Below are 60,948 nucleotides of genomic sequence, written 5' to 3'. Positions count from 1 at the left end.
ACACAGATAAAGAATATTCGCATTTATTCAAATGTCAATAATGACATAATAATTGGCGCGAATTGCAAACAACAATATATTCAGACAGGTAACGAATATTCGCATTTATTGAAATGTCAATAATGACATAATAATTGGCGCCAATTTTTTTCAATCGTGATCTGAAATTCCGTTCTACGATTATCGATTTTAAACGTGAATATTTTGAGTGACATTTTTTCTCATTTTATTTTTTTAAAGTTTTAAATATCGAATATATTCGATATTTATTATTCGCTTCAATCTCTCTTTTATTATTTTGCCTAGCTCTCAGAAGTGTTGGTTTTAATGAAATATTTTTATTCATACTGATGTTTATATATAATAAAATTAATTGATATATAAAGTTATGTTATACTACATATATAATGCAATTGCTAAAATTAAAATTGTGTCTAAAGCTGAGTCTAGACTAGAGTTGTTTGTTTTGTCTAGAATCGTTTTTCTCGGTAAATATATAATTACAGATAATATATTTAAAGAAATCATTTAACGAGTTATAAATAATATTCGGAATAATTGTAAGCATCATTTTTTTAACGATATCAGTGGAAACTCACCTTAAGTTTTTGTAAACATTTAACTACAAAATAAAACTTTTTAAATTAAATGTATATTAAAAACAATTTTTATAAAAGATTCTAATAAATGCTCGTTTGTTTTTTTAATTTTGTTTGTAAATTCACTTTTAAGTCTAATTTGGTCAATAATGGATGCACTTATGAATTTTGATTCGGAGATGAGATAAATAATGCTATGTTCTTCTGACAAATGGTGTGTATAGTACGAATAGGTGTGTATAGCATCGGCAAACCGATCACTGCCGATTTACACAACCAATAGAAACAGCTCCCTATCGCGCCACTCGACGCTATTCGTCGCTATAGATTCCCGCGTCAGTTCGACCCGAGACAGCGAGTGCGTGTAAACCGACGCGTCGAATTGACGAATATATTAGGTCACATGACATTACAAGTTATTACGTTTGCGTAAAAATCATATTCACATATGAAATCAATATTGATAATTTGGGAGAGCGTACTCAACTCGTATGTGATCGGTTTTACGAATTTTACCGATGATACATCTAAGTTGTGTCGTACTATAACTAACTGCTTCCTACGTTACGATCGTACGTGTTTATGTTAGTAGGCCTTAGGCCGTATGACCTCATTGCTTATATCTTGATATCTTATTATCACAAAATATTTTCTACGTTCAAATAATATTTACGACGCGCTGATTTGAACAGCGCTGTCCTTTTCCTTCAAATGCGAATTCATGGGTGACTGAAAGAGATGAATAGATGCCTAAACATATTTTGTAAATATAAGGCTAAAGTTAGACCTTTGCGATTATGAACTGTGGTTAAGCGTAAAGTTAATATATATGTAATATCATACATAAAAAAAAAAATCACAATAAACACAGTGACTTCAAAATATCATTCCTTATAGAAATACAAGTTAAATCTAACAAAGTGTTGACTTATGTTTAAGGTATTTATCCACTGGTTACATAGCGCTATACTGTACTATACAAAGCTAATATTATATTTAATTTTTATTGTAAGTTTCGCATAATTGATCATTTCATAATACAACAAAGATGCCTGACTTCGTCTGATAAGAAATTCATTTAATTAACGAATGCATTGTTTTATATTTAAAGCTGTTAACACACTTATAAAACATCATATCACCCACTAAGGAGAGTTCTCATCTACGCGAGCAAAGCTAGTAACGACAAGTAAATAGTATAGCACGATATCGCGCTATAAAACCAGTGGATTTATCTTTATATTATAGATAGTATCCCATAGCGTGTGTCCTCGCGTTTTCGTAATAATCGAAATATTCTGACGGCGAACTCGAGTGCTTTTTTACAACCTCATCAAGTTGCATCTGGTCACCCCAGTCAGCCTGAAACAAAAATATAATAATCACCTTTAAAGAATAACTGCGCTATATACCTTAATTAGCTGAACCAGAATTTAACAAAAAAATATATTATTGTAGCCTAAGTTACTCCTTATTATATCATTTATCTGCCAGTGAAAGTCCCGTCAAAATCGGTCCAGCATTTCAAGAGATTAGCCGGAACAATCACATAGACAAAAGTTTAAAAAAATGTCATTTTGGTATATACCATCTATACTAACATATGCATTGAGTAACAAAGGGCTATTTTAATATTACAAACAGACACTCCAATTTTATTATATGTATAGATTCAGTTATCATATTATATAACAACAACAACAACAGTCTGTAAACTCCCACTGCTGGGATAATGGCTCTCCCTTTGAGGAGAAGGTTTGGAACATATTCCACCACGCTGTTCATATGCGGGTTGGTGGAATATTATATAAGATTACTAAATATTATGAAACAAAGTCGCGTTTGGCTGTATGTTCGTGATAAACTCCAAAACTACTGAACGAATTTTCACGCGGTTTTCACTAATAGATTAGAAATACATAAGTCGCGTCGATGTAGAAAAAGTTCATTAGTTTTCTATGTCGTCTCGGGTCTGGGTGTTTGTGGTATCGTTACTTCTGATTTTCCATGACACAAGTGCGTTAGCTGCTTACATTGGGATCAGTAAGGTATGTGATGTTGTCCAATATATTCATAAGCTCAACCCACAACTCTGTCACGTAAGATGATTGGTGGTAGGGATTTGTGCAAGCCCGTCTGGGTAGGTACCACCCACTCACCAGTTATTCTACCGCCAAATAACAGTACTCAGTATTGTTGTGTTCCGGTTTGAAGGGTGAGTCAGTGTAAATACAGGCCCAAGGGACATAACATCTCAGTTCCCAAGGTTGGTGGTACATTGACGATGTAAGGAATAGTTAATATTCCTTACAGCGTCATTGTCTATGGGTGGTGGTGACACTCTATACCATAAAAAAATGATAAATTAATTAAACACTTACAAAATTAGGGAACCTCGACCTCTTCTCATCAAACTTCTTCTCATTGATGCATCGCAAAAGGTACAGCCTCTCCACCCAAGGCCATATCATGTAGTCCAACATACCCGGTTTGTTTCCGCCGAAGTAATTTGTACCTTAAAGTAATGGAAATAAAGCTCAACATCCCGTGTAGAGTAAGAGCCATTAGATATTCTTCTGGCAAACAGCAAAACTTAAAGAAAAGCCTCTCAATTTCCCACTGCTGAACTAAGGCTCCCTTTGAGGGAGAAGTTTTGGAACATTCACCACGCTGTTCCAATGCGGGTTGGTGCAACACACATGTCGCAGAATTTCGACGAAATTGGACACACGCAGGTTACCTCACGATGTTTTCCCTCACCGAGCACGAGCACAAACACAAATTACAACAACAGCCTGTAAATTCCCACTGCTGGGCTAAAGACCTCTTCTCCCTTAGAGGAGAAGGTTTGGAACATATTCCACCACGCTGTTCCAATGTGGGTTGGTGGAATACACATGTGGCAGAATTTCTATGAAATTTGTCACATGCAGGTTTCCTCACGATGTTTTGCTTCACCGCCGAGTACGAGATGAATTATAAAGACAAATTAAGCACATGAATCAGCGGTGCTTGCCTGGGTTTGAACCCGCAATCATCGGTTAAGATGCACGCGTTCTAACCACTGGGCCATCTCGACTCAACACAAATTAAGCACATGAATATACATCGGTGCCTGGTTTTGCCGCAATCTGGGCGATCTCGCTTCTGATATTATAAGGGTTTTTTCATTTTAACACGGAACCCTAAAAACTCACCCCTTAAAGCCAATTCCTTCTCGAATATGTCCATCGTCTGAATGATCTGTTCACTGCCGTATGCGAAGTTTGTATCGAAACATTCTAAACTCCCTTTTATTAACTGAAAATAAGGGAAAGATTCAGTAAGATGGTCATTTAATAGCGCTGTGCTCTTCTATCGTATCTCGAACCCATGACGACAGAAAGAGAAGAGAGATATCATTGTACCAAGCAAGGCCGATATGGCACATGTTTTATGTATACGGTTTTACGACAGGATCCCAGAAAGCGTTCAAAATGCCTCTGTTGCCAAATTAAAAAAAAAAATTAAGGAACGCTTGTGTGCAAAAGGTTATTATAGAATTAATGAGTTTATGATCGATAGCACACCTTGGGAATGAAACGATCGCACTCTGGCTATTTTATTTCATTTAAATTGTTTATATAATACATGAAACAAAAAAAAACCGTTGAGTTTCTTTCGCCGGTTCTTCTCAGGTCAGGGTAGTTTTTTTTTCCGAACCGGTGATATTGTTTCAATTGACCATCAATAAGTGTAATACTTCTATCTTGAATAAAGCAATTTGAGTTTGAGTAAGGCTTTGTGCAAACTTTTGGGTAGGTACCAATTCGACAGCTATTCTACCGCCACACAGCAATACTTAGTATTTTTGTGTTCCGGTTTGAAAGGTCAGTGAACCCGTATAACTGACATAAGGGGCAAAGCATCCTAAGCCCTAGGGATGAAGTATTGGCAACTTACGGATATACTTTATTCAAATGGGCTTTTACAAGCACTTTTGAATCGTCATTTAACAATTAAGCGAAGCTACAACCGGTTCGGAATGTAGATTCTATCGAGAAGAACCGGCAAGTAAGTAATTAATCTTTTTCAACATTCAAAAATAAAGTGACGTCAGTTAAATACAATTATATCCTGCCTGGAAGTCAACAAGTATTAGTTCCACGCTTTTATCGTCTGTATAATCTTGTACTGAATAAAATGCCTTCTTTAACAAAGTATTTTTTACAAACGGTTTAAATCTATGAAGTTCATACAGCACCAATATACGTGGCGCTGATCCCACCATCTGGTGGAACATTTGTCCTTCCACCTCTCTAAAATAATAACCCATCAGGGAAACCATCTTACCTCATTGAACCTCTCGATAAGCAGTCTATCCTGTGCTTTGACGTACGGATCTCTGGAATGTAACGGGTTCCGTGCGTATTTCTCGTCCAAATAATCGCAAATAACCACACTCTCGAACAAGCATCTATCGCCTTGTTCCGTTGGTATTTCAAGAACAGGAATTTTTACTGAAACAATAATATATTACACTTAGTTGCCTTGGCAAGGCAAACGTCCCAATTAGGACGTTTTCTAGTCTTCACTTTTTGCGCGTTAATAACATATCTATGTACTAGAACATCATTGATTTAGATCTTTGAGAATATTAACGAAACTGGTTTGAGTTTTTAGACCTCTAGTCAGACCCGTAACCGGCGGTGGCTTTACATTTAATATTAACAAGATAAATTAGCTTTTTTCGATTTGCTGTCGAAACTCTTGGCCCTTGGAGTAGTGGTGCAAAAAGCTTCATCAAAAGTATAAAACCTCGCCTCATTGCCTCCACTGGTGACAGGAGAGCTGGTTCGTTTGCCCAGAGGATCGGAATTGCGATTCAACGGGGAAACGCTGCTAGCATTCTTGCCGTTTCACGCGGACAATATACAGTAACTATTTTTAATTCATATTTGTATATATTTAAGCATTGATTGTTTAGTAAGAACCTATTTTATAAAACAAGCCATTACAGAATATATCTTTCTATACATAAAAAAGTGTATCAAAATATGTAATCCTGGGTTCAAAAATCAGGTCACACGTGCTATAAAAATACATTACGATTAGCGTTACAGGTAGTATTTTAAATTTAGTAACATTCGATTTAAATTAACCCACTTATCAAGTGAGCTGAGATTGCCCAGTGGTTAGAACGCGTGCATCTTAATCGATGATTGTGGGCTCAAACCCAGGCAAGAACAACTATATATGTGTGCTTAATATGTGTTTATAATTATAATTCATCTCGTGCTCGATGAAGGAAAATATCGCGAGGAAACCTACATGTGTCAAATTTCACCGAAATTCTGCCACATGTGCATTCCAATCCGCATTAGAACAGCGTAGTGGAATATGTTGCAAACCCCCTCCTTAATGGGAGTCTTAGCCCAGCAGTGGGTAATTTACAGGCTGTTTACTTTACTCATCAATTTAAACAAACGCTTTTAAAAAGACTCACGTCTCGGATTTCTTGCTTTGAACCATTCAGGTAAGTGGAGGGGGTCGAGCCGATAGACTTCATATTTGGCCTTCTTTGCTTCCAATATTAACAAAACACGGTGACCATATGGGTTCATGTCTACATGGTACAGCCGCAGCTTATCCGTGAGGCGAGGTGGTGACACAGCACCTGGAAGAAGAAGATTACTTTATTATTAGAACTCATTAACCGATGATTGCGAGTTCAAATCCAGACAAGCACTTAATAATAATGTGCTTAATTTGTCTTTATAATAGGCTATTTGACTGGTTTTTAAAACCCATTTTATATTATTTAGCAGAGGTTAAGGAACCCAGTAAAAGTTGTTTTTTTTTTATTTTTAGTACATATTTGTCGAAAGATATATTAAAAATTCCATATTTAAATAGCGCGCGAAAACGCTACTTGGACAATATGGCGCTGCAATGGGGTCGGTGACGTCACTTTGCTGTATTTTAATCCGTGGTACATATAGTAGAAAAGCAAGGTTTACAAGAAAGTGACTTCATCATAAGCCCGGCCAATGAGAAGCGTTTTGTGTCATAAAAAAAATCATTTTTATTTATTATTTTTTGAATAAACTAAGTATTATTTTCAAATTTCGTTAGTAAATAACCATTTTTAAACTCATAATATACATTGATTATAATAATTCACAATTTATTTTTCGCATTAAAACATCGTGAGGAAACCTGCATGAAAACTTCATAGACTTTCTGCCAAACCCTCTTCTTAATATGAGAGGCCTTAACCCAGCAGTGCGAAATATATGGGCTGTTATTTCACTTTGCATCTAAGTTGTGTAGCACATATACGTAAATATTAATGGGTCAATAAACTTACAACAAATATAGGTCAAACATTACCATTCAGACGTATTCATTCAAATTATTAGCTTATAAAGGAAACTATTTTTTATGGTATAGCTTGGCGGACGAGTATATGGGCCACCTGATGGTAAGTGGTCAACATCACCCATAGACAATGATGCTGTAAGAAATATTAACTATTCCTTACATCCCCAATGCGCCACCAACCTTGGGAACTAAGATGTTATGTCTCTTGTGCCTGTAGTTACACTGACTCAGCCTTCAAACCGGAACACAACATAACTGAGTACTGTTATTTGGCGGTAGAATAACTGGTGGGGTGGTACCTACCCAGACGGGCTTGCACAAAGCCCTACCGAGTAATGACTATGATAACATATCTCTATATAACATTTAAAATGTGATCTGTGTTAATTAGAACGGGTTCTGACAGCTGGAAGACCTAAATATATATATATGTGTTACAGCATTTAGCAACGCAGCGATTACACACCAATAATCCAGGTCAAGGCGTCTACGTGCAAGCATTACGAATCAACTGCTTACGATCGCATCACATAACAGGCTATTTGACAATGCGAAAAAAAAACCGTCAATTATTGTAATCAGTATGTATTATGAGTTTAAAAATAGTTATTTATTAACGAAAGTTGTAAATAATTCATTCAAGAACCCATAAATAAAATTGTTTTTTTTTAAACGTTTGTAACAAAACGCTCCTGATTGGCCGGGATTATGATGAAGTCACTTGCGTGTTAACATTGCTTGCCAATATGTACCACAGATTAAAATACAGGTAAGTTCTCAACATCATTGCAACGCCATATTGTCCAAGTAGCGTTATCGCGCGCTATTTAAATATGGAATTTTTAATATGATATTTCTCGGCAAATATGTACTAGAAATAAAATCAAGTTTTACTGGGCTCCTTAACCTCTCCTTAACCTGCTGACTATGTCCCAATGATGTTTTAGTAAACAGATATGTTATTAACACGCAAAAAGTGAAGACTAGAAAACGTCCTATTGGGACGTTCGCCTTTAGTCGTTTTACGTAGTAATACGTTATAATACATCATAAGTACGTAGTGATACGTTTTGCGTAATTAAAACATCTAGTTATATAGTAAAGGAACGCTGATAATTTTAGAAGTTTCTAATGTGTTGCACGCGTGTGAAGCCGGGGCGGATCACTAGTGCCGTCTAGTAAATTCAAGTCGTTTATAAAAATAGGTATATTGGTAAAAAAAGGCGTATTATTCGATACAAGATTTTGTAGATGATAAAAAGGCGTGGAATTAACACCTGTCGACTTCCAGGCAGGATATATTAATTTAAATAATTGTAACTAACATGACTGTATTTTTTTAAATGTTGAAAAAGAGTAACTACTGAGTTTGACGGTTCTTCTCGGTAGAATCTACTTTCCAAACCGGTGGTAGCTTCACTTAATATTAAATGACGATTCAAAAGTGCTTGAAAAGCCCACTTGAATAAAGTTTATTTTGATTTTTTTTTTATAAGAGATCGTGCTATTTTTATGTATAAACCAATTTTCTAATTTCACACAGTCGACTGTTTCATGGTAGGTTGATTTCAGCGAAAGTAACAATTAAAATATTTTAATTAGGAGTAAAGAGTGTTTGAAAGTTTAATCGTTAGTTGAATGCATCTTTCTTTAATTACTTCTTAGTTGATTGCAGACCTTGGGAACGAAATCTCCTCTAGGCTGGGAAGATATGTTTATTACTAGTTGTTACACACGGTTTCGCTCGCGTTTCAGGGGTTTAATAGGCTATTTGACGGGTTTTTAAAACCCATTTTATATTATTTAGTAGAAGTTAAGGAACCCAGTGAGTCGAGATGGCCCAGTGGTTAGAACGCGTGCATCTTAACCGATGATTGCGGGTTCAAACCCAGGCAAGCACCGCTGATTCATGTTCTTAATTTGTCTTTATAATTCATCTCGTGCTCAGCCGTGAAGGAAAACATCGTGAGGAAACCTGCATGTGACAAATTTCATAGAAATTCTGCCACATGTGTATTCCACCAACCCGCATTGGAACAGCGTGGTGGAATATGTTCCAAGCCCTCTCCTTAATGGGAGAGGAGGCCTTATCTCAGCAGTGGGAAATTTACAGGCTGTTATATATGTTATGTGATGTATTATTTGTGTTTTGATAAAACTATAATGATAAGAGAAAAATTATAATCATAATTACATAGTATGAAACAAAGCGAAGTAAGTATAAATGTGAAAGTAACTCTGACTGTCTGTCTGTCGTTGCTTGTTACGTTGGGATCAGAGTAATGTATGTGATGCATATATGTGCATAATCATATGTATATAAACGAAACCGCTGAAGGTATTATCATGTCAATAATTAAACTGTCATTTTTGAAATAACGCCATTTGTCGTAATTTGTAAAATTTTTATTTCTTTTTGTTTTTTTTTTTCTTAAATTACAATAAAATAAGTGGACTTTAAACAAAATTAATAACAGAGTATAGCTTGTATTATATTAATATATAAATTTTATAATTCTCGGATGTCCGGAAAACTGGTATTTTTTTTTATAAATATGCAAATGCTATGAATCATACGAACAATATGAGTTTACGTCATATTTATTTTTTTTATCTACCAAGAAGTCAAATTTACAAATATTTAAATAAGTGTAACTTTTACCTTTGTTATGAAAAAATAAAAATAAAAAAAACAAAACAATTGCTACTAAAAAAAATAATCTATTAATAGTTTCAAAATATATAACGTGTAAATAACTATTCAACTATTATTTAACAACAATATTTATTTCTTTTAATTTTTGAACGGATGTATTATGATTATCATTCTTAATTATTAATAATATTTGTTTTAGTAACTCGACAATATTCAATGTATAAAAATTATTACTGATAGTGAAATAACTTCCAATGCACATGCGTTAACAAAACGTTGCACACATGACATCATCAACAGCTGTTTTCTATTTACACTCGCTTATTCTATTTAAATTAATAAATTAAGTACATATACATCACTTAATTTTCCGTTAAAATAACAAATAAAACGTCATCACAAAAAATAAATTTAAAAAAAAACTTTATTCTAATAAAGTAATTTTTAAAAGATTTAAGCATCTATTTTGACAAATTACTTATCTAAAATAAAATTTAATAACTGATAAAAATATAATTAAAAAAAAGATGAAACATTTGAAATATATGCAAATATGCCGGCAAATTAAATCGTATAATATAAAATAAATCCCGTACCTGCTCTCCTTGGTGAATAATATGACATTCTAGCACTTTTCTCTCAATTAAATAAATAACACATAAAAACCTTTTTGGAGTGTACTATCACGTTCGGTATCCAATGTGGAAATAGATACGTCACATTTAAAATAAGCTGCTATGACATCATGCCGACCCGATTATCAAAAACCCGGTCGTTTTGTGTAAATATAAACATTGTACGAAAATGCAATGTGGGGACGACAATTCAATTCGGTCGGGTTATTTTATAAGGTCGTGGAACGTAGACGTAACGTTTAGGTAGGTATTTTTTTATTGATTTACCTACATCATTCATGTAGTTTTTAAATTTATTCAAAATGTAATACTAAATGCAATTGACCTTTCTTTGTTTAAATATATCTAAATAATGTTATTATTACGTTAAGTAATGAATGTAAATGCATTTTTTTAAGTATATTTCATTGTAACTTGTATCTTAATTGAGCACTAATAAATTATACCTTATTAAATATAGTATTATATATTATTGTATATATAATTTACTATAGTAGCTATTTCCGTTAAACGATAATTTTTGTATAAAAAAATAATATTAAAAGTCTATATACTTTTGAAAATATTACACATAGGTATAATTGTTTTTTATATTTCATAGCACTCATTCGCATAATTTTACAAGTATTTGGTTTGCCTAATGAAATTAAGAAACATTCTCAAAAAAAAATTATTTGAATTTCACACAATTTTACTTTACTCGAATTATTTGTCTTTCTGTTTTTAGTATTTATAAACAAAAATCTTTTTTTTGTACTCACATTTAAAAAAATAATTTTCGAACAAATAAAAAGCTAAGTAAGAATACTTAGTTTGAAGAAAAGTAAGCTGACTAATATCAGTTGTGGTAATTACTGAATAATGAATTTTATTTGTTTCATAAAATTCATAACACACATTTAATGGTAAAATGTAAATATTTATATAATTAATAGTATAAATTAGTAGTTAGCAACACTATCGAACTTTCAATCACTTTGACAGTTTACAATTATTGAATTTTTCTATTTCGTGTAAACAATCAAATAAATACAAATTAATGACTTTTATTTATGAATTAATTATAAGTGAAATAATATATATTAAAAATATAATTATTATAAAAGGAAAGTTATGTGGATGACATAATAATCGCAATTAAATGCAAGTTAATAACAAAAAACTGGTCAAACAAGTTTCGTGAGACAAATGTACGTCTAACTTATTCTAATATTTGTATTAATATGTAAACATTTTGAATTCTATTAAATATATTTGAATTTAATCAATTCCTTATTTTTATTTAACATACATGTAATGTTCAAATTATTAAATATTCTATAACAAAAACAAAATAATATAACAACAATTGTATTAAGTACGAATAAACTAGAAAAATCGTATATTAATCATAAAAATGAGATAAATTAAATATATAATAATTATTTTAATTAAAAGTGATAATTATTTTATTAACTACAATAGCTCATTTTATAATTTTCAGAATATTTTAATATGGAAGAAATAGCAGTACACCCCGTCGAAGAAATAGTTATAAAATGCGAAGTTATTGAAATATCTGATGAGGATGTAGAGACACAAGAACCTAAAAAGTTTGTTAATATTTTGACTTTCTCAGTTTGTTCGGCACATAAACTTTCAAACTTAATATAGTCTAAAGGCAAATGTTACAGATTATTTTTGAAACTCAAATTTACAGTTGATAATTATCATAATCATTTTATTCCTATTTATATATCCAACATATACACATAATTTATACATCTATACAATATATACATAATGTATAATACTATAAATGAGAAAGTAACTCTGTCTGTCTGTCTGTCACGACCAAACCGCTGAAGGGAATTTGATGAAATTTGGTATGAAGCAAAATTGAACTCCAAGAATGGACATAGACTACTTATTTTCACCTGACACATGATAATCAATACTCTTAAATGCGAGTGAAACACATGAGCTACAAAGACCTGAAATTCAGGCTTGTCTCATTAATAGTCTAAAATTAAAAGGAACAAATTATCAAGCATAGCTTTTTATGGAATAATTTTATGTAGAAACCTACAAAATGTAAATGTACAGAGGTAACCTCTGTTATGTTTTATGTTTATTGTTTGGGTTTGTTTGCTGGCTGTAATAATTTAGTATCATCTTTGATAGTTTTGATAAATAAATTTCTTTACATATTCATATATAAGCCTTTTCCAATCAACAGAATAAAGATAAAGATTACCCTATATTTATGTATTTCTAAAACGCTGATCATAGTTTCTTCAATGTCTAAAACGACATATATCTATGCCTATCTATCCAACGATAAGTTGGCAACACTAGGCAATGGTAACCATAGACTTTGGCTCTGCAAAACCTTATTACCGTTTCTTACATTGCGAATGCATCATCAACCCTTGGAAGCTAAGATATTATCCATTTAACTGTAGTTAAAACACCCTTCGAAACCAGTATTCACCAATGTAAAGTATATGTTTGGTAAGGCCACAAAGCCGTACTAAAAGTAATCTATACATATAATATAATTGGAGTGTCTGTTTGTAATATTAAAATAGCCCTTTTTTACTCAATGTATATGCATGTGTACATGGTACATATACTAAAATAACATTTTTTTTTTTAATTTTTGTCTGTCTGTCTGTTTGTTCCGGCTAATCTCTGAAACGGCTGGACCGAATTTGACGGGATTTTCACTGATAACTAATATAATGAGTAACTTAGGCTACAGTTTATTTGTTAAATTCAAACGCGTACAAGGTAGCTGGCACGGCTGGTTTGTAATTTTATTTGTAAATGATTTCATGTATTTTTCAGAAAACGTCGTAAACGAATCACACCAAAGGAACCCAAGCCCTGTGATATTTGTGGTAAAACTTTCCAAACTGGCTACGAGCTTAAGAAACACAAACGGACACACACAGGGGAACGTCCGTATATGTGTACGACGTGTGGGAAGACATACACACAGCTCGGACATCTCAGTATTCACAGTTTATCACATAAAGGTATATGCAGCATTTATTATATGTTTCACCTCAATGGTCTAACGCCTAGCTTATCCCTGCTCACACAACATAAGTTAGGATTTTGACATGGTTATTTTTATTATTACAATTATTACTTGGTGTTAGGGCTTTGTGCAAGCCCGTCTGGGTAGGTACCACCCACTCATCAGTTATTCTACCGCCAAATAACAGTACTCAGTATTGTTGTGTTCCGGTTTGAAGGGTGAGTGAGCCAATGTAACTACAGGCACAAGGGACATAGCATCTTAGTTCCCAAGGTTGGTGGCGTATTGACGATGTAAAGAATAGTTAATATTTCTTACAGCTTCATTGTCTATGGGTGCTGGTGACCATCAGGTGGCCCATATGCTCGTCCGTCAACCTATACTATAAAAAAAAATAGAAACGGGATATGTAGCATGTTTTTTTATTTCTATTCGTTGGAGCTCACTATTTCCATATTATCTACGAATGTCTCGTTAGCGACATAATATAACAACTGTAATATAAGTTAGTTGGTGATTGGAACTTGCAGATATAATATCTATGAAAATTTCGTTATTAAAATGTTAAAAAAGTATAAAAGAAGGGCCCCTGCAAGGTTTATATTTGATATAATGATTTTTTTTACAACTACGAATTAAAGTAACTTGAAACGGAACGTATTCCAAAACACTAATTACCGTTCAGTGACGTCACTCCTGTTATAAGTACTTATTTGAGGTTATAGTGTTTAAAAAGTGAACATTGAAACGAAAATTAATTGCGTATTTCGAATAAAAATGGAAGTTGGGTTTGTCAAAGGAAACTCCAGATTCCTCTTTTTAGCTTGAAATCACTTTTTTCTCAGTTTTGTGTCAGAAGGGCCACTCAAAAACCAAGGAAAACTTTGTTGAAGTAGATGAACACATTGGCACAAAAAATATCGAATAGTCGTTCTCGTAAAAGTATCTCAAAGTATCTCAAAAGTTGAGAAAAAATGCAACGTATGAAAGCCAGTGAGGACAAGTATGATCATTGGGCCAGTGACAGACAGGAGTGACGTCATACGAAATATAGATCCGTTTTCGCGCGCATTTTTGCAATAAATTTTTTAATTTCTAATATACTTGTGGTCTATCCTGTATGGATTTCTTTAAAATAAACACAAATATAAAGATGTTGTATACTTCCATGATTATAGAAGTCTGATTGTGTTAAGATGCACGCGTTCTAACCACTGGGCCATCTCGACTCGTTAACTAAATACAGTTTTTATATATTCCTACTTCGAGTCGAACTATATACAGTTGTTATATATATCTACTTACTATACAGTATGAAACCTCTTTGTAATCTTTTTGTCAATACCATAGCCATGAAAGATCTCTTCTTTGATATAGTTTTCATGATTCCAAATACTAACATAGAGCAAATTTTTTTTTCTGTCTTCGTGAAGTATTTTTTATCCCACGAAAAACATTAAATGTAAAAAAATGCCAAGTCTCTCGATGCAATCTTTCCATCGTAAAAAGTTTTGAGATCTCATAGAAGCAAAGTCCTATTCAAATTATTATGTATTTATAAATCAACATTTAGTAATTGTATCAATAGTTTTCTTTATATTATAATGATAGTGACTTGGCATTAAGCACAAATTAAAAGCTGCCTGGAATTATGTGCAAATGTTACTGACGAGACCTGTGATCATATTTGTTATGTGTGAATCATGATGGTCACTACCGAATACATGCTCCAATACAATAATTAAGAATACCTTACGGGCCATCGCTTTATGAAACCGTGCCCGTTTTGCTCGAGACTTGTCTTGAGCACTGCCGTGCCCCTAAATAACCGTTTTCTTTTTAAAAAATAAAAATAAAATAACAACAATCTAGGACAGATTGTTGTTATTTTATTTTTACGCTACGCTGCATTAATAGGCTATTTGACAATGCAAAAAATAAATTGTGAATTGTTATAATCACTGTATATTATGAGTTTAAAAATGGTTATTTACTAACGAAACTTGAAAATAATACTTAATTTATTCAAAAATCAATAAATAAAAATGCACCTTTCAAACGTTTGTCACGTGACAGAAAACGCTCCTGATTGGCCGGGCTTATGATGAAGTCACTTTCTTGTAAACCTTGCTTTTCTACTACATGTACCACAGATTAAATTACAGCAAAATTACGTCACCGACCCCTTTGCAGAGCCATATTGTCCAAGTAGCGTTTTCGCGCGTTATTTAAATATGGAATTTTTAATATGATATTTTTCGGCAAATTTGTACTAGAAATAAAAAATCAACTTTAGCTGGGTTACTTAACCTCTACTAAATATTATAAAATGGATTTTAAAAACCAGTCAAATAGCCTATTCAATTGGTGTATTAATTTAGTTAAACAAGCAAAATTTTGCATTAATGTTTTTTATTTTTTGTTTTATATATGTTTTGAATTTTTATTTCAGGTATTAAAAATTTCAATTGCAACGAATGCGGCTCTTCGTTTTACAGGAAGGCGGATTTGGACAGACACGAGAAGATCCACACGGGCGAGAAGCCATTTCAGTGTGAAATATGTTCGAAGAGTTTCACGCAGAAAAACAATTTGGTGATGCATTTCAAAATGCATATCGGTGACAAACCCCACAAGTGCGAAGTGTGCAGCAAGAGATTTCTAACGAGGAGCAAAATGATGCTGCATTCAAAGAAACACGATAAGGAGAAGAAGAAAAAACACGACTTCCTCGGCCATATTTAGTTTCGGCGGGAAAGTGTCAACTGTCAGAACTGTCAACTGTCAAAACTGTCATCTGTCATTTGTCAAGTGTTCGGTTGATTTCGGGGATCGTCGGGTGTTTTCGGATTGGTGTTCGAATGTACGAATTGGTGTCTTAAGAGAATATATGACTATGGTATATTTGATTTTGGCGGGAAACGAGGCAATACGGACGTCATCTGTCGATGATCGGTTAATGTCGGGATTCCTCGTATACTTTCGGGTCGTGGATGCATGGAAATTGTTGTTTTTTTTTTTTTAATTATATTTATGCTTTATACACATATAATATAATTGTTGGTTTGTCTATTGTTTTATTTTGTAATTTTTACATGATTGATTAAAAAAAATGAAATTTTGTTTTGCCTAGATGATGAATTTTTGCCATCCGATAGATGGCGCTGTTGTCAATTAATTATCAAAATCAATATGTAATTGGGTTAAAGTGAAACACAGTACAATATGAAATGTATTGGTATGGAAACGATGAATTATTAAATGTCATAATAGTCAACATCTGAAATCGATAGGTGGCGCTGTATTGTCGAACTATTATATTATTTATTATCTGTACGAATAAATGAAAATGAAATATTTGTCTGTGATTTCAAATGCCTTTTATTTAATATGAGTATTTACCATTAAAACATTTTTTTTATTTGTTATTTTTGCCTTTGCCTTTTAGACAATGGTAATTTTAGAAGTTACGAAATATATAAACATGCTGTATTTGTAAGTATTTAATATCGTTTAATCCTAATTTCATCTAAATACCTTGATGGCATGAAAACATATGACAACTGATACGGACATATAATATGTTTTTCCCTAGTGGTTAGGGAGGCGAATAGGCGAATTTCCGAGAGTGGCAGTTTAAGATTTTTTTTAATTAATGTTATAGGTTTACTGACGAGCATATGGGCCACCTGATGGTAAGTGGTCACCATCACCCATTGACAATGACGCTGTAAGAAATATTAACTATTCCTTACATCGTCAATGCGCCACCAACCTTGGGAACTAAGATGTTATGTCCCTTGTACCTGTAGTTACACTGGCTCACTATCAAGATATGAGAGATACCTTAGACCTAATAGAACAACCTTGTAAAGTGTTTAGCTCTATATGTAATGACGCGCGCCTAGAATAGACGGTCAGATTAGTAAGAAAAAAATTGATAGTCTGAATTACTTTTTTTGCATTTTCAAAAATTCGTCGTAACTTATCGTCACGCCGAAATCGTCAGTTTTTTTAAAGGGACTTTCCTTGTGGCCTACTTAACATTCCGAAGATCTGACGCGCTCGAGTAATTTTTTTTTGCATTTTTGACTACTTTATATGCCTACCCCCACCACGCAAACCGGCAAAATAGTATACCGTTGCCTTGTCAAAATTATTTTATCTTTCGATTTTGATAGGTCTCGACGGCCCCGTTGAATTACGCCATTTAGCTACCTCGCCTCCCTAACCATTTTTTTTTTCGCTGGATAAACGCTTTACGCGCTTCCCCCACGTGATGGTAAGTGGGACATGGCACACACGCTCAGGGTGTGGTGCGCCGTGTCGACTGGCGCACCACACTCGTGGCAGGAGGGTGAGTGGTGACACCTCCCGCCGCGCTGAAGGTGAGCGTGCCCTTCTTCCTCGCGACCCAGCGACTCAAGTGGGGACGGATCGCCTCCACTATCGCCAGGCCCGCCGCGGGTGACCCCAGGTCCTCCTGCCATCGGGCGATCAGGGCTTGCTGGGCTAGAGCCCTGATCCGCCGACCTCCGCCGACCCTGGACGTTTGCCGCGGTTTCTCGCCTCGACCCGGAACCGGTACACCTCGGCGAGCACCTCCGCCTGGAGCTCCCAGGGTGGATCGCCCGCGAGAAGTGTCGCCGCAGTCCACGACACCGACACCGTACCTCTGATGCCTCTCACGGCTATGACCCTCTGCGGCTTTCGCAGCAGGGCCCGATTGTCAGCGGTCAGGGCGGGCACCGTACAACGCCATCGACCTCACAACGCCGGAGTACAGACGCCGGCATAGCAATACCGCCCCCCCCCCCCCCCCACATTCGGAAGGAGGCGGCCGAGAGCGGCGGCGGCGTTGACGAGCCTCGGGCCGAGGTGCACAAGCTAAGTCTAGTTACACAGAAGATTTGTAATACATCCGGTTGTGTTTACTAATCGAATTAATTCCCTTCTACAGTTATACAAATATAACAACATCTGACAGCAAATCGACACGATGTCATTGGTCGAGAGCTTGATTAATCTATTTAGATCAAACCCAGGCAAGCACCGCTGATTCATGTGCTTAATTTGTCTTTATAATTCATCTCGTGCTCAGCGGTGAAGGAAAACATCGTGAGGAAAACTGCATGTGACAAATTTCATAGAAGTTCTGCCACATATGTATTCCACCAACCCGCATTTGAACAGCGTGGTGGAGTATGTTCCAAACCTTCTCCTCAAAGGGAGAGGAGGCCTTTAGCCTAGCAGTGTTAATTTACAGGCTGTTGTTGTTGTTGTTGTTACAATATTTTACATTTAAAAATATATCTAAAATCAATATATCGAGGTCATTTTAATGACAACAAATAATATACTCTTGATTTAAGTATAGAAAATCTGACAAAACCGCAGGAAAATACTCTTACTAACAACAATTAAAAGGACATGGGTCGTTGGAACCATAATGACGTATGTAGAGTCTTAAAAGCTAAACAATTTTGCACCTTACTGCCTTGAAATAACCTTGAACTTTATTCGACTACGATCGCTAGCCCGGTTCAAAAGTCAAATCAACTCCAATGTATCGGATTATAGATTATAATATTTTTTCAATTATATTTACTTTTAGTATCATAAAAAACAAATCGAATAATATTATTCTATTAACTTATAAAGAACAAGGAAAATATATCAAAGTATTATTATAATGAACCTGTTTTTTAAAATGTTTATATTATTAATATTTAACAAAGCACGAGACGCAAGTCACAAGTGATACGTCCGTGGCGAGTGAAGGTCGATTGCAAAAGTTTAAATAAAAATGGAGTCGTGAGTGTGCATACAAAATGGTTGTTTTTAAACAAATAATTGTGTTGTTTTTATTGTTTGAGTGTGTGCTGTGCAGGAATAGAACGGGTCAGTATTTTATTATACTTGAAATATTTTGATTATGCTTTTAACAAACGATTCCGAACTCTTATCGCGTAAATATTGTGCAAAGCGCGAAGCACTGCTTATATAATATAATTATATATATAAAACTTATATATAGCGTTGTTTATTCTGTATTTAAATTATGTTTAATTCAGAGCGCCCAAGACATTTGGAGCAATTTTAGTGCAGAGTTGATTTTAGGGCGGTTTTTTGACCTTTCCAAGGCAGAAATCAAGGACTATATTTTTATTTATATAGCGAGCTTATGTGATTGAGGACCAAATGCACACACACACAACATATAGGGTATGTAGTATGATAGGCAAGAGACTGAGCGCCCTTTTGAGTCGCAGGCCGTTTTCCACGCCCTCCCAGAAGGCCGGACTAATTGAAGTTGTATGCATATTTGTTTTGTAGTAATCTTCTTTGCGCTTTACAAAACAAATATCTTATCACTAGCGACCCGTCCTGCTTTTCACGGCACAGTTTTTTTTCTTGTTTCTTTACTATATTGTCTATGTATTATATACAAAAACCTTCCTCTCGAATCACTCTATATATTTAAAAAAAACGGCATGAAAATCCGATGCGTAATTTCAAAGATCTAAGCATACATAGGGACAGACAGCGGTAAGCGACTTTGTTTTATACTGTGTAATGATAATTAGTACAAATTAAGATCAGTAAGTCTCATAAGTTCATACAGGATATTTAATTTAATAAACTTTACTATCTATACATATAATAAAATTGGAGTGTCTGTTTGTAATATTAAAATAGCCCTTTTTTACTCAATGCATATGTATGTACACGGTACATATACTAAAATAACATTTTTGACTATTTGCTGTCTGTCGGTCTGTTTGTTCCGTTTAATCTCTGGAACAGCTGCACCGATTTTGATAGGACTTTCACTGGCAGATAACTGATATAATAAAGAGTAACTTACAAGGTCGCGGTCACAGCTAGATTAAGATTAATTTTATAAATTACTATTTAAAAGTGCTTGTTATATCTTGAATACACTAAAAGTAAAAGTAAAGTCTGGGATGAGGCCTCATCTTCCATTAAGGAGAGAGTTTGGAACATATTCCACCATGCTGTTTCAAACGGGGTTGTGGAATGCACATGTGGCAGAATTTCGATGAAATCAGACACATGCAGGTTTCCTCGCGATGTTTTCCTTCACCGAGCAAGAGATGAAATATAAACGCAAATTAAGCACATATATATAGTGGTGCTTGCTTGGGTTTGAACCCGTAATCATCGGTAAATATGCACGCGTAGAATATAATATTTTAATGATTGTTTTTATGTATGAAAAATGGTGTCATCGTCTTGTTTTCGAATCGTTAAAGCGACTTAACTTTTGGCTGACCTTTAGCTAATGACGTAGTTGATCTTAATTTCTTATCTAAAATATCATATATTTTTTAAAATAAAACTTATGATTATTTCTTACGTCTATTAAATTAAAAAAAAACTTCTGACATTTAAAACTGTCATTATATGAATAAAAATTACAAAATACTTGGCTGTACGCTGTAATACCTTTGCCTTTCCCTCTAAGGAAAGAAAAAACGAAAAAAAAATAATTTAAAACTGTCATATTATTTTTTTATGGCTTTTATTTGTGCCAAAAAGGCACAGATTATTTCGCCAATGTCACGTGCGATGGAGATGGAGAACTTTGAAGGCATAATAGCACTAGATAAATTGGAGACCCATAACCTAAAAAAACACAACAATAATAATTACATAAAAATCAATAAAATAAATAAAATTATTGTTTCAAAATCAAAATAAACTTTATTCAAGTGGGCTTTTACAAGTACTTTTGAATCGTCATTTAACAATTAAGTGAAGCTACCACCTGTTCGGAAAGTAGATTCTACCGAGAAGAACCGGCAAGAAACTCAGTAGTTACTCTTTTTTAACATTTAAGAAATACAACGTCATGTTAATTAAATACAATTATTTAAATTAATGTATCCTGCTTGGAAGTTTTTATGGAATAGGTTGGTGGACGAGCATATGGGCCACCTGATGGTAAGTGGTCACCATCACCCATAGACAATGACGCTGTAAGAAATATTAACTATTCCTTACATCGCCAATGCGCCACCAACCTTGGGAACTAAAATTTTATGTTCCTTGTCCCTGGTTCACTGACCCTTCAAACTAGAACACAACAATACGTACGTTTTGTTGTTCAGCGGTAGAATATCTGATGAGTGGGTGGTACCAACCCGGGCGGGCTTGCACAAAGCCCAATCACCAAGTAAAATGCTCATGGTAACCATCCCGTAACATGTAACATGGTAAATATCCCGTAACTAATGACTGTAATAATAAAAATAACCATGTTAATTTAAAATCGTATAAATTTGGGCTAAATGCCACCCCTCTAAATCGGCAACCCTAGGCTTCAGTCTATTTATTATTATTATTATTGGCTATTCTTGCAATTTATAACTTGGGCCCAAAAGATTCGTTAAGATGTAAATTTTCAAAAATTGTGACGTACATTCCATTAATACTAGGAGCAAGAATAAACTTGTTACGCCTAGTACCCGATTACACAGGGTTAGTAACTCTTTTTGGGGCAATGTATACGTTTTTCAGGATCTCAAAAAACGTTCAACAAAATTAAATTATAAAATTAAAAAAAATCGTTAAAGAGCGTTTGTGTGCTAAAGGATATTACAGCACTAATGACTTTCTAGTTGACTGCACACCTTGGGAATGAGATGATCGCCTCCAGGCTGTTTCAAATAACAAGAATATGTTTATTACTGTATATTGTAAATTTACATTATAAAAAAACCGCTGAGTTTCTCGCCGGTTCTTCTCAGGTCTGACGTATTATATTCCGAACCGATGGTAGATTTTCGACGATCAATAAGAAAGTGTAAATAGTTATATTTTGAATAAAAAAAAAATTAGCCTATTGGTAAATCCGCCACATATGCAACCTCTAAATCTGACTCAGTATGGTGTTTCCCTTATTCTAAAAAAGCCCTAGAGTAAATTAGATCCGTCACCCAATAAGTAAATACCGTAAATATTAATACAGATTTTGCTACTGTTATACTTCGGAGATATAGCTGAGATGGCCTAGTGGTTAGAACGCGTGCATCTTAACAGATGATTTCGGGTTAAAATCCTGGCAAGCACCTCTATATATATATGTGCTTAATTTGTGTTTATAACTCATCTCGTGCTCGGCGGTGAAGGGAAACATCTTGAGGAAACCGGCATGTGTCTAATTTCATGGAAATTCTTCCACATGTGCATTCCCACCCGCATTGGAACAGCGTAGTGGAATATGTTCCAAAACCTCTTCTTAATGGAAGAGGAGGCCATCCCAGAAGTGGGAAATTTACAGGCTGTTACTTTACTTTACTTTTATACATCGGTGTAAATATGCTTAATATCAAGCTGATAAGGTATATAGTTTCGGTGTTCGCGATGTGTCTGTCAGTGGTATTTTGCTGAATGTCAGAGGGCGTTCAGTCGATCATGTTTTTCGTGCTTGTCATTATCATCAGACATCTTTAATTCGATATCAAAATCGAGATGTCCTGAGAAGTAGGCGTAGACGTCTTCACTCATTAGTGAGTCACGAGTGAGTCTTGTGCCTTTTTTCGATTGGTATTTTCTTAAAACAGTTACAATCATAATTTTCAAAATGCCGTCATAATATTGTCAGCAAACTACCAAAAATCCATTCTAAATTGACCCCAGACGAAGCCATTCCTAAAAGATCAAAAGCATCCGTATTTTTGTAGATAAAAGTTGGATTTGGTACAATGTCCTTATTATACTATGTTTTTTTTAGGAACGCCATGCAGCGAAGACGACTTAACTGGTGTCTGCAAAAGGATCTATCAATGTCCTTACGCCGTGAACTTGGTCGACGGTGAAGAAAAGAAAGCTCCTGTAAGTAATGGTGTACCATCCACTGCGATCACGCTGAAATAAATAAATAAATATGAGACAACATCACATACATTACTCTGATCCCAATGTAAGCAGCTAAAGCACTCATGTTGTGGAAAGTCAGAAGTAACGATACCACAAACACCCAGACTCGAGACGACATAGAAAACTAATGATACATCCAGAGATCTACATCGTTTCGGTCGGGAATCGAACCCTTGGAGTGTCAACTTGGGAGTGTCACCCATGAAAACCGGTCCACACCACTCGACCACGGAGGTCTTCAATAATATATAGTTAGTGTTGACGTGTAGTGTGACACATAACAAAAAAATTTCAAGATAGATTAAGCATTAACAATGTATGATGTGGTAATATTTCTTACAGCGTCATTGTCTATGGGTGATGGTGACTACTTTCAGGTGGCCCATATGCACGTCTGCCAACCTATAACAAAAAACCTATGACCATACTTTTCCAAATCTTGGCCTAATTATTGAAGTTATTAATTTCGGCATATTTACCATGTTATTTATTTCTGTTTGGTGGAGAACAGAAACAGTCTTCACGAGAACAGAAACAGTCTTGAGATTAATAACTTTAATAATAAAAATAATCATGTTAATTTAAAATCTTGGCCTAATTTTTATTTATTTGGGAAACAAACAATTATATTTACACCTAATAGTAAAAAACAAATATAAGAACAACAAAAATCAATCAAGTTTCCACTTCAAATTAATACAAACAAATGTCATATTACATTAAAAAAAAAACAAAAACAGAAAGCACAAAATGCAAGTGAAACAGCTATAGTTTAATGATATGACGTAAACGTTTGAAGAAAACGTCGTTTTCTTGGTGGTAGGGCTTTGTGCGAACCTACCTAGGTACCACCCACTCATCAGATATTCTACCGCTAAACAATTGTACGCAGTATTGTTGTGTTCCGGTTTGAAGGGTGAGTCAATGTAACTACAGGCACAAGAGATATAGCATCTTAGTTCCCAAGGTTGGTGGCGCATTGACGATGTAAGGAATAGTTAATATTTCTTACAGCGTCATTGTCTATGGGTGATGGGGACCACTTACTATCAGGTGCCCATATACTCCCATATACGTATATATCTAATTATTTTTACTGTTTGTGATAATTATTACATGCACGTACCAAGAACATATTCTTTGAACAGTCAAACTTACACACATTTCTAAAAGAACGTTAATATTTCCAGACGTGTGAGTTCGATGGCATGGTCAGAATTGTATGCTGCCCATCGCAAAACCTCCTCTACCGGACAGGCGTTTTGAAGGAGTATTTCAAGGGGTCGAACGATGGAGTCATCAGGTCAAAAGACATGGTAATTGGACCTGTTCTTTGATGGTCATTTTAGTTGAGTTCAATGAAATCTTGATCTGAAAATTCTGTATTTCAGACCTGCCGTTACGAAGGCAGGCAGCCTGTCCTCTGCTGCCAGAACACACCAGACATACCAGACCCACCAGAACCGAAGCAATGCCCTCCACTGCCGCAACCGAAGTTGAAAACTAAGGTTCAGCATTTCGCTTGGCAAAGTAAGAATTTTTAATTTTTTATAATATAAGAATGGTAGGTCAACTAATGGTGTGTGGTAGGGTTGTTGAGGAAGTGATTATGAGGAGGAGGAGGAGGAAGAGGAATTTTCACACGCGGATGAGGAAGCGGTAGAGAAAGCGGATTAGAATTTTTTCCACCATAGAAGACTGTGTTCATGCATATTAATTCGTTTTTCTTATCTTCTATTGGTAAACTTTCATTTTCATCGTCACTATTTGGTTCAGAGGCTAACATTTCGGCTAACATTGAATCTACAATCTTACCCGTGGAAGCGGTGGCTGTGGGGCAGTATGCGTTTACTACAGCTCCAGATTCCCTATAAATTGCTCTTAAATTTTGAGGAAGTGATAGCGAAAGAGGAATTTTTAATTTTTATTTATGAGTTTGCGGTATCGGTTGAGGAACCCAAAATATTGCGGAACTATCGCATTATGAGGAAGCGGAAGAGGAATCCTCAGCAACCCTAGTATGTAGTCACCATCGTCCAAAAAGCGAACACGTCAAGAAATATTAACGATCCTTTACATTGTCCTTTGAACTAAATTGTTAAGGCATACTTATATTTTAAACCGAAACAGAAAAATACTAAGTATTGTATATTATAATGAGCCGAGATGGCCCAGTGGTTAGAACGCGTGGATCTTAACCGATGATTGCGGGTTCAAACTCAGGCAAGCACCACTAATTATTCATGTGCTTAATTTGTGTTTATAATTCATCTCGTGCTCGGCGGTGAATGACAACATTGTGAGGAAACCTACATGTGTCTATTTTCATAGAAATTCTGCCACATATATATTTCACCAACCCGCATTGGAACAGCGTTAGAATATGTTCCAAACCTTCTAATCAAAGGGAGAGGAGGCCTTGCCAGCAGTGGGAAATTTACAGGCTGTTGTTATAAGTATTGTTGTTTTCCAATCCAATCCATCAGCCCATTTCCGTCCACTGCTGGACATAGGCCTCTCCAATTGCACGCCACTGAGATCGTTCTTGGGCTACTCGCATCCAGCTCCTGCCAGCCGTCTTGCGTAAGTCGTCACTGCACCGTGCCCGAGGACGTCCTACACTACGTTTGCCGAGACGCGGTCTCCACTCTAGAACACGTATTGTTGTTTGCTGGAAAGAAATTGAATGCGTGGTCTTTCCCACCTTAATGGTCATGACATAATTATCATAATTGCCATAGTCCATAACTGTTTGACATGCCACGATCGAGTTCTGTGGTGAGTTACGAGTTCGTTACTAAAACCATTTTATTAATTTATATTTCAGAATGCGTTAACTACCAACGGTACTTCAACAAATGCATCTCTGTGAACGACCATCCCAACAGTTTCGAAAGGATAAACACTTGTGGTATACCAACTAACAATACAGTCTTCAGGATATTTGGTGGTACCCCAGCCATGCCCAGGCAATTCCCACATATGGTGAGGTTTATTTTCTATCATAATATATTTACGAGGACATCGTCAAGCTTGTGACGTCAACAGCCTTAATAGGCCATTTGACTGGTTTTTAAAATTTTATATTATTTACTAAGGAACCCAGGCAAACTAGATTTTTTTATTTCTAGTACATATTTGCCAAAAAATTTCATTATAAAAATTCCATATTTAATAGCGCGCGAAATCGCTACTTGGTCAATATGGCGCCGCAATGGGGTCGGTGACGTCACTTGCCTGTATTGTAATCTGTGGTACATAGTAGACAAGCGAGGTTAACAAGCAAGTGACTTCACCATAAGCCCTACCAATCAGGAGCGTTTTGTGTCACGTGACAAACTTTAAAAAAAAGCATTTTTGTTTATTTATATTTTTGAATAAATTACGTATTATCTTCAGCTTTCGTTAGTAAGTAACCATCTTTAAACTTATAATAAACACTGATTACAATAATTGACAATTTATTTTTCTCATTGTCAAATAGTCTATTGATGTTTGTGTTATGCAGAAAAACCTTTTTAAAAACGCGTTATAATTTCTGTTACAAGATATACGAGTGTGTGTTGGTTTAGTAGATTTTTCGATCATTCAAATCAAATCAAAATAAACTTTATTCAAGTAGGCTTTTACAAGCACTTTTGAATCGTCAATTTACAATTAAGTGAAGCTACCACCGGTTCGGAAAGTAGATTCTACCGAGAAGAACCGGCAAGAAACTCAGTAGTTACTCTTTTTTAACATTTAAAAAATACAAAGTCGTGTTAATTAAATACAATTATTTAAATTAATATATCCTGCTTGGAAGTAACAGGTATTAACTCCACGCTTTTTTATTACATTACCAAAAAGTCCATTCTATAATATTCAGCTCCACCAATTTGTAGAACATATGTACAGTCGGGGTAAGAAAAGGTTCGTCACCTTAAGATCTATTTTCGTGTGCTCAGTATGAGAGATAATCTGCTTCACCGATCGAGAATATATGACACTGACAGACATATTTTGACAGTTCAGTAGAAGATATCACATCTAATTTGAATTTGTTACGATTAATTACGTCATTAAAAAGGTTTCACGTTGATATAAAACTAGACGCAGTCCAAAGATGTTACACTACTTTGAACCAAGTTATCGTACTGTGTAAGTTTAATTTTATATGCAGCTGTCTTTAGTGCGTTAGTTTCAAAAGGTACTAAGAGTTTAAGACTTGATAAAAGAATTTTTAAATTATGATAAAGGTTTTCTTATTGTATATCACTGTGTAAGTTTAATTTTCTATGCAGCTGTCTTTATCTTTAGTTTCAAAAGGTACTAAGAGTTGAAGACTTGATAAAGGAATTTGAAAACTGACGAAGGCTTTCTTGGTGTACATTGAGTATAATTCATGAATTTTAACTTTAAGGCTGTTGTCGGCTGTCACAATTCCATCTTTACTGATGATGTGGATGTCATTTGGGTGGGAGGGGGATCGCTGATCAGCGAGAAGTTTATACTGACCGCTGCTCACGTACTGGTGGAGAATTTGCAGTGAGTACGGACTGAGATATCAGATGCTATCTCTTTTCATCTTTATATCTTGTGTACAATCAGTCTTGGCATCGCTCGTGTCACAGCTTTTGGTTGTCATGATTTAGCCAATAAAATATTTTTTCACAACAACAGTCTGTAAATTCCCACTGCTGGGCTAAAGGCCTCTCCCTTTGAGGAGAAGGTTTGTAACATATTCCACCACGCTGTTCCAATGCGGGTTGGTGGAATACACATGTGGCAGAATTTCTATGAAATTTGTCACATGCAGGTTTCCTCACGATGTTTTCCTTCACCGCTGAGCACGAGATGAATTATAAAGACAAATTAAGCGCATGAAACAGCGGGGCTCGCCTGGGTATGAACCCGCAATCATCGGTTAAGATGCTGTTACTCTATACACTTATATCCAATATCACCTGTTCCTCAAAAGGAGAGACCCAAGCCCAGCCGTGGGCTATTTACAGGCTGTTACTTGTTAAACATATTATATACAGTCAAACCTGAGTAATTGTTTAATGGGTAAGCGGGTAAACGCTATTAAAGAGAGTATTTGTCAGGTCCCACATTTTGTCCACAAAGTTATGGACCTCCGTGGTCGAGTGGTGTGTACACCGGTTTCCATGGGTACTCCACTCCGAGGTCCCGGGTTCGCCCGGCCGAGTCGATGAAAAAATTTAATAAAAAAAAAAATTAAAAATTAATTAATTAATTAAAAATTTAATTTAATTTATGAAAAAAGTTCATTAGTTTTCTATGTTGTCTTGGATTGGTGTTTGTGGTATCGTTACTTCTGATTTTCCACAACACAAGTGCTTCAGCTACTTACATTGGGATCGGAGTGATGTATGTGATGTTGTCCAATATTTATTTATATTTATTGTTTGTCAAATTTCATTCCAGCGGCCGCATTCGTTACGCGATGATGGGAACTCTGAACAAAACTGACACTAAATCAGGCATCCTGTATAACGTTATAAGGATAATAAACCACAAGGCCTATCAAAAAGGGTCGAAACTACACGACATAGCCCTTTTGGAACTCAATGAAAGGTAAGATCGCCAATTCTGGAACCTTTGAATGACATATATATACTAGCGACATCGTCTTCGCTGGTGGACGAGCATATGGGCCACCTGATGGTAAGTGGTCACCATCACCCATAGACAATGACGCTGTAAGAAATATTTACTATTCCTTACATCGTCAATGCGCACCAACCTTGGGAACTAAGATGTTATGTCCCTCGTGCCTGTAGTTACACTGACTCACCCTTCAGACCGGAACACAACAATACTGAGTACTGTTGTTTGGCGGTAGAATAACTGATGAGTGGGTGGTACCTACCCAGACGGGCTTGCACAAAGCCTTAGCACCAATCATACTAAATATACTGGAAAACGTCTTACAATGTTCATAGTTTTTCAGGCATTCTCTACTATATTTCGCACATTTCTATACATATAGTAAAATTGGAGTGTCTGTTTGTAATATTAAAATAGCCCTTTTTACTCAATGCAAATGTATACACGGTACATATACCGAAATAACATTTTTTACAATTTTTGTCTTTCTGTCTGACTCTTGATTCCGGCTAATCTCTGGAACGGCTGGACCAATTTTGACGGGTCTTTCACAGGCACATAACTGATATAATAAGGAGTGACTTAGGTTACAATAATATATATTTTTTGTTAAGTTACTTTTCTCTAGAATCAATGCATGTAAATGTAAAATCCGTTGCGTTTCAAAGATCTAAGCATACATAGGGACAGACAGCGGTAAGCGACTTTGTTTTACACTGTGTAATGTTACAAGAACAAGTAATTTGTAGTGTACATGTCGAATGCCTCAGTTATGTTATATAATCATTACTAATACACAATGACGTTTATTTCTGTGTCTGTAAAAACTACTAAACCGATTTACATAAAACTTTACCAGAAGACTAGGCGCGTTTCTCAAAAAAAAAAATCAAAATATATTTTATTCAAGTGTCAAGTTTGAATCGTCATTGAATAATTAAGTGAAGCTAACACCGGTTCGGAAGGTAGATTCTACCGAGAAGAACTGGCAAGAAACTCAGTAGTTAGTCTTTTTCAACATTTATAAATACAGTCATGTTAGTTAAATACAATATCCTGCCTGGAAGTCATCAAGTACCTACCCATTCCACGCTTTATTATCGTCTGTATAATCTTGGATTGAATGAAATGCCTTCTTTAACAATGTATTCTTTACAAATGATTTAAATATATGAAATTATTTCTGTTGAAGATATTCCAGTAATATGGCCTAAAAACTTCTTTTTAACGATAGCTTGGAATATTTCTTATAAAAATGTAGTAACTTGACATCGTTGTAGCTTTCAATCATTTCAAAGATTAACCGGGATAAACAGACAGACAAAGATAATGTTTGTAATAAATAATCAATTTTTATTTATATGTATACTGGCGGCACGTTCCGGCTTCCCACCGGTGGACGAAAGTTTTTTTTAAATTAATATTTTTACTTATTATTTATATATTTTTCGTCATTTTTTTCGGACATGTGTAACAATTATAGTTGTATTTCAAACTCATTCGCTCAAAAACCTCAATCAAGTATATACCTGATGCTTCCTTATGAATTGCTGTGTCGATTAGTGAAAACCGCATGATAATCCGTTCAGTAGTTTTGGAGTTTACTTGGTGGTAGTGCTTTGCGCAAGCCCGTCTGGGTAGGTACCACCCACTCATCAGTTATTGTACCGCTAAACAACAGTACGCAGTATTGTTGTGTTCCGGTTTAAAGGGTGAGCCAATGTAACTACAGGCACAAGGGACATAAAATCTTAGTTCCCAAGGCTAGTGGCACATTGACGATGTAAGGAATAGTTAATATTTCTTACAGCGTCATTGTCTATGGGTGATGGTGACCACTTACAATCAGGTGGCCCATATGCTCGTCCGCCAACCTATACCTTAAAAAAAAATTGTTGAGTCGAAACTTTGTTTAATAATTTGTAGTGATATGATAATTTTGTTGTATCAGGGTAAAGTTCAATGAGTTTATTCGGCCAGCTTGCTTGCCGGTGCCTGAAAGGGAACTGGAACCAGGGATGAGCATAGCTGGATGGGGGGAAACGGATGACAGGGGGAAGGGATCTGAAGTCCTGCTGACGGTAAGAAGGGTTTCACCAACTAAGTTTTGAATTATAATGACCCCATTGGTTAGAATATTCGATCGAAAATTCAAGAAAAGCTGAAATTAATACCACTTCAAAAATTAAAATCTGTTCTTCGATTACTCAAATGTTATTTTATTATAACTTGAGGTAAAAACAGACTGAAAAAAAAATGTAAAAAGTAACAGCCTGTAAATTTTCCAGTGCTGGGAAAAGGCCCCCTCTTCCATTAGAGAATTTGGAACATATTCCAATGCGGGTTGGTGGAAAGCACATGTGGCTGAATTTCGATGAAATTAGACACATGCAGGTTTCCTCACGATGTTTTCCTTTACCGAGCACGAGATGAACTATAGACGCAAATTAAGCACATATATTTAGTGGTATTGAACTGAACCCGCATTCATCGGTTAAGATGCACGCGTTCTAACCACTGGGCCATCTCAGCTCAAACTAGATCAAAGCAAATAAGAAAACATTGTATATGTAATCCATATAAGTAAACGATCCATTTCAGGGTAAAGCGTTCCTTTCGCAGATATTTCGATATATACGTGGTTTATTTTAGAGGGCCCCCTAATGCCGTCAGGGCGTCACGGTAGCATGCGTAAGCGATCCCGTGGCGCCCGCCGAAAGACGGAGAGGGTACCGCTGGTTTTTTGGGGGGTAAACCCGGCGTACTTGGGCGTACTCGGCGTCCAGGGCTCCGGGGAGTCCCACACACCCCCCCCCACTTTCCATCACGTGGTGGAAGCGCGTAATGCGTTTTTCCAGCGAGAAAAAAAAGAGGGCCCCCTGAACTCCGGGGCCCGGGCGCATTGCACCCTACGCTACTGTTTAATAGTGATTCTCTCTAAAATATCAATTCCACTGTTTCTCTACCTGATATGTATATTTTTTTTTATTTCCAGGCAAGTGTCAATGAAGTAAGACATGTTTGCGAGAACAGATTTGACAGTGGTACGTTCACACCGCTGTCCATGATCTGCGCTTCCGGAGATGTCGGGACTAACTCGAGCGACGCCTGCAGGGTAAGACGGATTTTAAAGCATTAATGTGACTGATGGTAAGTGGTCATCACCCATAGACAATGACGCTGTAAGAAATATTAACTATTCCTTACATCGTCAATGCGCCACCAACCTTGGGAACTAAGATGTTATGTCCCTTGTGCCTGTAGTTACACTGACTCAGCCTTCAAACCGGAACACAACAATACTGAGTACTGTTATTTGGCGGTAGAATATCTGATGAGTGGGTGGTACCTACCCAAACGGGCTTGCACAAAGCCCTACCACCAAGAAATTAGTACTAGATGCCGGCGACCTTGTACGCGTTTGAATTTAACAAAAAAAAATTTAACTTGAGTTACTCCTTATTATATCAGTTATCTGCCAGTGAAAGTTCCGTCGAAATCGGTCCAGCGGTTCCAGAGGTTAGCCGGAACAAATAGACAGACAAAAATCGTAAAAAATGTTGTTTTGGTATATGTACAGTGTGTACATACATATGCATTAAATAAAGCAGTCAGTACTGCTTAAAAGAACTGCTTTAAACAGACACACCTGTTGACTTCCAGGCAGGATATATTACATACATACATAATTGTATTTAACTGACATGACTGTGTTTTTAAATGTTGAAAAAGAGTAACTACTGAGTTTCTTGCCGGTTCTTTTCAGTAGAATCTACTTTCCGAACCGGTGGTAGCTTCACTTAATTGTAAAATGATGATTCAAAATTGCTTGTAAAAGCCTACTTGAATAAAGTCTATTTTGATTTGATTTGATTAAAAAGTGCACTGATGTTAATTTTTATTCCAGGGTGACAGTGGTGGACCGTTAATGGCCCAATTCAAGAACCTTAACTGTTCCTACTCGATAGAGGGAGTTGTCTCCTATGGACCGAGGTGTGGGCAAAGTGTCGGCGTATACACTCGTGTGTCGTATTATTTAGACTGGATTGTAGAAAATGTGTGGCCTGACGAATGGCGGGCTTATCAGAAGATGAATAAAAATACGTAATAAAACTAAATTTATTGTTTTATTCTTTGATTATCAGTCTATACATACTGTCAAAGCAGAGTTTGACGACCTCCGTGGTCGAGTGGTGTGTACACCGGTTTTCATGGGTTTCACTCTGAGGTCCTGGGTTCGATTCCCAGCCTAGTCAATGTAGATTATCATTTGTTTTCTATGTTGTCTCGGGTGTGGGTGTTTGTGGTATCGTTACTTCTGATTTTCCAAAACACAAGTGCTTTAGCTACTTACATTGAGATCAGAGTAATATGTGATGTTGTCTCATATTTATTTATTTATTATTACTCAAAAATCCATTTTCCTGTGTATATTGTCGAGTTATATAAATAGAAAATAGAGAAACATCTAGCAAATAGTTATATTATAATGGTCTCTGAGAATACTCCTGTGCTCTGAGCACATAATATGGTTTCCTGATTAGAGAACGGAGTCTTGTGTGGAACGCTACACAATTGCAGTCTTGTTTTTGATTCGTAATTTAAGATTCAACGTGGTTGAATTATGCAGCTTATGACATAATATGTTGTTGAACAAGTCGAGATGGCCCCGTGGTTAGAACGCGTGCATCTTAACCGATGATTGCGGGTTGCGGGTGCGTGAGGAAACCTGTATGTGACAAATTTCATAGAAATTCTGCCACATGTGCATTACACCAACCCGCATTGGAACAGCGTGGTGGAATATGTTCCAAAACTTCTCCTCAAACGCAGACGAGGCCCTTTAGCCAGCAGTGGGAAGTTACAGGCTGTTTTTATGTAAATGACGATACCAATTCAATACATAACTCTCAAAGAAATCTGTACGGTTAGCAAACCAGTATTTCTTAATTTAAATTATTCAAGTTGGACTATGTACGGTTAGAAAAAAAAGGGTTTATATATTCAGATGTTTATTTAGACAATTCGAGTAATTTATCAATCTGGTCTTGTATCCATCCGTGGAAGTGCGTCACGTTTGTGTGGACCATGATAGAGGTGGTACCGCTGCGATACAGGGTGATACCATACGCTGTGTAGTATATCGACTTCAGAGCCTGAAAGTCAAATTAGAATATATCAATGAACGGTTACACACTACTTTTTTATGATATAGGTTTGCGGATGAGCATATGTGCCACCTGATGGTAAGTGGTCACCGTTGCCTATAGTAACGCTAATGAAATATTAACCATTCCTTACATCGCCAATGCGCCACTGAATCATTTACCCTTCATACTGGAACACAACCATACTGAGTACTGTTGTTTGGCGGTAGAATATCTGATGAGTAGGTGGTAGCCAGACCCAGACGGGCTTGCACAAAGCCCTACCACCAAGATATTGTTTGTTACTCTTCTATAAAAGTGGTATCAAGCAATCTTAGCCACCATTTCTCAGAGTATTACTAAGTGAATACGGTATTGATTGGAAAGCTTGGAATTAATACTTGTTGACTTCCAGGCAGGATACATTACATACCCAGGATATAACCTACCCAGACGGGCTTGCAAAGGGCCCCACCGCCAAGTGACAATTAAAAAAAAACATCGTGTGAGAAATTTGAATTACAAAATGTGTTTTTCTTTAAAAGAGGATTGTTATGTTAATGGTAACACACGCACACAAACACATGAACAGATAATTTTTTTAGCGGGTTATTAGTTGATTTACAGAATCCCATCATCTAAATAATTGCTTTTAAATATAAAATATATTGATAGTTCCGGTACCTCTTCAGGGCATATGAGGCCTCCCCCTACTTCCGGTTCATAATCGTTCCTTGCTGCTATAGTGCATATGAATGAGTTGTCCAAGGGTATGTTGCCTTCCACGCACTTGCTTTGCTGAGGTATGACTGTGTTGACCTGTAAATATATTTATGTTGAACATCTTTTTAAAATCGACAAATAAAATCAAATCAAAATAAACTTTATTCAAGTAGGCTTTTACAAGCACTTTTGAATCGTTATTTTACAATTAAGTGAAGTTTTAACATTTTACCGTCGTTTCGGAAACTAGATTCTACCGAGAAGTACCGGCAAAAAACTCAGTAGTTACTCTTTTTTAACATTTAAAAAATACAAAGTCATGTATAAGATTTTAAATGAACACGGTTATTTTTATTACTAAAGTAATTAATTGCGACATTTACCATGTTTTTTATTTTTGTCCGGTGGAGCTCGATATTTCGACATTGTCTACGAATGTCTTGTTCACGAGTAAACATGGTAAATATATTCAACATGGTAAATATTCTAACCTAATAACTTTAGTAATACAAAGTCATGTTAGTTAAATACAATTATTTAAATTAATATATCCTGCCTGGAAGTCAACAGGTATTAACTCCACGCTTTTTTATCATCTATAAAATCCTGTATAGAATAATATGCTTTTTCTACCAATGTATTTTTACAAACGATTTGAATTTACTAAACGGAAAAGTCAAAAATGTCTGCGGAATTTTATTATAGAAACGGATACCTTGCCCCAAGAAGGATTTATTGACTTTGTGGAGTCGGAAATGGCGTCTTGGCGTTATAAGATTATCCTTACTTCTAGTGAACATACAATGATTACCACTGATTTTATCAAAGTGGTGAATGTTATAGTGAATGTACATAATATTGTTGTAAATATATTGCAACGCAAACAAACATCAAGCCGAGATAACCCCAGTGGTTAGAACGCGTACATCTTAACCGATAAGTTCGGGTTCAAACCCAGGCAAGCACTACTGAATTTTCATGTAATCTGGTTTATTATTCAATTCATGCTCGATGATAAATGAAAACATCTCGAGGAAACCTGCATGTGGCTATTTTCTGCCAAACGTGAATCCTGTAGCCTGCATTGAAGCAGCGTGGCGAAATATTCTCCAAACCTTCTCCTCAAAGGAACCTCCTTAACCCAGCCGTGGGAAATTTACAGACTGTTGTTATTTGTCATTGCAGTCCTATTATGGAACCCTCTTCTTCAATCTCTCATCTTTCTATCCGTCCTAAGTCAAAAGAAAATTCATCTTTATTGTACATATCTAATATGTATTAGCGACACGCCCCGGCTACGCGCGTGTGCAATGCTGAAACTAAATATACAGCAGAATTTTTCTCGTTACTTCATTATATTGTCCATTTATAATATACATAAAGCTTTCTCTCGAATCATTTTATCTATTTAAAAAAAAAACGGCACCTTAATCCGTTGTGTAATATTAGAGATCTAAGCATACATAGGCACAGACAGCGACTAGCGACATTAAGTAAAGTAAAGTAAAGTAAAGTAACAGCCTGTAAATTTCCCACTGCTGGGATAAGGCCTCCTCTTGAATTAATGAGAGGGTTTGGAACATATTCCACCACGCTGTTCCAATGCGGGTCGGTGGAATGCACATGTGACAGAATTTCGATGAAATTAGACACATGCAGGTTTCCTCACGATGTTTTCCTTCACCGCCGAGCACGAGATGAATTGTAACACAAATTAAGCACATATATATATAGTGGTGCTTGCCTGGATTTGAACCCGCAATAATCGGTTAAGATGCACGCGTTCTAACCACTGGGCCATGTCAGCTCTCACGACAGTAAGCGACTTTGTTTTATACTATGTAATGATAATGTATACGTACGTAGTAATCGTCACTGGACACGGCGACGCAGGATGTAGCGAAAAGTCCTTTGGTTTCTGAGCGGCAGACCGGCTTGACCCACGGCGGCAGAGACTCGTCGTACTTCAAGCCGAGGATGGCTATGTCGTTGTATCGAGTTTCTGTAAACAATTATCTTTAATTATTTGATCGTAGGTGGTCATCGCATCCAGCTCGCATCCAGCTCCTGCCAGCCGTCTTGCGCTGGATGCGAGTAGCCGAAGAACGATATCAGTGGCATCCAATTGGAGAGGCCTATGTCCGGCAGTGGACGGAAATGGGCTGATGGATTGGATTGGATTGGATTTGGTCATCAATATAGATATTGCCTGCTTATAATATTTACTGCCTACCTATAGCAGTAAATATTATAAGCAGTCCTTCACTGTGCAGGCAATAACACTTTGGAACAACTTACCGCTATGCATAAGACAATCTAAATCATTACAAATATTTAAAAATTCTCTGGAAAAATTGTATTTGAACACTAATAATGATGACATTTGAGATACAGTTATTTAATATCCTATTATATTTATTAATAATATTATATTTATTTATTTATTTTTATTGCATATACTATATAGTTATATGTATGTATATATGATTTATTTATAAATATCTTTATTCTGCTTTATATTTTATTTATTAGTATTTTTTGTATTTATGTATTTGCTATATTTATTGAGTTGTATTTGTTATTATTCCGTAATGTAAGTTTTTACTGCACCACCATATTGCCGTCTTTCATACGCATTATCCTTCTAACCCAAAGGTTGTCTGGAAGAAATGGCTTATAAGCCATAAGACCGCCTTTTGCTTGGCCAATTTCGTTTGTATGAAAATATTTTTATTTTGTCTTTATGTATATTTGGTGTGCAATAAAGAGTTAAATAAATAAAATAAATAAATATTGGTGCAGTTAGACATATTAGCTAAAATGTAATATCTCTTGTGTCGGTAGTTACACTGGCTCACTCATCATTCAAAGCGAAACACATACTAAGTATTGCTTTTGGGGGTAGAATGTCCGATGGTGTGGTAGTTCTCCAGACGGGATTGCACAAAGTGTTAGCCACTGGTTTTGGGGATGGTGTTCTATTTGTAAATGAAAAAGATCACAACTGACTTTTATCACCAGATATCTGCTTGACGATCACAGATCTGGAATATTACTCACACAGAAGAGAAACATACTAATGCACAGTACAGAAGTAACTTATATAGGCTTGCAAATATTTATCACATAACACTAAATTTCCTACTGCTGAGCTGAAAAGGAAAAGGACAGGAAAAGGACATATTCCACAATGTTGTTTCAATGTGGGTTGGTGGAATATACATGTGGCAGAATTTCTACGAAATTAAACTCAGTATGTAAGTTTCCTCACGATGTTTTCCTTGACCGCCGAACACGAGCTGAATTATAAACACAGATTAAGCACATGAATAATCAGTGATGCTTGCCTGGATTTTAACCCGCAATCATCGGTTAAGATGCACGCGTTCTAACCACTGGGCCATCTCGGCTCTTCAATTTCAATTTTAATACCGTAAATTTTCTTAAATTTTGAGTTACTCATTAAAAAACGTCGTAACACTCACCGCTGTCAAAGTATTTGTGGATATACACCTTTCTGACATCATAAAGATTGTAATGGTCTTTTGAGAAACGAACGACCATGGAGTCCTCAGGGTACTGTTCGATGCAGTACGCTGACGTCATCAGCGCACGGGACTCCTCGCTAATGAAGACCGCGGCACACAGCGGTACGTTGGGATCAGATTTACTGAAAATTTGTGGTTGGTTTGAGTTTGAGACTTACTTAAGTCTATTGTAAAATACTTTTAAAAATGGCTGCTGATTCAGCTCGCCTTACAGCTGTGGGTTATGAAGACCTCAGTGGTCGAGAAGTGTGTACCGGTGTTCATGGTGATACAAAACACACAAAACAGGAATAGACAAAGTGTTTTTCCAGCGTGAAAAATTAATTAAATATGATTTGGTAAGGTAAACTTCTAAAATACACTAACAAAATATATCCTGTAAAATAAATTTACGGAATTTGTGATCAGACGAAAAGTGGATTATGGTAAGATACAATTCGTATTTACCTGTGTATCCAAGCCCTCCACGGATACTCCCCGGGGAGAACTGACTTCAAAGCGTCCCTCACTCTTCTGGGGTAACCTTCAGGGTTGCTATTACCGCAGTTGGCACCTCCTGACCTTAGAAATTTAATAATTATAACCAAAATATTAATGGAAGATTACGACAAAGGGAGCCGAGATGTTTTAGTGGTTAAGTGCGTACATATTAATTGATGATTGCGGGCTCAAGCCCAGGCCAATACCACTGAATTTTCATGTGCTCAATTTGTGGTTATAATTCATCTTATGCTCGGCTGTGAAGGAAAACATCGTGAGGAAACCAGTAAAAATAAGCACACGGATATCCAGTAGTGCTTGTCCGGGATTGATCCCGCAATCATCGGTAAAGATGCACGCTTTCTAACCACCATGTTGGCTCAACCAGACAAACGCAAGGCAATTTATCTGATGTAAAAATAAGGCTCCATTCAAGTTACCTGAATATGTTTTGTGATTGTGAGAAACAGCATATGTCTGTCTTCGCGCACTTGTTATCGCGTAACCTGTAAGAAAAAGTAATTAGTATAGTACGACACAACTTAGATGTAGCATAGGCAAATTCGATAAAACTGATTCCAGCCGATTCACAACCAACAGAAACAGCTCCCTATCGCGCCACTCGACGCTATTCGTCGCTATAGATTCTCGCGTCAGTTCGGCCCGAGACAGCGAGTGCGTGTCAAATTGAAGAATATATTAGGTCATATGATATTACGCGAATGATATTACGTTTGTGTAAAGATCATATTCACATAAGAAGTAAATATTGATAATTCGCAATAGCGTACTTAATTCGGATGTGATAGTTTTTACGAATTTCGCAGATGCTTAATGTAATTTGTGTTGTACTATATTTGCTGGTTGACGTGAAACATTTATTAACTGCGTTTTTAAACTTAAACAAACGACGGTGAGCTTTAACAAGCAATAATATTCATTTATAATTTTATGCATGTTTTATGGCATAGGTTGGCGGACAAGCATATGGGACAGCTAAGCGGTCACCATCACACATAGACAATGACGCTGTAAGACATATTAATCATTCCTTCCCAATGCGCCACCAATCTTGGGACTTGGATTTCATTGAAGCTGTATCTGAACCTCCAATCTTTAACACAATATTGGGGCATACACAGGAATAACTTACTGGAATTCCGTTTTAACCTTCCCCCTGCTTCTCTGCCTCTGAACTTCTGCATCAGAACAGACGTAGCACTCGTAGCATCCCTTCCCGCTGCCTTCGATGTTGGAACAATTCATGTGACTTGGATTATAGTTGTCTTCTAGAATAAGAAACATTTAATTGTTTTTACTGTATACTTTTATTTTAGATCAAACTGAGAGAATTAATAAATACAAAATGTTAACATAACAAGTCGTAAAATTTTGGCAAGCGTATCGCTACATAGCGATCTCTTCCAAGCAACGTATAAAACAGGATAGCTCGTAGAATAAGAGGCGGAACAGCGTGGATGAGTATGTTCCAAAACCTGCTCCTCAAGAGGAGAGGAGGCCTTGGTCCAGGCCCGAGAAATTTGCATTCTGTTGTTATGTTGTTGTTGTCGATGTTATTATTTAAAAGATTTATAGATGCCATTCCAATGATCGTAAAGGACTGCTGGAAAGTGGTATTCCACTTATTCCAGCTGTTGTGCCATCATCCAGTTAGTATTACCACCATACCATACTAACATCATAGCAGATATCGATCAGAATAAGAAGTACATGTCCCATTAAGAAAAAAGATCTGATGATCTTCAAAGAGCTGAACAGTTGTCTTTTAAGAATGGAAACATTGATCTATTATTGGGGACAACTAATATTCTATTCAAGTTTTAGCCTTGTATTACTAGGGCTGACGACAGAAGCCCAAGAAGTCAGGATTGGTTCTGTGATTTTTTATATAAGCTGTTTTACTTAATAGGCCGGCAGGTGGACAAATGGTAATTGATGGTAAATGGTCACCACTATCGTCGGTGATCATTGACCATCAAAATATATATAATACACAGTAAATACGTACCAGCAACTTGCTCGAAGACATCTTGCAACGCCACGTCCCCTTCAAGGAGAGCAGATACGACAGCGAGAAGATAAAAAAGGACTATGATCCTGAAAGAAGAATTAAAGAAGTGTATAGCTGGTCCAGTATATAGCATACATCAATAAGTTCGACGGTCGTTCGTTTTTACTTGGTGGTAGGGCTTTGTGAAAGCCCGTCTGGGTAGGTACCACCCATTCATCAGTTATTCTACCGCCAAATAACAGCACTCAGTATTGTTGTGCTCCGGTTTGAAGTGTGAGCCAGTGTAACTACAGGCACAAGGGACATAACATCTTAATTCCCAAGGTTGGTGGCACATTGACGATGTAATGAATAGTTAATATTTCTTACAGCGTCATTGTCTATGGGTGATGGTGACCACTTACCACCAGGTGGCCCATATGCTCGTCCGTCAAACTATAACATAAAACATGAACAGAAAGAGGTCTATGTGCTTTCCGGAGCCTAAGTGTGTATCCCTTCCAACATCCAAATTCTTTGCTGTTATTGGCATTTTTCTAAAGAAAAACCTTCTAGCAATTTTACTTTTTGGAGCATAGTTATGGTGTCAATTATATTATACAACCAGAAAATTATAATTTATTGCTCAAAAGATTCGAGATGGCCGCGTTCTAAACGCTTGCATCTTGCGGGTTCAAAACCAGGCAAGCACCAAAGATTGTTCATGTGCTTAATTTGTGTTTATGTTTCATCTCGAGCTCGGTGAAGGAAAACATCGTGAGGAAACCTGCATGTGTCTACTAACGTAGAAATTCTGCCACATGTGTATTCCAACCCGCATTGGAACAGCGTGGCGGAATATAAAAAGTAAAAGTAAAGTAACAGCCTGTTAATTCCCACTGCTGGGCTAAAGGCCTCCTCTCCCTTTGAGGAGAAGGTTTGGAACATATTCCACCACGCTGTTCCAATGCGGGTTGGTGGAATACACATGTGGCAGAATTTCTATGAAATTTGTCACATGCAGGTATGCGGAATATGTTCCGTACCTTCTCCTCAAAGGGAGAGGAGGCGTTAGCCCAGCAGTAGTATATCTATATCTATACTAAATATTATAAATGTGAAAGTAACCCTGTATGTCTGTCACTCTTTCACGACTAAACCGCTGAACCGAGTTTGATGAAATTTGGTATGAAGCAAACTTGAACTCCAAGCTACTTTCCTTTAGGCTACTTTTTGCCTGACACGTGACAACCAACCACTGAAACGAGAGCTAAGCCACGGGCGGCTATTAGTTATAAATATTATTATCTGACAGATACATACCTTAACATTTTGACGTGTAAACAAGATTGTAAGTACCTGAAAGAATTAATTATTTTAATTACTCGTTAAATAATGTTGCATATCATTTTTTTAATAATAATTAGAACGCGTGCATCTTAACGGATGATTGCGGGTTCAAACCCAGGCAAGCACCACTATATATGTGCTTAATTTGTGTTTATAATTCATCTCGTGAAGGAAAACATCGTGAGGAAACCTGCATGTGTCTAATTTCATTGAAATTCTGCCACATGTGTATTCCACCAACCCGCATTGGAACAGCGTGGTCGAATATGTTCCAAACCCTCTCCTTGATGGGAGAGGAGGTTTTAGTCCAGCAGTGGGAAATTTACAGGCTGCTACTTTACTTTACTTATTCACTGGACTTCTAGAATGGAAGACTAGGATACCACTGGTATAGAATGATAGCAAAAAATTTGAATTTTAAAGTGGAGCCAGTGGCGTAGCTTGGTGAGGAATTGCGAAAGCAACTCTGTCTGTCTGTGGTTCTCACGACCAAACAGCTAAATCGATTTTGATGAAATTTGTTATGAACTTGAACTCCAAGAAAGGCTACTTTTTTCCTACACGTGACAACCAACACTTTAAAACAAAACACGAGCGAAGACGCGAGCTATTACAAGTTTAACATACTTAAAACATTTACATTATAATCTATGTTGTACTATATGACAATATATGACATAAGGAAAACATAGTATTACTATATACTCACCGCTTAAAACACAAGATATAATTTAACACAGGATAGAACACTTAATATATCTCATACTATTCACATCGTTCGAAATATATTATTTAAAAACATTACGTTTTAATAATAAACTAAGTATTGACCTTTAAATCTGATAAAACGCAACTACGAGTTACCAAACGCGTTTTCGCACTGACCCTGAGGTCTGGCATGACAGCACGACGATACAAGATAATAAATTTTATAAAACTAACTAATAAACAAAAAAAAAGATAGTGTTTTGATGCGTTGCAAACAATACAGTACTAATTTGACCTAATGTTTATTCGTTACTGTCAGTGAAATCAAATATATAAATAGATCGATCATAACAATATATGTAATCGAATTTATTATATAAACTAAACAACTACTAGATAATGCGAAAAATAAACTGTCAACTATTGCAATCAGTATATATTATGAGTTTAAAAATGGTTATTTATTAACGAAAGTTGAAAATAATACTTAATTTATTCAAAAAATCATAAATAAAAATGCATTTTGAAACGTTTCTCACGTGACACAAAACGGTCCTGATTGGCCGGGCTTATGATGAAGTCACTTGCTTGATAATCTTGCTTGTCTACTGTATGAACCACAGATTAAAATACAGGCAAGTGACGTCACCGACCCATTGCAGTGCCATATTGTCCAAGTAGCGTTTTCGCGCGCTATTTAAATATGGAATTTTTAATTTGATATTTTTCGCCAAATATGTACTAGAAATAAAAAAACAACTCTTTCTGGGTTGCATAACCTCTACTAAGTAATATAATATAGACTTTAAAGTCACCAGTCAAATAGCTTATTGCAAATATATTTATTAAATAATTGTATCAACAAAAAAAACATTGTAAGTAATTATACTATCTGGCAGCCCTCGTTTTCGATGTGATATTAGTTCCGATAGGATCCCATAGATGGCGTTGTTATGACTTGTTCAATTATCATTACATAGTATAAAACAAAGACGCTTACCGCTGACTGTCCCTATGTATGCTTAGATCTTCAATTTTTTTTTTTTATTCGAGAGGAAGGTTTTTGTATATAATACATGGACAATATAGTAAAGAAACACTGATAATTTTACAAGTTTCTAATGTGATGTATTATATATTTTATTTAACTAACATTGACAGCTTTATATTTGATGGTAGTGTTAGTTGGTGGTAGGGCTTTGTGCAAGCCCATCTGGGTAGGTACCACTCACTTATTAGTTATTCTACCGTCAAACAACAGTACTCAGTATTGTTGTGTTCCGGTTTGAAGGGTGAGTGAGCCAGTGTATCTACAAGCACAAGGGCCATAACACCTTACTTCCCAACATTGATAATGTAAGTAATAGTTAATATTTCTTACAGCGTCATTGTCTATGGGTGATGGTGACCACTTTCCAGCAGGTGGCCCATATGCTCGCCCACCAACCTATTCCATAAAAAAAATATTGTCATAAATGGTGATAAAAAAGTACTGGCAGAAACTATTGAGTTTCTTACCGGTTCTTATCGGTATAATCTACACTCCAACCCGAAAGCTTTACAGTACACAGTTAATACAGTTTTGTAAAATGGCGACAAAAGTACTTGTAATAATTTTATACGCCTAATTGAATAAAATAAATTATAATTTTAATTTTGATTGAGGCGCAATATCTGTCAGCTACGATCAAATCTTGCAAGGTGATTTATATTGAAAGTTAAAATTATACAAGTTTGACCTCATATAAAAAAGAATACTGAGTTTCTTGCCGGTTCTTCTCGGCAGAATTTACTTTGCGAACCGGTGGTAGCTTCACTAAATATAGTTGTTAAATGACGATTCAAAAGTGCTTGTAAAAAGTGTGATTGAGAAATGAATATTTTGATTTTTTTAGATAGTATACATTTAAGATTTAGTCCGTATTTATTGATTTCCATTAAGGATATAGGTATAGTACAACACACATTAGATGTAGCGTCGGAAAATGCAATGAAATTAAAATAAAACCGATTACTAACGATTTACACGACCAATAGAAATAGCTCCCTATCCCGCCATTCGAAGCAATAGATTCTCGCGTCAGTTCGACACGAGACAGCAAATGCATGTAAATCGACGTGTCAAATTGACGAATATACTGGGTCATACGATATTACATGTTATTACTTTTGCGTTAAGATCATATTCGCATAAGAAATAAATATTGATAATTTGGGATAGCGTACTTAATTCGGATGTGATCGGTTTTACGAATTTTGCCGATGCTACATCTAAGTGGTGTAGTACTATACGTACCAGTATTGGTACCAGTGATTTCAGTAAATCAAAAAGACATAATAAAGTTAAGCTGGATAATCATTCTAAAACGAATATATTTAATGTTTAATTCATAGTTTAATATCTTTTAGTTTTGACAGGGCGCAGATTATTTCGCCAATGTCACGTAGGATGGAGAAGACACGAATGAGATTGATCGGTACGGTTGAGACACTAAACTCAATTAAATTTTAAAGCCAAGTATAGTAGTCATTTCCTTGTTTATCCTTAACCAAGGACAACACAAACATTAAGAGTTAATAATAGGGTAAATTAAAAATAGTTGTTAGTATTCTAAACTATATATGAAATAAAATATGAAACTAAATTAGACTGTTCACAACTTAATTTTATTAAATTTGATATATTTAAATAAGAATGAACAAAATGGACTAAACACAAACGTCAACAAACATTCAACATTTATAGGGCGAGGGACTAAAACGAATATATATGTAATATAAATAATAATTATTATTTAATATGTCATCAAAATCTACCGCCTTTTGTTTTTCTCGTTCCAGGCAGCACCAGCTCGCCGCACCACGCCACGAGAGGAAGTGACGGGAGTCCAACAATACGGTGTCGATAACCGAATCAATAATCATACTAATAAATATTATTTCAATTAAAAAAACGTATTTAAAAATCGAAACCGTACTAAATATTATTATTTCAAATAAAATGATATAAGTGTATTTAAAAAATTATGACATGTAATAATGACATCTATTTGAAAAACATTACTTACCGATGGTACCTCCGTTGCTTCGCTCCGAATGAAGAGTGCATTTTGTAATGACACACTTAGACGACCACAAAACATTACGTGTGACAAGGTCAAAGCACAAAGTAGGAACACAGGTTGCCTTTTTGAATCTGTGCTTGTTAGGATAGTATTATGACGCGAAAAGTAAGTACGTTACAAAATGATTGAATAGGGGTATACAAACATATAAGTTATTTCTCTTGTTAATGTAAATAAGTTATACTGATAATTCATCAATCGTGTAATTTTGTCATTATAGAATGCTTGTGTCTATAAAGATTCTATCAACTGAGATAGTGAAATTGTGGATGAAAATTTAAATATAAGAATTGGTATTTTGGGTTTATGGTAAAATTCGCCCCTAAATTTAGTTAAAATTTGAAAATTTAGTTGAAATTTGAAATTCATCTTTTTTATATGCCTGATTCAGCCTAATCATCCGACTTCCAGTATCTCGGTTCACTCATTCAAGGCAATGGCGAAATAGATCGAACGGTGAGCACAAGATTAACACAGAATGGCGGCAGGTTACGCGAACAATTTGTGACCCCCGTATTCCCCATAACTCAAGGGGAAGATTTATCAGACCATGATCAGACCTGCTGTCCTATATGGATCAGAGTGTTGAGTTACAAAAGGGATGAGTGAAAGATAGATGCATGTTGCGAGAATGCTGAGAGGAATGTGTGGTGTTACGCGAATGGATAGAGTAAGGAATGAGTACATAGGAGGAAGTTCGGAAGTTACACCGATAGCCGAGAAGTTATGTGGAAGGCGGCTGTCATGGTACGGGCATGTAATGCGGAGGAATGAGGAACATATTGTGAGCATGGATGTGGATGGATATAGAGGTAAAGGACGACCAAGAAAACGATGGATGGATTGTGTGAAAGATGATATGGTTAGAAATAATGAAACTTTGGAGTAGACGCCTGACAGAGAAGTATGGAAGGAGAACACATGCTGCGCCGACCCCGAATAGAATTGGAAAAAGGGCAGGAGGATGATAATAGCCCAGTCATTACATACATTTGGAAATGCTTAAAGGGTACCATTGAAAATCAGCATTAGGTGTCCACACCTTTGAATTGCTGAATGGTATACCTATTTGGGACACGTCACGTATATTGTAGTTGTTCTTTTTCTTTATATTTGTTTTTGTATCGTTACTTTTTTTTATTGTTCATTTTATTTCTTTTTTTTTTGTGTAAATGATAATTTATTAGTACTTAATTACTATTATTATTTTTTTATTATTATTTTTACTTTTATTTTGTACCAAGTGTCATGTTGTCCCAAATAAAAGTGTTCTTTCTTTCTTTCTTTCTTTCTAAAGAACAAACTGGTTTTGGGTCTATTGTATGAGCTTGGAAAAGCGCAACATGAAATTATTGACCTCAAGCAATTACCAACCGTAATAGCCATCAACCTTAGGTTCAAATTGTATCATTATTCTCATATCACGCACCAGCGAGTTATCACAGTAAAAAGACGAAATTCAACCATTTTTCCAACATGATCGCGATGAAATATAGGAAATCGAGGTTGACAATTTCAAGTTTTTCGAAGTTCTATAATGACTGGTCTATTGCTGATTGGTCTTAACACATCTTCATATCTTCCAGCGCGTTTGAAAATAAATCTGGAACACTGGGGTACTTGCAGGTGTATTGCCGCTTCTACGCGCACCTTCTCCCCCCGCCTCAATAGACGCCGCAGGAACAGAGGGTACCGCTGGTTTTTTAGTGGGTAAAACTGGTGCTTGGGCGCACGAGGCGTCCAGGGCTTCGGGGATTACCAATCCCCCATTTTCCATCACGTGGGGGAAGCACGTAAAGCGTTTTACTAGCGAGAGAAAAAAAATTGTATTGCCGCTTTAAAGATATGACGCTCTTTTCTTGAAGATTCCCGAGTCATATCATATCATCATGTCGATTTGGGAGAACCGCCGGCGTAGGTGATTACACAGAATGTCGTTCGAGGCAGAAACCAAAAACAAATTTAATGATTTAACTTACAGCATTTATTTATTGATCACAACTTATTTTTCCGATATTTCAAAAAATTTCCGAAACTATGGCCAAACGACAGACTCAATCCAATCGATATAGTTCGATACCCTGGTATAGAAACCTGGCGATCCAGGAATACCGCACCATTTACCGCTACTTATGATACCGTTTATCAAGTACATGCATCGTATTTCCGGGTGTTTTATTTGGATCGGACCCCCACTATCGCCCTGAAAAGAAAACATTTTAATTAGTTGTTTTTGAAGATGTGAACTTAAACCATTCAGTACCTTCCAGTACACAAACCTATATATAGAATTTCATTAATGGTTATCCAGACAGGGTAGCATCATGGAATAGTAAGTAGAAATGGCGCAGTGGTTAGTACGCGTGTATCTTGACTAATTGTGGTTTCATAAACAATATTATGTACTTAATTTGGGTTTGTAAATCATCTCGTTATTGATGATGACAAAATCATCGCGAGGAAACCTGCATTTGTCTAATTTCAATGAAATTCTGCCACGTGTGTATTCACCAACCCGCTTTGTATAGTACATTACAATAAAAGCCTGTAAATTTCCCACGGCTGGGCTAATACCTTCTCTCCCTTTGAGGAGAAGGTTTGGAACATATTCCACCGCGCTATTCCAATGCCACATATGTATCCACAAACCCGCATTGGAGCAGCTTTAATAAGCTTCAAACATTCTCATCACAACAAAAAAAAAGTGGGTTCTAGCCCAAACCCAGCAGTGGGTCATTTACAGGCTTATACTTTTATAATAAAGGCTTGCAAATATTAAAGTACATTTCGGTTTAAACTAAAGGCACAAGGGACATAGCATCTAAGTTACCAAGATTGGTGGCACAGTTGCCATAGTATCTAACTCTTCTAGTCTGTCTATCTATACAAACCTGGCAAGAATCCCTGCTCATATTCCTGTGGCCATAACATATTTGTTTCACGGCGTCATATCCGTCTGGCATATTGCGGATCGAATGGATTTCACTCTGCGCTCGGCATTCTTCATTTGTGAACTTTTCGAGAGTAACCTGGAATATACGAAATCATATATATTAAATTAGCACTTTTGAAACATTTTGCAGTAAAGTAAAGAAATTTACAGATTGTTAGTCTGTAAATTTCCGACTGCTGGGTTAAGGCCTCCTCTCCCATTAAGAAGAGGATTTGGAACAACAACGCTGTTCCAATGCGGTACCAACCCGCAATGCACATGTGGCAGAATTTTGATGAAATTAGACACTTGTAGGTTTCCTCACGATGTTTTCCTTCACCGCCGAGCACGAGATGAATCATAAACAAAAATTAAGCATATGTCGGAAATGAAGTCAAAACCACAACTATTGGAACGCCAGCTCCATCTACAGGAGCTCGACAGAGTCTACGTCGTGGCAGTCCTCCGGACTGAGCTCAGTTCTGTTCGGTCAGGCGGACAGCTCACTACTTGAAACTGTCTCGCGTTCTACATAGAGTGTACATAGTGAAAGTGAAGTGATTAAAATAAAGAAGTTAGAATCAGTGTTATAATTAAGTGTTAAGTAATTTTATTTGTTCTAATTGTTGTGTTCGTAATAAAATTGTGATTTAATAAAATCTTTGATTACCAATTGCTCGTTATTTGGACCAACACTTCTCAGCCCACAGTATATACTATGGATTGAGAGATCGAAAATAGTGATAATCCGATACATATATATATATAGTAGTGCTTGCCTGGGTTTGAACCCAAAATCATCGGTTAAGATGCACGCGTTCTAACCTTTCTCGGTAACGATCATGGTGTTTATAACGCTCGGGAGCTAGAACTTTACACCGATTATAACTTCTTAGGAATGAAACTGAAGTTCCTATGAACGCTAAATCAAGAGGACACATCTCCTCATAGGAGATGTGTCCTCGGGGTGACCTGGACTGAAGACTTTAAATCTTTTTGGTTTGTGCCACTAAACCAAAAAGGCAGTCGAATTGTTGCTTAACCAACCATATCATTGTTATTACACAGTATAAAATAAAGTCGCTTACCACTGTCTGTCCCTATGTATGCTTAGATCTTTAAAATTACGTAACGGATTTTGATGCGGTTACTTTTAATAGATGGACCGATTTGAGAGGAAGGTTTTTCTATACAATGCATGGATAATATAGTAAAGAAAGAATGATAATTTTAGAAGTTTCTAATGTGATGTCGTAAACAAACTCTGCATTATATTTAGTATCAGCATTGTATACTATACTATACACAACAATTAAATCAAACTTACTTTCTGTAGAGTATCAGGATTAGTATCTCTTTTGAACTGAGTGGTACCCCAACCGGTAGCGAAGACTTCGGTATCATTAATTGGACTACCATCGTGGAGGCAGGCTGGCACAGCGAATTGACTCAAATGCATACTGTAAAATAATAAAATTGCTTACATACACGCGAGTAAACTACAGTATATGAACGTATTCTCACGAAGTTTTCTTTAACCGCCGAGCATGATAAATTACAGCAACAACAACAACAGTCTGTAAATTTACCACTGCTTGGCTAAGGCCTCCTCTCCCTTTGAGGAGAAAGTTAAGAACATATTCCGCCACGCTGTTCCAATGCGGGTTGGAATACACATGTGGCAGAATTTCACAGACACATGCAGGTTTCCTCACGATGTTTTCCTTCACCGAGCACGAGATGAATTATAAACACAAATTAAGCACATGCATATTCAGTGGTGCTTGCTTGGGTTTGAGCTCGCAATCGGGCAATCTCGACATTTGGCCTAGGATCTTACCTTCTGTCGGTCTCAATGAGAGCAATATCATCATAGACCCTAGTGGGGTTGTAGCTCGGATGCTTGTAAATCTTCTTAACACTGTATTCTGTCATGTCATTAATCTCTTCTGACTGTCTCAGGAAACCAATCCTTACTTTGGTCACTGCGCCGCTGAGGAATACATTATTGATATATCAATATCTGTGTAAATGCCAGACATTCGTCAGATATTCTAATGAACACACAATCTCAATTGGGCCCTCATCCCCTCTATCCCATCCCTCTTTTACTAATAATTACCTTTAAAAATTATAGATACCAAATAAGGCATCCTGTGCGCAGGATCGTGATTTTCTAGCTTCAGAAGCTTAAGGTTTAGTTCAGAGGGCCCCCTGAACTCCGGGGTCCTAGTGCAATGCACCTCCTGGCCCCGCAATACCTACGCCACTGAATAAACGTAATGTTTTCTACCTACCTCATTCTACTGTACGTGCAATGTCCGGCTGTCAGCACGAAGCGATCACTAACTAACACACCCGCGCACTTGTACCGGATGCTATTTTTACCATATCCAAGATGAGCCTAGAAGAGTAAAATATACAAAATAAAAGAATAATATGTAAAAAAGAAAAATGAGACATCATACTGCAGCAACGATAAAATAAGGCCCCGAAATTATTTTGTTAAATTTATTTTAAATATTCAGTGGTGCTTGCCTAGATTTGAACCCGCAATCATCGGTTAAGATGCACGCGTTCTAAACACTGGGCCATCTCTGCTGTTAAACAAACTTCAATAATAATTATTCTTTACTATACACCAATGATAATCTTTAAAATTTCAAAATACTCTTTACCATGTGCGGGAATTCCCCTCGATAGGAATCCGTTCCTCCAATGATGAGACCCTCTGGTTTCCAATTGCAGTTCTGAGCGCGGACTTTCCCTGCATTCGGCGTCAGGCTATCCTGACACGGGTATACCAAGCGATCTTGATACTCCAGACACTCTGAAAAAATAACCTCAATCTTATTATTTGTATTGTTATATATTGTTTTGTAACTGCTTGGTTAAGGCCTCCTCTCCATTTGAGGAGAAGGTATGGAACATATTCCTCCACACTGTTCCAACGTGGGTAGTGAAGCACACATGTGGCAGAATTTCTATTAAATGTGACACATGCAGGTTTCTTCACGATGTTTTCCTTCGCCGTCAAGCACGAGATGACTTATAAACACAAATTAAGCACATGAATATACGGTGGTGCTTTCCTGGGTTTGAACCCGCCTTTTAAGATGCACGCGTTGTAACCACAGGGCCATCTCGGCCCAGAACTCTAAAATAGTAAGTTTATAGTTCAATGGGGGTGAGGGGATATCGGTAGCTTACCGATAAGTCTTCTTCTGTTTTGGGAGGTCATGGATACAATTCTCGGATGTCATGTATACAAAAGTTCATGATGAACAGGTTCAGCCCCACTCACCATGGGAACTAAAAGGATTATGGCTGTAGTTTTACTTTTACTTGGTGGTAGGGCTTTGTGCAAGTCTGGGTACCACCCGCTCATCAGATATTCCGTCAATCAGTACTCAGTATTGTTGTGTTTCGGTTTGAAGGTTGAGTCTCCAAGAAAGGACATAGGCAGTGGTTTAGCTATCGTAGGGCCAGGGTGCAGTGCACCAGGGGTAGTTCAGGGGGCCGTTCTAAACTAAAACTTATCTATAATAATAAAGGGTAATTATTAGTTAAAGAGTGTGAGTGCCCGATTCTTTTTGTATGTTCCAGGGCCTTTCCTTTTTTTATGGAATAGGTTATCGGACGAGCATATGGACCACCTGATGGTAAGTGGTCACCATCACCCATATACAATGACGCTGTAAGAAATATTAACTGTTCCATACATCGTCAATGCGCCACCAACCTTTGGAACTAAGATACTATGTCCCTTGTGCCTGTAGTTAAACTGGCTCACTCACCCTTCAAACCGGAACACAACAACACTGCGTACTGTTGTTTAGCGGTAGAATATCTGATGAGTGGGTGGTATCTTCCCAGGCGGGCTTGCACAAAGTCCTACCACCAAGTCCTCACCTAGCTACTCCACTGGACATAGGCAACTTTTTTACTAGCACATTACAATCAACACAATGAAACGCGAGCAAAGCCGTAGCGATTGCTAGTATAAAATACTTACTTTGTAGCGATTTTCTCATCGGCAAAGTTATGTTCACTGATAGCGACTCGCAGGTCTCCTTGTAGTCTGGTTTGTACATTTGGTGATTCCTCATCCTCTCTCTGAAAATATACTCTGATAGTCATAGCATCTAGACACAAAGAAACCCGGGAAGTGTGATTGAAAGTCAAGCACTGAATCCGTATGAGAAGTCAGATTTGCCTACAGATATTGTGTCAACGATTTTATGGTATTCCTGGATGCTTCTTGCTCAATATCATGTAAACATTGCTGAGAGCAAATATAATCTATTTCACGTTTATTCAATTTGCAAAAAAAATATAAACAATTTTAACAGTTCATAATATTTCCGTTAGGTTAGAGTTATTATAATTTCAGTGAAATTTACTTCGATAGAATTTACCGAATAATAACGGTGACATGTGATTGGTCGCTCTTACAGTAAGACCGACCAATCAGAAGCTTTCGACAGTTGACAATTTGACGCGGGACAGATTGTAATCTAACAGATTAACATCGATAGATTACAATATAGCGAAAAATATTGCGTTAAATTGCAATCATATTTCACGGTTCACAATATTTCGACAGTTTAGATTATTATCTAACGAATTTTGTAATCTTACGGTGACAAGTATAATATTTTACTTACATTTTTGGAGCCATCATCATAAGCTGTTGAGGTTCTTCGCAGCAAACTATAAGGTTCTCCCTGTCGCAGAGCTTAAAAAAGCATTAGTTTAATTAAATACTGTAACCTGAATCAACTACTTTCTGATCGAGTATATCAGCCATTAGGCGTTTTACTTGGTGGTAGAGCTCTGTGCAAGCCAAAGGAAAGTACCATCCACTTTTTAGACATTCTATCCAAACAGCAGTAATCAGTATTGTTGTGTTCAGGTTTGAATGAGCCAGTGTAACAAGGTACATGGCATGGCACAAGGGATAACATCTTCGTTCCCAAGGTTGGCCCATATATTCATAAAAAATCAGAATGAGTACCAAATGTTTGACTGTAAAATGGGTAATCTGAACTAATATTATTAATGTGAAAGTAAGTGTGTATGTCTGTGAGTGGTTCTTTCGTAAACCACTGAACCGATATCGGTGAAAAATGCTATGAAACGTAATGTAATTCTTAGAATATTTTCGAAGATATTACAGATTTAAAACGAAAGAACATAGCGGTTTTAGACCGGGAGATGATAACACAAAATATTAGGTAATTTGTGTGGTGGTTGGCGGTTCTTCAGGGGTCTAATTACGTTAAGCCAAAAAGAAAAATAATAATCATATAAGGCATTTTAAAAAGAAAAAAAATTTAAAATATCGTAAGAATATCGCTTTCCGTTTCCCATTTTTAAATTTGGGCTGACAATAATAGTTTGAATATTGACAAATATCCAGTATTTATTCGTTTTTATAAACCAGAAGAAAAAAATTAAATATAAATATGGGACAACATCACATACATTACTCTGATCCCTATGTAAGTAGCTGAAGCACTTGTGTTATGGAAAATCAGAAGTAACGATGGTACCACAAACACCCAGACCCAAGACAACATAGAAAACTAATGGTAATCTACATCGTCTCGGCCAGGAATCGAACCCGCGACCTCAGAGTGGCGTACCCATGAAAACCGGTGGACACACCACTCGACCATGGAGGTCGTCAAAAATAGATTTTTATTGATATTTTATTCTAAGTAAATTTTTGACAAATTGTGAAAAAATCTACAAAACGTTACAACTCAAAAATGGTTCACTTTTGGATCATGCATATGGGGATTACAATTATTGCAATATCACCTCTCACCTCTTAGCGGATGTACGTCGAATTACCAATAACCCTGTATATTGCCGACCTCCGTGATCGATCAGTGCATCACTTTTCACGGGTGCGCCATTACGAGGTGCCGGTTTCGATTCCCGGGCGAATCGATGTAGAAAAGTTCTATGTTTTCTATGTCGTCTTGGGTCTGGGTTGAACTGTCGTTACTTCTGACTTTCCACAACACAAGTGATTTAGCTACTTACATTGGGATCAGAGTAATGTATGTGATGTTGTCCAATACGTTATATGTATGTTACTTACGGGCGGTACGATCATTTGTGTTATTTGCTTGATAGCGGACTCGCAATCGCGGACCCCTTTGCATATTCCACGCACCCCATTAGGGGTTGTACATTCGTCACCTGAAATCATTCACAATAATATTTATAAAAAGAAATCCGAGTGTCTGTTTGTCATATTAAAACAAAGCATATCTAAGCATATATCAAAATAACATTTTTTCACATTTTGTCTATCTGTTTTTTCTGGCTTATCTCTGGAACCATTTTACCGATTTTGAAGGGATTTTCACTGGCAGATAGCTGTTTTAATAAGGAGTAACTTACGATACAACAATAACTTTTTGGTTCAATTTAAATTGCGATCACAATGAGTAAAGGTAAACATCGTGAGGAAACCTGCGTGTCGAATTTGTTGCCTACACTTTAGTCCATCACGTAAGAGTAAGAAAATATTGATCTACAAAATAAATATTCATAATTTATTATTCATAGTTATAATAATAGTAACAGCCTGTAAATTTCCCACTGCTGGGCTATGGCCTCATCACCTTTGAGGAGAAGGTTGGAAACATATTCCACCACGCTGTTCCAATACGGGTTGGTGGAATACACATGTAGCAATTTCAACGAAATTATAAACATGCAGGTTTCCTCACAATGTGTTCCTTCACTGAGCACGAGATGAATTATAAACACAAATTAAGCACATACATATAGTGGTGCTCGCCTGGGTTTCAACTCGCAATCATCGGTTAAGATGCTTGCGATTGAGACGCTGCTCTAATGCGGCTTTCCATCACCGAGCTAAGCACAGTTCAGTGGGTTTGAACCCAAAATTATCGCTTAAGATGTAAGCGTTCTAACCACTGGGCCATCTCGTCTATATTTAATTAACTTTATTTTTTGGTGGTAGAGCTTTGTGCTAGCCCGTCTGAGCAGGTACCATCCACTCATCAGATATTCTACCGCCAAACAACAGTCCTCAGTATTGTTGTGTTCCGGTTTGAATGAGCCAAGGTAACTACAGGCACAAGGGACATAACATCTTAGTTCCCAAGGTCGGTGGCGCATTAACGATGTAAGGAATAGTTAATATTTCTTACAGCGTCATTGTCTATGGGTGATGGTGACCACTTAGCATCAGGTGGCCCATATGCTCGTCCGCCAACATACTCCATAAAAAAATTGTATTAAAGTTACCTGTTTTCAGTCCATATACAGCGACGAACAGTCCAATAAATATAACAAACATTGTTTGATTTCTTCCTTCCAAATCAAGCTGCCTGAAAAATACACCCAAATCTATACATATAATAAAATTGGAGTGTCTGTTTGTAATATTAAAATAGCCCTTTTTTACTCAATGCATATGTAATACATGCTACATATATCAAAATAACATTTTTTACAAATTTTCTCTGTCTGTCTCTTTGTTCCAGCTAATCTCTGGAACGGCTGAACCGTGTTTGATGGGACTTTCAGTGGCAGATAACTGATGTAATAAGGAGTAACTCAGGCTACTTGTATTTTAGAAATATGTATAAAATTACAACCCGTGCGAAGCAGGGTGCATCTGCCAGTCTTATTGACTCGTTTTGTTATTAATAATAATAATTAATATTAGTGTTTATGTTTAAACGTGTGGTTTTATGATTAATCATAATCAATTATTCATAGTATATAATATATATACATATATTAGTATTAGCTGAAATTTGCGTCTTTACACGCCAAAAATTAAAAGCAATCTTCCAAAGCCCGTTTTACCCCCTTAAGGTTAGAGTTTCGTTAAATTCTTAGCAGATGTCGACACCCTGTAAGGAATTTATATATTTTTTTTGTTTTTTTTTTTATGGAATAGGTTGGCAGACGAGCATATGGGCCAACTGATGGTAAGGGTTCACCATCACCCATAGACAATGACGCTGTAAGAAATATTAACTATTCCTTACATCGTCAATGCGCCACCAACCTTGGGAACTAAGATGCTATGTCCCTTGTGCCTGTAGTTACACTGACTCAGCCTTCAAACCGTAACACAACAATACAACGTACTGTACCGTAACACAACAATACAACGTATTGTATTTAACTAATATGACTGTATGTTTAAATTAAAAAAGTAACTATTGAGTTTCTTGCGAGTTTCACCTCGGTAGAATCTACTAGCACCGGTAGCTTCACTTAATATATTTGTTAAATGATTCATAAGTGCTCGTAAAAGCCTACTTGACTTAAGTGTATTTTGATTTTATCAAAAGTTTTATCAATTGAGTTGAGTTTATTTTAAGACTATCATCTGCTGAGTCACTGCAATAATTACTGAACTAATGACAATCAGATATAATTAAATTTATAGGTTTACATTATTTATTTATTTAAAACTGATATATAACATTGGCCCAATGATTTCGGGTTCAAAGCCAAGCAAGCACCACTTAATATGTGCTTAATTTTTGTTTATAATTCATCTCGTGCTCGGTGGTGAAGGAAAATATCGTGAGGAAACCTGCATGTGTCTAATTTCATCGAAATTCTGCCACATGCGTATCCAATCCGCTTTGGAGCAGCGTGGTGGAATATGTTTCAAACCCTCTCCTTAATGGAAGGGGAGGCCTTATCCCAGCAGTGGGAAATTTACAGGATGTTACTTTACTTTACTATATAATAACGCAAACTTATTTGTTATTAGTTGACAATTATATATTTCCTTAGCTTAGTAAAAAACACATATCTTTAATAAACGTTTTTTTTTATTTCCACCGATTTTTCAACATATTCTAATATGTATTGAATAATATGCCTTATTATTAATGTATTTTTGATATGCGCTTTAAATTACATAATGGGCAAAATTAAAAATAATCCTGGGAACATATTTGGTACCGAGAAGAACCGGCAAGAAATTCAATAATTTTTTCAACATTTAAATATACAGTCATGTTACTACATATAGATATATATATATATATATATACATACATAGACAATGATATTCTAATAAACAGATATGTTATATCCATACTAAACAACAGAAAAAAGTGTGCCGCGCCGGGGACCGTTTATTTTAGTTTAGTTTTACATTTCGTTAAAAGTAAAAAGGATAGCTTGATAAAAACAACAAGTAAAAGGGATAACTAGATGTTTCAATTACGCAAAACGTATTACTACGTAATTATGATGTATTATAACGTATTACTACGTAAAACAACTAAAGGCAAACGTCCCAATTAGGACGTTTTCTAGTCTTCAATTTTTGCGCGTTAATAACATATCTGTTTACTGCAACATCATTGTACATAGATATATAAATCCTTGATTTCCTATTATAGATAACTGGTTTTGGAATCGTGTTCATCTCTTAAACGATACATATATTATTATATATCATATATCTTTTAAATGTATGTGATTGTATATGATGCTCGCAGTGACATGACTACACAGTGAAGTTGCTCAGTAAACCACAGATTAACACAACATATTTGTATTTTTTTCCATTATTGAGATACGGGGCATTAAATACCTCGTATGAAAACTGACATAATACAGGTACGGGGCGCATTAGACCCCGTAATGTTTAAGAGCCTGCAACTTGATGTGATCCTCCCTACCCGGGCTGCTCCTGCCCGGTAGACCCAGTAGCGTCATTTAATTCTGACCCGATGAGTCAGGATCCTTGGACCCAGTGGTGTCAACTGTCAAGTGTCAACTCGATGTGATTGTGACCGATTTTTATTTCTTCAGTGAAGTTCAGGTCATACAACCACCATCCAAATCCACTTTCGTACTTACACTTTGACATTTAATACCACTCGTTCAATGCATTAGAACGCCAAGTTCCAAAAATACCAATGTTCTATTTTTGCCACCGAGACCCTATATATATTGGTGTGAACCAAACGCAAGCGCGATTTAGAAACCAGCCGCTTACCGCTTGTTCAATGCAATAGAAGTTAGAACACAATGTTCTAAATATACCAATTTTATTATTTAACTGATATCCACGCAGGCCTGAATAGGCCCCTGGGGTAACTTGTCGGGGCGATGGCCCCCTACAGTGGTGGTGGTGGTGGCAATGACGACTGCAACTACAGCCGCGTCACTGGCTGGATTACAATCCATGGTGTTCGATCCGGGTTGGGTTCACGCCACAGGGCGATCGAGCCTTGGCAATCGGCGCCATGTAACGGATCCCGCTGTGGTATGTCCATGAGATGGCTTCTCCCATCGCGCAGCGAGGTCGAGTTCGTTGGTGGATCCCGGCAAACGCCTGTCAGCTGGTGACGACGAAGCGGTCATGGTAATCCTCTTGGGTCGGGTGGTCGCCGATGGTATGGCGCAATACCCTGGAGATGCTGGGATCGCGCTCCATCGGCCCCCGCGAACATACAATAACTCAGGCGGCGAACGTGGTCATCTAGGCTCTCCACATGCAGATCTCTGGCTATCACTGCGTTTCTCACGTAGCGGGGCGCTCCGGTGATGGTGCGCAGCGCTAGCGACTGTTGGGCCCGCAAAGACTTGCGGCTTGCTTCGCTGGTCAGTGCGAACCACGCTGGGGCCGCGTATGTACGTACGCTTTATATAAGCACAGCTTCACACGGAGCGACAGGTGAGACGCCAGAAGGGGGTGCAAGAGGGTTCTCGCCGTTCGCGTCTGCGTCACCACGTTTTTAACATGGTGTCGCATTGAGAGCTTCTTGTCGATGGTCACGCCTATCTAGGCAAGTAACCAAGTGGCCAAGGCAAGTGGCCAAGTATCTACTTGGCAGACGGAGACCACTCGACCGACTCTCCCTGGAGCGACACCATTAGTCGCGGGGCTAGTGACCGCCCTATATGTAGCGCCTGGCTCTTTGCAACGTTGACCTTAAGCCTCCAACGCTCCAGCCAGGGGGGAAGTGCGTCCAGTGCTCGCTGCATTTTGGTCGCCGCGTGCGAGGCATTCAACGACGTGGTTACAAATGCGGCGTCGTCAGCGTACAGTGCTAAGATGGCACCGTGTATCTGATGTAGCAGACGGGTGACAAGCAGCTTCCCTGGAGCACGCTGGGTCAGATGGGACGTTCCGTAGACAGTACGTCTTCAACTGCCACTTGAATGCGCCTGTCTTGGAGGAAGCTAACCGCAGTCTGAACTACACTTTTGCCATCGAGACCCTTTATATATCGGAGTGAACCAAACGTTAGCGCGATTCAGAAACCACCCCTTCATACAAAGCATCTTTATTATCTAATTTACTCGGTGTCGGCACATGTCTTCTTCCATACTTCTATCTGACGTCATCACACAATCCAACCATCGTTTCATTGGTCGTCCACCTCTATATCCATCCACGTTCTTCCTTACAATATGTTCCTCATTCCTCACCATTACATTATCATACCATGACAGCTCTCTTCCACACAACTCCTCAGCTATCGGTGTCACTTACAAACTCTTGTGTACTAATTCCTTACTCTATCCATTCGCGTGACACCACACATTCCACTCATCATTCTCATCTACATACATGCCTTGCCACATGCCTTTCATTCATCCCTTTTATGACCTATACTCTTCATACAAGACAGCATATGGTCCATGGTGTTATAAATTGTCTCCTTAAGTTAAGGTAAGCTGGGAATATATGCGGATCAATCTCCTTAAATTTAATAAAAACAAAAAGAAAAACCGACTTCAAACAAAACACTATTTCAAAACAAATGAAATTGCACTAAAAAGTAAATAAAATAATTATGTAACGAAATGTAAACTATTCAAATTATCAAAATATCAATATAAACAACAACGACAACAACAAACAGCCTGTACTTTTCCCACTGCTGAGATAAGGCCTCCTCTTCCATTAAGGAGAGGGTTTGGAACATAATCCACCACGCTGTTCCAATGCGGGTTGGTGGAATGCACATGAGCCAGAATTTCGATTAAATTAGACACATGCAGGTTTCCTCACGATGTTTTTCTTCACCGCCGAGCACGAGATAAATTATAAACACAAATTACGCACATATATATAGTGGTGCTTGCC

At 36.7% G+C, this 60,948-nt stretch overlaps 5 protein-coding genes across 6 annotated transcripts in view; 2 read left to right on the top strand and 3 right to left on the bottom strand.

Moving 5' to 3' along the window:
- Positions 1 to 1,461: 1,461 nt before the first annotated feature.
- LOC124541532 (pyrimidodiazepine synthase-like) lies at positions 1,462 to 10,371 on the bottom strand. Its single transcript, XM_047119448.1, has 6 exons — positions 10,215 to 10,371; positions 6,085 to 6,255; positions 4,932 to 5,098; positions 3,797 to 3,899; positions 2,981 to 3,114; positions 1,462 to 1,961 (listed from the first exon to the last, which is right to left on the bottom strand). Exons 1-6 carry the CDS (start codon positions 10,240 to 10,242, stop codon positions 1,842 to 1,844), a joined length of 723 nt encoding a protein of 240 aa, XP_046975404.1. The 5' UTR covers positions 10,243 to 10,371; the 3' UTR covers positions 1,462 to 1,841.
- An 852-nt stretch (positions 10,372 to 11,223) lies between these two features.
- LOC124541539 (gastrula zinc finger protein XlCGF49.1-like) lies at positions 11,224 to 16,611 on the top strand. Its single transcript, XM_047119455.1, has 4 exons — positions 11,224 to 11,443; positions 11,737 to 11,845; positions 13,083 to 13,273; positions 15,731 to 16,611. Exons 2-4 carry the CDS (start codon positions 11,748 to 11,750, stop codon positions 16,021 to 16,023), a joined length of 582 nt encoding a protein of 193 aa, XP_046975411.1. The 5' UTR covers positions 11,224 to 11,443; positions 11,737 to 11,747; the 3' UTR covers positions 16,024 to 16,611.
- A 2,349-nt stretch (positions 16,612 to 18,960) lies between these two features.
- On the top strand, positions 18,961 to 32,913 carry LOC124541743 (phenoloxidase-activating factor 1-like). Its single transcript, XM_047119687.1, has 10 exons — positions 18,961 to 19,179; positions 23,039 to 23,139; positions 24,375 to 24,500; positions 24,576 to 24,714; positions 26,012 to 26,169; positions 27,587 to 27,711; positions 28,615 to 28,764; positions 30,749 to 30,878; positions 31,793 to 31,912; positions 32,705 to 32,913. Exons 1-10 carry the CDS (start codon positions 19,110 to 19,112, stop codon positions 32,903 to 32,905), a joined length of 1,320 nt encoding a protein of 439 aa, XP_046975643.1. The 5' UTR covers positions 18,961 to 19,109; the 3' UTR covers positions 32,906 to 32,913.
- An 879-nt stretch (positions 32,914 to 33,792) lies between these two features.
- On the bottom strand, positions 33,793 to 43,069 carry LOC124541738 (transmembrane protease serine 2-like). The gene is made up of 10 exons (XM_047119680.1): positions 42,766 to 43,069; positions 42,030 to 42,065; positions 40,725 to 40,813; positions 39,849 to 39,984; positions 39,136 to 39,201; positions 38,663 to 38,776; positions 38,153 to 38,337; positions 36,530 to 36,669; positions 34,629 to 34,763; positions 33,793 to 33,953 (listed from the first exon to the last, which is right to left on the bottom strand). Exons 2-10 carry the CDS (start codon positions 42,035 to 42,037, stop codon positions 33,810 to 33,812), a joined length of 1,017 nt encoding a protein of 338 aa, XP_046975636.1. The 5' UTR covers positions 42,038 to 42,065; positions 42,766 to 43,069; the 3' UTR covers positions 33,793 to 33,809.
- Positions 43,070 to 47,873: 4,804 nt separating this feature from the next.
- The window catches only part of LOC124541729 (serine protease snake-like), a 13,875-nt gene continuing 800 nt past the window's right edge, over positions 47,874 to 60,948 (bottom strand). The window contains exons 2-11 of one of the 2 annotated variants that reach the window (XM_047119665.1): positions 56,115 to 56,197; positions 54,934 to 55,034; positions 53,489 to 53,559; positions 52,837 to 52,937; positions 51,500 to 51,651; positions 51,119 to 51,225; positions 50,662 to 50,814; positions 50,149 to 50,281; positions 48,781 to 48,918; positions 47,874 to 48,092 (exon numbers count right to left, since the gene is read on the bottom strand). In XM_047119665.1, coding sequence (XP_046975621.1) covers positions 47,925 to 48,092; positions 48,781 to 48,918; positions 50,149 to 50,281; positions 50,662 to 50,814; positions 51,119 to 51,225; positions 51,500 to 51,651; positions 52,837 to 52,937; positions 53,489 to 53,559; positions 54,934 to 55,034; positions 56,115 to 56,197 — 1,207 coding nt within the window. In that variant the 3' untranslated portion in view covers positions 47,874 to 47,924. The remainder of the gene's footprint in view (positions 48,093 to 48,780; positions 48,919 to 50,148; positions 50,282 to 50,661; positions 50,815 to 51,118; positions 51,226 to 51,499; positions 51,652 to 52,836; positions 52,938 to 53,488; positions 53,560 to 54,933; positions 55,035 to 56,114; positions 56,198 to 60,948) is intronic. The other variant, XM_047119666.1, reaches the window with a different exon arrangement.

This window comes from Vanessa cardui, chromosome 28 (assembly GCF_905220365.1).
Source record: "Vanessa cardui chromosome 28, ilVanCard2.1, whole genome shotgun sequence".
Classification (NCBI taxonomy): domain Eukaryota; kingdom Metazoa; phylum Arthropoda; class Insecta; order Lepidoptera; family Nymphalidae; genus Vanessa; species Vanessa cardui.
Note: the sequence above shows the minus strand (reverse complement) of the source record. Positions and strands in the feature narration are given on the sequence as shown.

Excerpts from the sequence above, each read along its gene's own strand:
- LOC124541532 (XM_047119448.1), bottom strand. The coding sequence starts at position 10,242 with ATGTCATATTATTCACCAAGGAGAGCAG. Across the intron at positions 3,900-4,931 it reads TTATCGAGAGGTTCAATGAG|TTAATAAAAGGGAGTTTAGA; the intron begins GTAAGATGGTTT and ends CCTTATTTTCAG. Across the intron at positions 3,115-3,796 it reads GAAGGAATTGGCTTTAAGGG|GTACAAATTACTTCGGCGGA; the intron begins GTGAGTTTTTAG and ends CATTACTTTAAG.
- LOC124541539 (XM_047119455.1), top strand. The coding sequence starts at position 11,748 with ATGGAAGAAATAGCAGTACACCCCGTCGAAGAAATAGTTATAAAATGC. Across the intron at positions 11,846-13,082 it reads GAGACACAAGAACCTAAAAA|AAAACGTCGTAAACGAATCA; the intron begins GTTTGTTAATAT and ends TGTATTTTTCAG. Across the intron at positions 13,274-15,730 it reads TCACAGTTTATCACATAAAG|GTATTAAAAATTTCAATTGC; the intron begins GTATATGCAGCA and ends TTTTTATTTCAG.
- LOC124541743 (XM_047119687.1), top strand. The coding sequence starts at position 19,110 with ATGGTTGTTTTTAAACAAATAATTGTGTTGTTTTTATTGTTTGAGTGT. Across the intron at positions 24,501-24,575 it reads TCATCAGGTCAAAAGACATG|ACCTGCCGTTACGAAGGCAG; the intron begins GTAATTGGACCT and ends TCTGTATTTCAG. Across the intron at positions 27,712-28,614 it reads GTACTGGTGGAGAATTTGCA|CGGCCGCATTCGTTACGCGA; the intron begins GTGAGTACGGAC and ends ATTTCATTCCAG.
- LOC124541738 (XM_047119680.1), bottom strand. Across the intron at positions 39,985-40,724 it reads TGTCTTCGAGCAAGTTGCTG|AAGACAACTATAATCCAAGT; the intron begins GTACGTATTTAC and ends TTCTTATTCTAG. Across the intron at positions 33,954-34,628 it reads GCCTCATATGCCCTGAAGAG|GCTCTGAAGTCGATATACTA; the intron begins GTACCGGAACTA and ends TTTGACTTTCAG.